The sequence below is a fragment of the Juglans microcarpa x Juglans regia genome, chromosome 1S (assembly GCF_004785595.1).
Source record: "Juglans microcarpa x Juglans regia isolate MS1-56 chromosome 1S, Jm3101_v1.0, whole genome shotgun sequence".
Classification (NCBI taxonomy): domain Eukaryota; kingdom Viridiplantae; phylum Streptophyta; class Magnoliopsida; order Fagales; family Juglandaceae; genus Juglans; species Juglans microcarpa x Juglans regia.
The window spans coordinates 15,325,362-15,381,534 of NC_054595.1; the positions used below are offsets into that span (position 1 = coordinate 15,325,362).

A 56,173-nucleotide genomic window follows, 5' to 3' on the forward strand; every position below is an offset into this window, starting at 1 on the left:
ATTTTTGAAAGGTTTTTGTGGAATTGTGACCTGATTTTGTTGAGGGGAACTGTAATATGGATAGCTACAGTTTAATATGAATTTTAGTTGATGTTTTTGTGGATTTTGTTGTGATTTTGTTGATCTGGACAGCTACTGTTTAATATGAATTTTAGTTTATGTTTTTGTAGATTTTGTTGAGAGGAACTGTAATCTGGATAGCTACAGTTTGATATGAATTTTAGTTGATGTTTTTGTGGATTTTGTTGTGATTTTGTTTATCTGGACAGCTACAGTTTGATATGAATTTTAGTTGATGTTTTTGTAGATTTTGTTGTATTTTGTTTATCTGGACAGCTACAGTTTGATATGAATTTTAGTTGATGTTTTTGTGAATTTTGTTGTGATTTTGTTGATTTGGATAGCTACTGTTTAATATGAATTTTAGTTTATATTTTTGTGGATTTTGTTGTGACTCTGTTGAGAGGAACTGTTGATGTTGAATAATCGCATGCATTAGAGAATGTGCATAGTCTTTTATATATTTTTTTAAAGCATGAATCTGAATTTGCATCGATAGGCAGAGTTTTGTTGGCATATTATATAAAGGTACTTGTGGTCTCTTGAGTAAATTTGCATATCCAATAAAAATAAAATAAAAAAACTCATTACGTGCATAGAGATGTTATCATTTAAGACATCTTGGCCTTTTACTTCCATCAATACTTCAGATGACATGCATATTCCAATAAAAAGCTTTAAAACAATATTCCAATAAAAAGTTTTAAAACAATAAACAATGACACATCCTAAATAAGAAACTTATTTAATAGTCATAAACAACAACAATGAACTCCATGCATATTCCACAAATGCTTGACAATAAACTTCATAACTCGTAAATTATGAGCGGCCATGCATATTCCATAAATGCTCGATAAGGTCAGCTTGGATTTGAGAATGAGTGCCTCTATCTCTAATTCGATGATGTTGCGCAATAAACTCCATAAATTCAGGTATATTATCGGGTGAAATTGACTCATGTGGAGTATCATCATTGGATTCGTAAATGAATTGGTCAGCCCCAAGATATTGATGACGCTCATCTTCAACGATCATATTGTGCAAAATAATACATGCGTACATAATGTCTTTTAGAACTTGGGGCTGAAAATACCTAGCAGGTCCACGCACAATTGCAAATCTAACTTGGAGTACTCCGAAGGCACGCTCTACATCTTTCCTTACAGACTCCTGACAAGTAGCAAAATGTTTTTTCTTTTTTCCATGTGGAGCAGGAATTGTTTTAACTAATGTTGCCCATGAACGATATATACCATCAGCAAGATAATATCCCATTGTGTATTCGTGACCATTGATTGTGTAGTTGCACGGAGGAGCATGACCTTCGGCCAACGCAGAAAAAACAGAAGATCGATCAAGTACGTTAATGTCGTTATGAGACCTAGGAAAACCAAAAAAAACATGCCATAGCTAAAGATCATAAGACGTAACAGCCTCCAAAATAATAGTTGGTTCATTTATGTGACCAGAGTACATACCTTTCCAAGCACTAGGACAGTTCTTCCATTTCTAGTGCATGCAATCAATGCTACCCAACATTCCTGGAAACCCACGCTTTTGTCCGACTTCTAGTAACCTCGCTAGATCACTGCTGGTTGGAGACCTCAAGTACTCACCCTCAAAAATTGACACGATCGCCTTTACAAATATCTTCATACTCAACCGTGCGGTGCTTTCTCCAATTCTTACATACTCGTCCATAAGATCTGCTGTAACCCCATATGCGAGCATCCTAATTGCTGCAGTTATCTTTTGAAGGGAAGACAATCCAAGTCTCCCACTGGCGTCTCTTTTTTGGACAAAATAATCATCGTGAGCTTCAATTGCAGAATGTATGCGTAAAAAAACATTACGATGCATTCGAAACCTTCTCCTAAAAACATTTGGTGGATATATTGACGGCTCGGCAAAGTAATAATTCCAAAGGCGTTCATGACCTTCCAATGGATTACGTCAGATGAACATGCGAGGTTGAGAATTACGACGACGTGAAGCAGATGCTCCCTCGGCTGCATGTTGTTGTCTATGTAGGGCCATTGCTTGTATCATATACTCCTCGTGATCAAAATAATCTTCATCTTCTATATGATCAATACTCTCACAGGGATCCATAGGGAATTGAGAGAACAAAATTTGATGGAATGGAAGAAGAAAGATTGGTTTTTGATGAGTGGGAAGTAATGAGAAGATGGATTTATAGGGCTTAATCCGAGACTATTAGCTATAACTAAAAATCTTGGCAAAAGAAGAATGGTTGGCTACATCTACTTGTTGGTTTCAAGAATTATAGATATGAATGTTTGATATTGTGCATGGTGGAATGAATGTGTTTGTTAGCTTTTAGAATTATAGATGTGAAACTTAGGTAAATAATAAGGGTTTGTGGAAGTGTTTGTTGGTTTCAAGAATTTTAGATATGAAAATTAGGTAGAAGAAATATTGGTAATATGTTTGTTGGATGAAAGAATTGTAAATGAGTTTGTTAGTTTCATAAATTCAATATATGATTGTTGGGTAGAAGAATAGTTGACAAATTGTGTTTGTTGGATAATTAGGTTGAGGAAAAAAATTAATTGAAAAATAATAATTTAAGTATCAAATTAAATTATTAATTAACATATGATTAGTGTAATTGTAAAATATGAAAAAAAATAAAAAATAATATTATTAAAAAAATAATATTATATTATTATTTTGATGAATCCAATGGCTAATTCAATGTGGAGTTATGGATAAGGAGGTTTTAAATATATGGAAAATATGTACTTTTCATCAAAATTTAAAGATAAATTTGATGAATCCAATACTAATGCTCTAATATCTCGTTTGTTTTGAAGGTCAGATATGATATTATGATTAATTGAGATAAAATTAAAAATTAAATAAAGTATTATTATAATAACCAAAGAAATAAAATGAAATGAAAAATTTTGTGAGAAGACGACGCCTAAACTAATTTTATGCTTTCGATCTCCTTCTAGGTTTAAAGCTACCCTCCGTGTAAAATTCTCCATCATCGAAAAAAATAAAATAAAAAGCTACTCTCTGTTTCTTTTTCTTGGTCAGATATTCTATCAATTATTATCTGTTCGTGATCTTTGAAAGAAATTAGAATAGAGTAGTGAGTTTCAGTACCATGAGGATCGTTCGCAAAGACCTTGTTCCCGACGGACCTGGTAGCGTAAAGGTGCCTTACTCCTACTTCTTCTTCTTTCTTCTTTCTTCTTCTTCTTCCTCTTCTTCTTCTTCTTCTCTGACTTGAATTTCTATTTTTTTTTTTAACTTACTATAATAAATAATTTTTATGCGGGAGGACTTTTGGGGGAGCTGTCTTACTTGGGCTAACGTATATTGGAATGAACTTTTGCGCAATTTTGAATTTAGATGGTACCGGTGGATTCCGATGATCTCTGGTTTGCTTATAATTTAATAGCCACTGGAGATTCTGTTATGGCTGTCACTGTGAGGTACTACTCTATTTTAAAATTCTCTCATGTTGAACTATATTACTGAATCGTTTTAATATATTTTTCTATAATTGCAAAACATCTACTTGTAGCATACAATTTTGGATTTGTTTGGTTCTTTTTAAATTACTTCCAATTTTTCCAGAACTTTGTATGGCTTGGAGAATATATATTTTCTGAATTTTTGAATTGAATTGAATTGAACTTGATTTATTTGACCTGTGGACTATATATATAAAAGGCAAAACGTGGGCACGCACACACACACACACGCACACACTTGCACACTCGTATATACATACATGGCGATTTCTGTGTGTCTTAGTGTATATGTTTTGTGTAAATGCAGCTTTGGTGAAAAACTTTCTACCAGAAAAAATTGAGTTCTTAGTCAAAATATGTAGCTTGGCGTTTTTTATTTTTTTTACCGCGGTTTGTTGGTTTGTCTTTGTTCTCCTTTCTAATCTTCAATTCGTTTGGAATGTGGCTTATGCCTTGTGCTCTGTTGCTCTTTCTTAAGGGTAAGTATAGAAGTCTGTTGCCTATAAAATGCAAAATTGAGTTCTAGGGTGTATACAGATGCAAGAAGTCATAAAAAGATGAAGAGAAAGTATAGAGACTGGGCACAACCTTCCATTTGGGAAGCGATTTAGAAAAATTAGTGGTTTGGATTCAGAGATGAGTTGAGATGGGTTGAGATGGTTTGTGAATAGTAGAATAAAAGTTAAATTATTTATTATATTTTATGTGGGAATTTGGGAAAGTTGTTTTGGAATTTGAAAAAGTTGAATTGTTTATTATATTTTGTGTAGTAATTTGGAAAAGTTGTAATGATGAGATGAGATGAGATGAGTTGAGGTAGGTTTTGAATGCAAACGAGGCCTAAGAGAATAGGAAGTGATTAAAGAGAATGAGTAATGGAATTGTTGATTGCTTGCTTGAATAGGGTTCATGCTTTGAGATGAAGGCATTGTTTGCAGGTTTATTTTACATGCTAATTAATTGCAGTTTGATTGATATGATGTGTTTTTTAATAGCATGTTTCATTCTGACGATGTGTGTTCTATGATAGGAAAGTTCTTAGACAAGCGGCTAGCGGTGGAAGAGATGCAGAACGCGTGAAGTTAAAGTTGGAAATAAAAGTTGAGGAGGTATAAAAAGTTTAAGATCATCAGGTTTTTTCCTACTAATAGTTTGTTACCATGTTAATTTGTGTGAAAGGAGTAAGTTACAAATGTTGGAGCAGCTTAAATGCTGTACTTGAGTACGATGAAAAAGGATAGCTTGAATTATACTTAAACCTTCATTGTTACTTGCTCACACTGCCCATACAACCCCACACCCCCCCCCCCCCCCCCCCCCAAAAAAAAAAAAAAAAAAAAAAAAAAAAGCTGCACTGCTGGACACGTAAGTCGAGAGAGAGGGGGCAGAGAGAGCACGAGAAGAGCGAGCTAGCATACTACAAAAGTGAAATCACATCTTTTAGTTATAAGTTTAAATTACAATAATCAAACTGATTATATTCAAATGATTGTAAATCGAGTTCTTAAAGTTTATGGAACTCGTGTTATCTGGTGGGTGCTTTGGAATGTAATAGACTAACATTCCTAACCTTATTGGGAAGTGGGTGTTACAGTCTTGGATGGATCAACATTATATGTATACTTAACGAGTATTGCTATCCTAAGGCCTTTACACCACACACTGCTTACGGGTATAATTTGATTTGAAAAATAAATTTTAAGGTTTGAATCTTACAAATCAAATCTTACCATTTAAGTGATGTGGATGGTGTGCTCTACACATCGGCTTGAGAATATAATAACTCATACTTAAATGATAGATTTATTCCCTTCTTTGCATGCTTAGTACTTTTATTTCAACATTGAGATTGGAATGTACAAAATATAGATTGTTTGTTGATCCTGCAAATTGTGTGATGATCTTTGTGGATCAAATGTTTGACTTTTCTTATATTTTTCAGGTTGCTGATTATGACACTTCAGGGTCTGTTTTGCGTATACGTGGAAAGAACATCCTAGAGAATGAGCACGTAAAGGTAATCACATCTTCGAGTTGACTGCTGTATTTGTTAATGTATAATTCTAACTCCCGTGTCATGCTTGTCATTATTTCACTGCAGATTGGGGCATTCCATACTTTAGAACTTGAGCTTCATCGACCTTTTGTGTTAAGAAAGGTGTGTTTTCTTTTTAGTTCTTTTTATGTTTGTAAAATGTTCACTTGCTCCATTTGCTGTTGAGATCATGCGTATATCGTATTTGTAGCATCTACCTTAATTTTCTCTTCGGTTTTGATTATTAGGACTTGCATGTTATTGCTACAGATGGTGCCCAACTTTTCAGTAGTTGCATGAAAGCGATATTGATTTTAGCATGAAAGTGATACTGATTTTAGCATCATTCATCTTACTATAACTTGGTTCTTATTGAAGGAATGATATGTAAGAGACACCGAAATTTAACATTATGTGATTGGTAGAATATTATGTGGATAAATATGAGTTGTAGAACATATGAATTTCTGACTTAGTTGTCTGTTTTCCCTTTATTGTTTAACTTATATGGTAGAGTACTATTGTATGATTGAAACAATGTTATGTTTATATATACAAGTTGTAGAACTTATGAAATTTGTAACTTAGTTATCTGTTTTCTGTTTATCGTTTAACTTATACAATATAGCATTGCCAGTTCTTGTAGATTTTTCCATATTTAAAGTGATTACCACAATTGGGACTATATGTATTGGCATTCAATAATTGGCTTAGATTAATATTTATATGAACTTGATTAATAAATGATTTGCACTCCCCAGGTCCAAAGGGACTTGAACCCATAGCCTCAACCAATACACAATCTATTATCGTAGGTGGAGGCTCCATTAAGGCCAATATACTAGTTGTGTCTTTTGGTTGGAGTTGGTGATAAGAAAATTATCCTTCTTGCTTGTATGGGACTTGCCATTTATGTCAGATTACTATTATTTTGGGAAAAGTTTTTTCCCTTATGATGAAGACTAAGTTACTTTCGACCACCTTATGTCATGAGATTCTATTAGGGGTGGGCGATGGGTCACCTGGACCCGCTCCACCTGCCCCATCCACTTGTCCCGCTATGGAATGTGTGGGCAACCTGCCTGTACCTGGGATGGGTGTGGGTGCGATTAATTTGTTTTTACTTGTATGCAGGTGGGGGCAAGTGGCATACCCATGGCAGCAGCCATGGGTCTGGATGTGAGGAGACCAAGGGCCCTGTTTCGTATTAAACTTTGGTTTTTTCACTCTGGTTTGGCATGAATTTTGGTCTAATTTTGTATGATATAGGATTATTTTTTATGATTTTGGATGGATTGGTCTAGACGAGCGGGAAAGTAGGCAGTGGCCTTGGGAATCCGCCCGCTTGCTTAGCCAGGATGGCTGGAGTGTGGGGAGGCAAGGTTAGGGTGGAGCCGAATTGAAATTCTGCCACCCTGGGGAGGCTAGCCACCCCACAGGGCAAGTAGCACCCTTTATTTTCTATGCCTTTTTGGTGAGCTTCATGGTGGCCAAAGATTAGTTTGTGCCATTCGATAGTGGTAGCCTATCAACCTCCATTGAGAAGATACTGGAGTGATTACCATGGTTGATGGACGGTAGCTACTTCCCCTTATATCATGCAATTTGGGAATAGGCATTCATGATATTATTCTTTCAAGATTTTTTCTATTGCTTTATAAAATAAGATTTGGATTCCCTAGAGTTCTTAACCACCTTGAGTAGGAGAGATATAGACACATGAAGTGGACCTCTCAGCATTTATAGCTGCCCAAATGAATTTCTCTAGCAGCATTAAATGCTCAATAAATGTTTGGGGTCCCCTTCATGTATCTATCTCTCTCCCACTCTAAGGCCTTAGAGTTCGGTCAAAAGTTCTAGGAGATCTGAATCCATAAAGTAAATTTTTTGCAGTTGCTATATTTATTTCATCACTTGTTATCAGCCCAACGATTATATATACTGCTCCGTTTTGAAAGTTGATGTATTTTGTGCGTTGTTCTCAACTTTCTGTTGGTTTTATAGTTTCCTTTTGAAACACATTACCTTTTATATAATCTTGCCAGTTGGAGCTTTTTTTTTTCCTTCCCCATATCTGCTTTTTGTTCCTATTTATTTCTTATAATTAATTTCTGGATACTTCTTATTCTTTCATGTTGTCTATCATGCACTTTAGGATGTTTGGGACTCAGTGGCGTTGGATGTACTTCAGCAGGCCTCTGGTATGTTATCTTAATCACTTAATTTTAAGATTGAAAATATTCTGTACTGAGGGCATACAATAATAATAATAACTTATAAAAAAAAAGTTATTATTTGCTCGTCAGAAGTTGATATCTCTTGTTAAGTTTTATTCTTTTTTTCTAGGATGTGGTATACGCACTGAAAACTGAAATTAGTCAAGTTTAATAGCTGTCCAAGATTGTAAATGGTATATAGACTTTCATCCTGAAACTCTTCAAGAAGTGACTCTGCTTTATTTTTTTAGTTAGTGGCCAAATGCAAAGATACTGAATGTTGGATAAGATTCCCCCCCCCCCCCCCCCCCCATCCTAAAACAGAATAGAGGCCTTGTTTTTTTAAAACATTTAGCAGTTTATACGATATTAGCATACATAGGTTGGCATAACAATATATAATTTTCTTTTTATTATTAAGAAATCCCAAAACTTTTAGGGTACGTTTGGATTATCAACCCATCTAAACTCATCTCAACTCATCATTACAACTTTTTCAAATTTCAACACAAAATATAATAAACAATTCAACTTTTTTAAATTCTAAAATAATAATAATATTAAAAAATAATATTTTAACAATATTTTATCATTTCAACTCAACTCAATTCAACATCTAAACGCAGCCTTAGATATATTCCTATCTAACTGAAAGCTATCCTTGGTTCTTGGTTTAAGGGAATGCATCTTATTTCTATCTTTCTTTTTTGGCTGCGGAGTAGATTTTTATTTTCAGAGTCTTGAGAAACGTGCTTGGATACCCAAATTGAGATAATCAGAATCTTGTATTGCTTAGAGCCTTAAAGCTTATTTCCTTGGCTGGAGTTACATTATTATGCAGCATGTTTAGCCTTTTTGTGACGAACTGATGATGAATAGTGTGGCTGAGTGATACAGGATAGACTAAAGGATCTAAGGCTGCCTGCTATTTGCTATATGGTGTGATGTGGTTTAGGAAAAGTCATGATTTAGATGTCTTAAATGTGGAAGAAATGGTTTGGAGTTTATTTATTTATTGATAAGTAATCGATAATATTATTAATAGAGATAGGCAAAGCCCAAGTATACAAGAGATAAGACCTATCTAGGTCGAAGTAATGGAAGCTAGAAAGTCATGAAAATTCAGGCCATTAAAATCTAAATCTATGGCCCATAGAAATAAAGTACGGAAAAATAAAGATCTAAGTTCCTTTGGTGACCGCTCCTTGTTTTCGAAAGGTTGATCGTTGCACTCTTGCCATATACACCACATAATGCAGATCGGGATCATCTTTCACACAGCCTTGATTTGTAGTCCCACTTGGAAGTGTCCAGCTAGCCAATAGATCAACCACAGTTGCAGGCATGACCAAGGATAATTCTACTCGGCTAAACACTTAAACTCACAAGGCTCTAGTTGTCTCGCAATGTAACAAATGTGTTCCATTGTCTCGCCAGATCTCTTGCACATGCAACACCAGTCTAGTATAACTATCCTGCACTTCCTCAGGTTGTCGGTAGTTAGGATCTTCCCCAAAGCTGCTGTCCATGTAAAGAAGACTGTTTTTGGAGGCGCCTTATTCCTCCAAATTCTTTTCCATGGGAACTGAGTATTTGAGGCTTGGGTAAGAGACTTATAGAAGGATCGAATTGAAAAAATGCCCTTACCTGCGGGAGTCCACCATAGCCTATCAACTTGCTATTTATTTGGCCTCATAGAATATAATAGGCTAAAAAAAGCCTCAAAGATGTCTACATCCCAATTTTGCGTCGCTCTACTAAACGGGACATTCCACTACACTTGGTCCCCTAATCGAAGCATGAGGTCCTCTACTGAAGCTTCTTGATTACGGGCCACTCGGAAAACAGCTGGAAAAGCATCCTTTAGGGCCTCATTCTCGCACCATATGTCCCTCCAAAACTTAATTCGGGACCCCCCAACAACAATTAGGAATGGCTATTAAAATCCCCCCACCCGCGCCTAATGTGTTTCCAAACCCTCACACCATTGGCCCCATTTACTTTTTTAGTGCACCAACCACCCCACAAGCTTCCATATTTGCAATTAACCATTAGTTTCCAAAGGGCTTCTGGTTCCATGTTATACCTCCATAACCACTTCCCAAGTAGAGCCCGATTGAATGTTCTTAAGTTTTTTATACCCAACCCACCTGGTGAGGCTGATCTACACACCTTATCCCAGCTAACCAGATGAAATTTGAATTCATCCGCTATACCACTCCATAAAAAGTCGCGATATAGATTATCAATCAGAGCCGTTACACGGGTAGGCAATTGAAACAAAGACAAGAAGTTGGTAGGTAAGTCAGAAAGGGTACTCTTAGACCCCGTTTGGATTGAAAAGTGATCTCAACTCATCTTATCTTATTATTACAATTTTTTCAAATTTCTACACAAAATATAATAAACAATTCAATTTTTTCAAATTTCAAAACAATAATAATATTAAAAAAATACTATTCTAACAATATTTTATTCAACTCATCTAAAACCATCTCATCTCTCAATCCAAACAAGACCTTAATGAGAGTCAAATGGCCACCTTTTGACAAATACAATCTCTTTCATACTGCTAATTTTCTTCCTATCTTCTCAATAATTGAATTCCAAATGGATGAGGCCCTTGCGGCAGCCCCCAAAGGCAATCCCAAATAGGTAATGGGAAGAGAAGCTACCTTACACCCAAGTATACTAGCTAGCTGCCGAGTATTACTGACATTCCCCACTAGTACTAACTCTGATTGGTTGAAATTCACCTTCAGGTCTGACGCTGCTTCAAAGCATACTAACAAAGCCTTCAATGCCCTCAACTGGTTTCGACCCTCCTCACAGAATAGGAGCGTGTCATATGCAAAAAGTAAATGAGACAAAGTAATATTGTCCCTATTGGGGTCACCAATCGGAAATCCAGCCACAAACCCATGCGTAACCACCGCCGATATCATCTTACTCAAGGCCTCCATAATGATAACAAAGAGAAGTGGGGACAAAGGATCTCTTTCTCTTAGACCCCGAGAGTTGCTGAAGAAGTTGGTAGGGCAACCATTAATCAAGACTGAGAATCTTGCCGTTGAGATACACCAACTAATCCAAGTATGCTATCTAACCCCAAAGCCACATCTCCCCAACAAATATAGGAGGAAGTCCCAGTTTACATGGTCGTATGCCTTCTCCATATCTAATTTGCAAATAATCACTATGGAGCCAGCCTTTAATCTGCTATCTAGGCCCTCATTCGCTATAAGGACTGAATCAAGAATTTGTCGCCCCTAATAAACGCATTTTATTGCTTCGAAATGATCTTGCTCAAAACCTCCCCTAATTTGTTGACAAGCACCTTGTAGATAATTTTATACACCCCATTCACAAGGCTAATGGGTCGAAAATCCTTAACCTCCGACGCTCCAATCTTTTTCGGGATCAGCGCAATAAAAGTAAAATTTAGGTTTTTCTCAAACTTTCTAGCTAAGGATACTTCCTGAAAACGTTCATAATGTCCTCTTTCACCACCTCCCAGCATGATTGGAAAAAGCCCATCGAGAAGCCATCTGGGCCTGAGACTTTATCTTTACCCATGCATCTCACTACATCATACACTTCCTCCTCTTCAAAAGGCCTCTCCAACCACGACGCTGCCTGAGGCTCAATAGTATCAAAACCAAGACCATCCAGTTTTGGTCTCCATCCCTCATGTTCTGTAAGCAGTTGTTCATAGAAATCCACCGCATGGTCCCAAATCAAAGAGGCCTCCTTGCACTCCATACCATTAATATTCAGTATTTCAATGATATTATTTCTTCTATGAGAGTTGGCAACTCTTTGGAACTTTGTACTCCGGTCCCCTTCTTTCAACTACAATGCTCTCGACTTTTGGCGTTAAGAAATCTTATCCAAAGATAATATTCTTTCCAAGTCTGAAACCAACTCTGCCTTCTGTAATAGCTCTTCTTGTGAAAAGACTAGCCTCAATTATCCTCTCAAACTGTTGCAACTCCTTTGCCATGAATTTCTTTCTCTCCCCTATATCTCCAAAGGACTGAGAATTCCAGAGATTAAGGTCATTTTTCAAGGCTTTTAATTTACTAGCTAGGATGTTTTCGAACTTGAAGTAACGGCGCCCACTTTGAATGCCATCACAATCCAACAAGATAGGGAAATGATCCGAGCAAAGACATAGCAGCCTCTTTTGGCACACCTCCGGATAGTGCACCTCCCACTCTGGTGAGATTAGAAATCTGTCCAGTCGGGACCACATCTGATTATTCGACCAAGTAAAAGATCCCCCCAAGAGAGGAATGTCCAACATGTTTAAGTCAAAAATACAATTTGAAAACTTTGTCATTGCTGGGTGCGTCCTACTGTCTCCAGATCGTTCACTAGGGAATCTGATGACATTGAAATCCCTTCCTATACACCAGGGAAGCTCCCACCAGTTATGTAACCCAGCAAGTTCCTCCCATAAGAATCTTCTATCGTCGTCTACATTTGGACCGTATAAACCTGCAAAGGCCCACACAAAATTATCTGCCACTCTTAAAAGAATATGCCATAGTATATTCCCTACAAACTCCCAATTTCTCCATGCCTCGTTTATCCCACATCACTATGATTCCACTTGAAGCCCCATTCGATGCAAGATAAGCCCAATCCGCATAAGTGCAACTTCAAACATTTTGAATTATCCTCCTAGAAACACATTTCAACTTGGTTTCTTGTAAACATACTATGTCCGCTCTCCATTCCCGCAACAAATTTTTTATACGAAGTCGCTTATTTACCTCGTTCAACTTGTGAACATTCCAAGACACATTTTTCGGCTTCAAAATGGAGAGGCAAGCCCCTTCCCCTTGGATCTTTCACGGCTTGAACTTCCTTCATAATTCATTGACCAAGTTAGGCGCTTGAGCTCCCGCTATTTTTTAGACCCTGATTTCTTTGCCTGTGAATGACCCGCTGCAATGGCAGTAAGTAAAGCCAAAAACTGCTCTTCAAAACACAATGTTGCATTTCCTTCACCTTTTGGAGCACCCAATCCGACACATTGGATTCATTTGGTAGCATACAATTCAACGGAATAGGCTCCTCCTCACTGGGAACCCACTGCATATTAGGCATCACCCCCTTCTCTTCCTCCCTGAATAAATTTCTTCCCTCCCATTTAACCACAGCATTACTAGTGGAAAACTAAGTCTCGGGGACCACCGTTTCCTCTCTGCCAAGCCTCTGAGAGAGCTCATCATCAACCACCTCTGCCCCAACCCCTCGAATGATCCCTTCACCAGTTTCTGAGCAATCCTTTCCGGTCGAGAAAGACTCGAGATGTTCCTCGAGTTGGATATGGCCCCCCGTGTGGGAAGGTGGTGCTTCCAAACAGGTCATTGACAGTTTTTGGCCAGACGGAGCTGAGGTAGCGGCACATGGTGGTGAGATCTCGTAGATTTGCTCATGTCGCGGCCCTACCTCTAGGTCTTCCTCCATCGCCAGCACCATTTGGACCTGCATTGGTGGACGCGCGACATATCGTGGTGCTGCCGAAGCTGTCGCTGGCATGTTGGTTGGGATGTCGTCAGTCGTGGGCCGTCGATCTCCATACCTATGAATCCTTCATACGGGATGGGGCCAGATGGGTTGAAATCCACCTCCAACCCCCAAACTTCCAGGGGGCTTGGGCCTATTGAGGGGCCCACTAGGCCTTGACGGGCCAGCAACCATAGCGTTACTAGGGCCATCCTTCCTTGGGGCTGGGGCTGGGCCTTCCTTCCTTCTAGCCTTTTTCTCCATCTCAATAAACTGCCTAGCCCTCTCCTCCATTCCCCTTTCCCCTTTAGGCTGGACACATTTCAAAAGCCACTCAACTTGGTTCTGCAGAGTGCACAACTGCACCTTCACGTCCAACAGAGCTCTGTGGACCTCCTCCTCTGCCACGACACCTGCAACTCTGCTCCCACCACTCTGCCTCTGTTCGTGCCGAAAGATTGTCATTGTCAGCACCATAGTTGTGATCTCCTCCCTGTAGTACCTTGTCACCAACTCTCTGCCATGACCACCTTGCTAGGGCTAACGAGGATGCTCCACCAGTAGCGCCTCCTTGTAGGAGAAAGGTGACGCCTTTATCACCGATGGTCTTGGAGCTCCCTCATTGACTGAGGTTTTCCTATCCTGGAGGAACTCCCATGACGCCTCTCCTAGCCTTTTCCACCCTCTGCCTTCCTTCTCTTTAGGTACAAAGATGAAGTTTCTTCTGCCCCCACCCCCATATTCCACCACCGCCATGTAACGTCCACGACCATTCGAGCAACGCTGAGCAATGAAGCTGCGACTACCCTCCCCAACAGTGGAGAAAAAATCATGTTTCGCCTCCATCAAACAATCTACCATAGCCTTTGCCAACCAGTTCACTATTGTAGGACCCAGTGACAGTATCGACTTCACCCTCCAGCTTCTCTCAGTGATGGCCAATAGACCCCCATCCTTAGAAAGTGAGAAAAACTTGGACTCTATCGCAATCTCCTTATAAAAATCCATCCACCCTCCTTCACAAACCACCCAATCTCAACGGAGAACTACGAAAACATCGGAATACAAATGTACGGATAGAGAATAGAAATTCGATAAATGTTTACTCGCAAAGGATATGGTTTGGAGTTTATAACTGGAGTTTGATTAAAAAGATTAAATTGATGGTTGCTATAATGCTGGGATTTGTGAATAATGTTTTAGGTTCTACGAAAAGCGACTAGTATTTTCAGCTTGGGTGTGAGTACTTAGGGCATGTTTGGGTAATAAAATGAGATGAAAATTTTGTGAATCGTAGTAAAATGGTTTGAGAATAGTAATGAAATGGTTTGAGTTAAGATGTTTTGTTGGGTTTTGGGAAAGGAGAGAAAGTTGAATAAAAATATTATAAAGTTAAAAAATTGTTTGAATATAATTTTTGTTTTGAAGTTTAGAAAAGTTGTATTGTTGTTTGTGTTTTGTTTAGAAGTTTGGAAAAGTTAAAATGATTAGGTAATGATTAGATGAAAAAGTTGAAAATTTGGAATTGGAAAGTGTTTTGTGTTTGAGTGATGTCTGGGAAGGAAATTATGAGAAGTTTTGAGATGAGATGAGATGTTCTCAACTCATCTCACTTCCCAAACATGGCCTTAGGCTTAATGGTAGGTAGATGGAGGATTGCCTCCTGGTTGTAGGGAGCCCGGTTTGTATTCGCAACCTATCTCAACTCATCTCACTACTATTCATTAACTTTAACTCACAAATCTCACTACTATTTACAACCCATCTCAACTCATCTTCGAATCCAAATGACACCTAAAATGCAGGTGAGTGTGATTACACTCTGCTAGAAATTGAGGAGAAAATTCAGTATTGCTTCTCAATTCTCTTGGCCATTTCAGAAAGCATAGTTACAGGTAGAAGTTCTTAAACTTTTCAGTGATAAACGTTATAGGATTATACAGCAGTGATTGTTTGCTAGGTACTCTTGATTCCAAGGGGATTGGATTCAATATAGAAACTAAAAAGTTTGGCAAGTTGCAATTGTGGAAGATGGTTCCTTTATGCCTCATGTGGTGTATTTGGTGGGAAAGGAACGAGCGATGCTTCAAAAGTAAGGAGCGCACCTTGGAGGAAATCTGGAAATTCTTTGTATTTACTTTATTACAATGGTTTTCTGCTATAGGTCTTGATGGAGCTTCTGCTCATGATTTTCTGTTTTATTTTTCTTCTGCTTTATAGAATGTAACTAGGTGTTTCTTTTGTATACTTCCCATGTACATGGGCTTCGCCTATTACATTCGTTCAATAAAATTTCATTTTACTTTTAAAAAAAAAACGTTCGAACTAAAACCAACATATAAGGGGAAAAAGATATCTAAAATATGACTGGTGTGCCACTATAATAGCCCATGTAATATGGACAATAAAAAAGTATCATTGGCTCAATACCAAAGTATCCATTGCTCTTGGGACTTTGAACAATAAACCAATCTGCGTACTAACTTAAGAAAACAAACAAAACTTTAAGTAAGACTTGATGGTTATAAGATTTGAGTGTGAAAGGTCCTAAGTGGCTGACATCAAAGTTGGATTGGAAATCTGGGTTTCTTTGGTCTCTAATTTAAATTAAAGTTAGATCAAAACTCTGGATTTCTTTGGTGAATGTTTTCTTCCTCTCTTGTTATGACTTGCATATTTCCCAGCATTGTATCTTTTATTTAGGCTCATATGTGCTAGTTAAGTTTTCTACAATTTCTTTTATAAAAAAAGGTTTTCTATAATTTCTCTATTATGTCAAGACTCAAAGCTAGGCATTGGCTGTAGGCTGCTCTCGAGTCATATTTCTTCGGTTCTTTGTTCAGCTGTGAAGTCTTCAGTTTATGTTTGATTTCTTTCTGGTTTGATATAAGAATCGTAGTCCTAGACCTACTAATTAATCTCAGAAGGTTAGATAAACATTTAAAATTGCAGGTCAGAGTTTCATATGCTGTTGATGATCGTTGACATTGGGTGATTGCTAGGGGAAACCGTAGGTGTGATTCCCTAGTTTATGTTCCTATTCTTTTCCTTTTCTTGTCTTATGCAGTTCATCATAATTTCTTTTCCAAAATTTCAGTCCTTTTCAAATCCTATGCCTCCATAGAGCTCCCTAGATCAATCCATACTCGAACATATCTTACCCCCTTATTGGAGGTTGAAATTTGATAATCCAAATTATCATGGACATGTCAAGTCCTTCATTGGGTGGGTGGATTATTTGAACTATTCAACATTGTACCTAGCAGCCATGGATAGAAAAAGTGCTATGTGAATGCTAGGTCCCACTTTGGATAATTACTAGGGGGAATTGAGGTTTACAAGCGATTTTAGGGAGCTTCAATTGTAACATTGACTAGTATTTTTGGAGTATTGCATATGTGGCTAGCGAATCTCTTTGTTGTAACAAATGGTGTAAGAGCCTAGTAATGTTGACTAGATTTATGCAATATGAGTTATGAGTTATGATGAGGATATCAGAGATTTGAACAAGGGAGATTGTGAATTATCATGGATTCTTAAGTCCCACATTGAGTAGGTGAATTTGCATGGGTGTTAAATGCCACGTTGGATATTCAATTGGTGGAATTGGGCCTTATAAGCAATTCCATGGAGCTCCAGTTGTCGCTTTGGATGGTCCTTTTGGACCATTGCATGGATGTGACTAGCGTATTTCTGGGTTTTTTAATACATAAAAGTATTATTTAGTATTAAAAGAAGAATAGGCATTGTCCAAGTACACATGATGCATACAAAAGAAAACACCTAACTGGGAGTTGTGAAAAATGTAGTTGGTAGATAAGATGGTGTATCCTGAGTTTTAAATCTTCATTTATTATATAGCTTCTTTTAATTGGGCTTCCTCATAAACACTTGATGTAAATACTATAACTGTTGCATAAGGGATTTAAAAAACTTTGTTTTATGTTATATAGTATAAACATCCATTTGCAATAGCAAACTAAAAGTGGTCTAACTGGGAAAGTTGGTGTTAACTGTTTAGGGTACTTACCTATCGCCCATGCAATGCTTTTCCTGCATTGGTGCTTTAGGGATGGACTATTTTCATTTTTCATTTATGTTGATTAATTTAAGCCTGCCGTTTTATTTATCAACAATTGAAACTGGGTGGAACTGTTTGCATGCAACTAGTCCTCGGTCCCCCTTAGATGGATACCATTGGATATAGAATCTTTATTGATATAATGGTTTTTCTCTATACTTTTCAGATCCTGCTGCAAGTGCTGATTTAGCTGTAGTTTTAATGCAAGAAGGATTAGCCCATGTCTTCCTTGTTGGTAAAAGGTATGCATGAATTCATTGTGGCATTTTTAATCCATTTTGTCCAGGAGGCACTTTTTGATTCTAGGTGTAATGCCCCAACGGAGGCCCAAGTCACATCTGGGCTTATGCTCTAAAAGGACTAGTTAATGATATAATTGGAATCTCATTGGAACCATTATAAAGTATAAGAATTTCTCATTCCCAAGCAATGTGAAATCACATACACCACCTACCTTTATTAGTTAGAATGAGGTATTACAATCTCCCCCGCTTAAATTTTTGACTTCCTCGTCGAGCTACTCCGTGGTAGGTGGCACCGCTCAGGCCTCACATTTTTTTTGGGATAAGCTTTGATACCATTTGTAACACCCTAAAGGAGGCCTAAGCTACATTTGAGCCTATACTTTAAAAAAGACTAGTTAATGATACAATTGGAGTTTCATCGGAACCATTATAAGAAGCAAGAACTTCTCATTCTGAAGCAATTTGGGATCCCATACACCACTTACCCTTATCAGTCAGAATGAGGTATCACACAAGGGGTTTGAACTCAATGGCTATTTGACATGGAGTTTACGGGCATCAAGAAGTGTGTTTGTGTTACTTACCAAAAAAAAAAAGGTGTTTGGGTTTGAATCTAGCACTAACCACTTTGGTCAATACCCGCAGGAATTTTTCTGGTAGTTTCATTTTGCATGTGGGGTGGGGTGGGGTACTTCCTAGGATTTTGCACTAGTAGTTGTTGGGTCTTTCGAAGCCCTTGACACCTTATGAGGAAATAAAAAATAAATGATAGGCATTTTTCTCATTCAATCATTTTGCATACTTAATGTGTGTATCTATTCACACCAGTTTTATTTGTAACTATACATCACCTAGTCTTTTATTTTAGAATATATCCTATATTTTTCTATTTTTATTAGATTGCATATCTTGGCCAATAATTATCAACATTTCAATAAAAAATTTCAGAACAATACAGTTAAATATTAAAATAGTCCATATGGTTTACTTAAGGTCTGATTTGGATAGTGAGATGAGATGAGATGAGATGATCTGTGAATAATAGTAAAATAGTTTGAGTTACTGTTTTATGGGGTTTTGGGAAAGAAGAGATAAAAAGTTGAAGAAAAATATTATAAAGTTAAAATATTATTAGAATATAATATTTTAATATAATTTTTGTTTTGAAATTTGAAAAAGTTGAATTGTTTTTGTATTTTGTTTGGGAGTTTAGGAAAGTTGTTATGATTAGGTAATAATTAGATGAGAAAGTTAAAAATTTGAAAATGAAAAGTGTTTATGTTTGTGGTGTTTGGATATTGAGATGAGATGAGATGAAATGAGATTTGATGACTTGGAAGGACTTTGCCATCCAAACCAGGCCTAAGAGTCAAATTGGGCTCTGTGGTTTTTAATTAACATTTTTCTCCGTGTAGTTTTTAGAATGATCAAATTAGTCTTTGCATCAGACTCCTGTTAGTCCCACTAATGGAAGTCCTGCCACCTTAACAACTATATACTTCCATCACGTCATATGGTCACATGGGTTGGCCACATGAGCACTACACATATATAAATGAAAAAAAAAACTTAAGATGCCATAAAAAGATAAAAAAAAGAATCATCAAGAAAGCTAGAAAAATGTTTTAGAAGGCAAAAATAGAGAAATTAAAATACATAAAAAGCATGAAAAAAAACTTAAAACAAGAAATAAACTTGGAAGCCAAAAAAAACTAATTTTTTTGTTAAAAGGTCAGGCCACCCTTTTTTCAGCTTAAAGAAATTATTATTGTTTTGACTCTATATATTAGAGAGAGAGAGAGAGTCAGTTATTTTTATTTTTGTCTTCAAACCAGGATTGTATTCTTTGTTGTGCAACAACTAGTATATCCCTAAACTAGCAGCAATGATTATGGTGAATGTACTTCTTTAACACACTCTTTGAATCTAGATTAATTTGAACTCAATTAACATGCTCAAGGACCTATCTTATTAATTTTCTTGAAAAGAATTACACAGAAGACACGAGAAACAAACAATCTCACCTCACACATTGGAAGGAGATATTTCCATTAATTTGTGGAAAAACTAATGGGCCAGAAAGACTATTTTTAGCCATATAATGAAATGAAATTTCTTAATATGTATAATCATTCTGTTTCAAACATTAGTGTCCTTTGGGTATTTATGGTCATTAGTAGTTAGTTCCAGCAGTAAGCCAATGGTGTCTATCTTGAGCAGTGCCTCCTGCCCCCATAAGAATGGAGCAGATATTGTGGTCATAGGTTTGAGACCTTGGGTACAAATAGCGCTTGGAATTTGTTTTCCCAAAACGAGTAGTAGTAAGTTTCAGATGTAGTTTTATGCTGGCAACAAGGATTCATCTAGAAGAAAGTTGTCTTTGATATATGCGGATAATAGTTCAAAATTTTTATTTCTCCTTTTCTTTATTTGTTTTTAAATCTTTTTATAATTTTTCTTTGGTGGGCAGGGTTCATAAATCTGTTCCCATTGCTGGTTATGAGTCAGTAGGTTTTTTTACTCTGATCATCATAAACCGAAAGTTCTTATATTTATTGCCAATGCGGTTAGGTATTCACCATCTTTAAATTGACCCAGTGAAAGACTGATCTTTGAACATTTAGGGGAGGTTTGGATAGTGAGTTGAGATGAGATGAAAGTTGAATAAAATATTGTTAGAATATTATTTTTTAATATTATTATTGTTTTGAGATTTAAAAAAAATGAATTGTTTATTGTATTTTGTGTGGGAATTTGAGAAAGTTGTAATGATTAGATGAGATAAGATGAGATGAAATGCTTTTTGTATCCAAACCTAGCCTTAACTTTCGGTCATTGGTTTAAATCTCTCTCTCTCTCTCTTTCTCTCTCTTCCTCTCTCTCTCTCTCAGGTGGTTATCATTGTTTCTCTTAAATCAGCATCTATTAGTTCCAAGTCTAGGTGGTCTATGGCCCTGAGGGACTGAAATTGACTGGTGGTTAACGGCGAAACCAAATAATCCTGTTAAACAATAGATTCAGCTACCTTGGGTTGATATAAAGCTGGATAAATAAATCTAGATTGTCATATATATTTGTGAATCATGTTTTTTATGCCTTTCTGTCAGTTAAATATTAAAATCTTACTTCTCAATGGTATCTTCGAGAGTATTACTAATTTATATTATGTGACTGATAAATAACAGTGTCACAGTTACTCGTTCACGGATAGAAACGTCGATTCCTCGGAAGCATGGACCTTCTATTGCTGGTTACGAATCGGTAGGTTCGTTTACTTTTTGGGAACATATCTTCTCTTCAAGGTCTTTGTTTTCAAATGACAAGGTAGTTCTGAGAACGTATGATTTCATGCTGGCTGAGAAAACTTCTATCTTTCGCAGGCTCTGAATAAGTTCTTTGAGAATGTATTACAGGTTAGTTCAATTTTTGAGCTGTGGCACCCTAGCTTTTAATACTACTTCAGAATATATTTTCTCATTTCAAATTTTAGGGGAGCTTTTCTTTTAAGAAGTTTTATGAGTAGGTGGGTGGGTGTTCCACCACTTCTAATGGGTTTTGTTAAACTATGTTTTAGGCTTTCTTGAAACATGTTGATTTCACTGTTGTCCGCTGTGCCGTGATTGCAAGTCCAGGCTTCACAAAGGTCTGGCATAAGTCTTATGCTTCTTCCATCTTTAGTTTTTAATTACTGTTATTGATATGTCTGGAGCCTTTGTTTTATCAAATCGGTAATTAGTACCCTTGTTATTGTAGTCCCCTCTTAATCCGCAACTAATGTAATATGTATTATGTTCCTTTATGCTTCAGGACCAGTTTCATCGTCACTTATTGTTGGAGGCAGAAAGAAGACAGCTCAGACCTATTATTGAGAACAAGTCACGGATAGTTCTTGTGCATACAACATCAGGATACAAGTAGGGTCATTATTTTCTTTGCTTCTGGTGCTCACAGTTCCTAGAGCAGTAATGAGATAGTCTGCCATCATAACTAGCAGAAGTAATGGGAATTTGAAAAATAGTAATCTGCAGGGGCATGTTAATGTAGCTGTGGATGGAAGTTCCATATTTATTTTGTGCCAATATGCATCGTTATGCAACTCGAATTTTGTTTTCACAGTTTATGGTAGTATAAGAAATGACCTGGTAGTCTGCAAGACATCTGGCCTTATCACATTGCAAAGTCGTCTTAACTGCACCCACACTATGGTCTAGAAGGGTACGTAGCATAGCATTCTCTAACACTCCCCTGGATCATATATGTCATAGTCTCGCTTGGAACATACAAACTCTAACTTACTTCTTCATAATGACTATGTAAAGATATCAGCTAGTTGGTCTTCATATTTCACAAATGGTGCAGTCATGTCTCCACTTAGTATCTTGTCTCACACACAGTTACAGTCTACTTTCACTAAACTAGCACGCTTAGACGTTGCTCTTGTATATGTTCCATATACTTGGGCTCTTGCCTATTCTTATGATCAATAAAATCTTGTTTACAGATAAAAAGAAGTTATAGTCTACTTGAATATACTTGGTACATCATAGTAGAATAGGAGAAGGTGCCAGGTAATCTAATTTGAATAGTGTGTTGTAACCTATTCAATTTGCTAGCTGTAGGACCATTGCTCATTACTCAACTTCTGCACTCAATTGGGCAAACACACTTTGCCCATTACTCTTCCATGATATCAAATTTCCTCCTCAAAAGGTACAATATCCTGTGGCGGATCTTCTATCTAATGGTGATCCTGCCCAATCTGCATCAGTGAAGCCTTCCACTCAGCCATTTTTCCTAAACATGGAGCTCTCTTCTGGTATCAAATGATATGATAGCAGCATCCCAATGTGAGAGTCCAGGGGCTTCCAAGAATTGACTCAGTACATTTACAGCATATGAGATTGAAATATCTAACCTTTTGATAGTGAGGGAATTAATTTTTCCCACCAATCAATCCTCTAGTTCATAACCCTAGCCCATTCCCATTTTGGGCGGAACAGATCTACTAATTCTTTGATTCCAGTTAGGTAAGAGGGATCTTGAACTAAGAAATAGATTCTAGAAGCTAAAAAAGGGTATCCTGAGCAATTTCAATAATCGGGTTCATTGATATTCCTGGTATAGTAGATGCTATCACACATACAATCATACTCAATCTGGTAATGCCTCTAGATTTCTTAGATTCTTGGCTACCATAGGGATCACCTCCCCTTGAATCATGTCCACTACGAGGTATATTGCCACCTTGATTACTACTCCCTCCTCATGTTCTGCCATCATCACAAGAGGCAATAAGAGCAGCGTGCTGACTCGGAATGGAGTTAATTTTCGGGAGAGTATAACACTGAAATCACAAATAAACCTCATGTAAAGAGGGAAGATTGAAGCTAGACGAGATCTATGCATGAACGGGCTAATAGTCAGATTTCATGCTTGTGAGAGAATGAACATCATCCAAATCATGGTGTTGCAACTCCATACAGGGAGGGGCTGATACATATTCCTCTCCTCTAAAACACCCATGACCCTGATAACAGGAACAGTGTTGTCCTAGTGTTGGGTTCTATACTGCTAGTCATGAGGGACATAATCAGATTATCCTCTTTATCCCATAAATTTGGTATAGTTGAAGTGGTGGAGGTGTTAGAGGTAGCCAAAGGAATCAGTGGTAGCCAAGATAGATTTCAGCTTGCCAAACAAGTGCCGATCAAATAATCGTTTCCTGCACAAGAAAATCTCTACTGACCATGCTCAACAAATATAATTTTTTCCATTAACTTAAAAGATGTCATTGAGAGTTAGGACTCGAGATGGTACTCATATTATCAAAAACAAAATAGAAAACTCAGAACACACAAGTGGAGAGAGGCAAGAAATGACCTCAAGATGCCTTTAAATGAGCTATAAAGCTGCTGACCTGCCCAAGGAGGAGGAAGCGGTTGAAATATGAAGAACCGACCAGCATACAAAATGCTGAAGTTGAACAACCCAAGGTCACAACAACCCAAAAGCATGATGAAGAAAATAGGGAGAAGAAGAAGGAAAAAAGGGGGGAATAAACGAAAGTAAAAACATTTTGAAGAATCAACCATAACCAAAGAAATATTCAAATCCCGTGCTCTGATACCATAGTAATTATAAAGGGAAATAGAAGTTTATAAGAGAAGGAGCTGATTTGACTGTACTGCCCTCATCAAGACTATCTTCTGGAAGTTACAATAATATCTTCTAGAAGTGTCTAATATATCATAGCATTCTCTAACACGAGGGAATGAAAGTTCTTGTGAAATTGGCTAAGGGGACCACTTAAAAAAAACAATAACACAAATTATGCAAATAATGCCTCTTTTCTGCATTGATTCTTCAATTTTTGACACCCCTTCTTGTTTCATTTTTTGTGCCATGCAACATTGTTACATAGCAAGTACTTCATATGGTTTGTCTTCTCTAGTAATCGGCATATGAAGCTCATTCAATGTTTTGCAAGCATTATGTTTATTATCACTAATGGCCGTCTTTTATTCTCAAGCATTATGTTTATTTTCACTTAATGGCTGTCTTTTATTCTAGTACTTGTATCACCTGACTTCAAATTTTTTTCATACAGACATAGTCTGAGAGAGGTTTTGGATGCTCCAAATGTCATGAGTATGATAAAAGATACTAAAGCAGCACAAGAGGTATGTAGACTCAGTGTAGTTGAAATTCTTTATTTGTCAGCTTTACTTTGGTTGGAAGTTGTAGTTTCTTTTCCTAACAATTGTTTTACCTCTAGTTTTGTGTTGGTTTCAACATACTTTGTGCAATCTTGGTTCTGTAACCTGGCAATAACAATTTTTATTCTCTGTTGTCTTCAGGTTCGAGTTCTCAAGGATTTCTTCAACATGCTTTCAAATGTCAGTTTTTTTATCTTCAGTAGTGATGTTTTTTTACATTTGATAGTGTATTTCATCTATGTCATAACTGAGATGCCTAGTCGCAAATTACAGACGATGGTTTTTTTTTATATGTAAACTAAGATTTTATTAAAACAAGTAACAAGGCATAGCCCCAAGTAGGTATGAAGTATACAACAGAGAATGCCACGTTACAACTTAAGAGCTAGAGATGAATGCAAGAAAATCATGAAAACTAGCCCCATTGAAAACAATAACAGAGGTCCAAAGAAATAAGGTGTGAAAAAAGAAACATCTAAGTTCTTACAAAGAGTGTTCCTGGTCTTCAAAACCTCGATCATTCCTTTCGAGCCAAATGCACCACCATGAGACTTAGAGGAATCATTTTCCACACGGCAACAATTTTGGGGTTGCCCTAAATGCCTCTCCAACCAGCAAGGCGATCCACCACCCTCCTAGGCATCACCCATGCAATTTCAATCCTATTAGAAAACTCATCGCATAAAACCCTTGCCACCTCACAATGAAGTAGTAAATGGTTCACAGATTCCCCACATATTTTGCACATATAGCACCAATCCATAACAATGAGCCAATTCAGTCAATTTTCCCATGGGAAGCCATCCAACCAAAGAAAGCAACTTTGGAAGGCACCTTCTCCAAATGCACTTTCGAGTGCAAATTGGTTGGAAAGACAGTTTGAAGAGAATGAGGTTCATCATGTGATAAGAAAGATGATTAAAGACAGCTCCTGACTGGATGGCTTCTCTATGACTTTCTTTCCGGCTTGTTGGGACTTTGTTAGAGAGGATGTCATGAAGGCTTTTCATTAACTTTATTCTTTCAAGAAGTTTGAGAAAAGCCTTAATGCAACCTTTATTGCTCTAATCCCAAAGAGGGTCGGGGCTTCAGATGTGAAGAATTATCACCCCATCAACCTAGTGAATGGGGTGTATAAGATCATATCCAAGGTTCTTGCCAATCGCATGAGCAAAATTATGGAGAAGATTATCTCAAAGCATTAAAACGCCTTACTGTTTTTTTTTTTTTTTTTTTTGTTTTTTTGTTTTTTGTAATCAAGTCATTTTCTTATGTGCAGGATCCTTCACGGGCATGCTATGGACCAAAGCATGTTGAGTTTGCCCATGAACGATTGGCTATTCAAACACTTCTCCTCACAGACGAGCTCTTCAGGTTAGAATTATGAGGGTGATTCCAACATTTTGGACTTCAGTGCTGGCTCATTCGAAATCCCTAGTATACTACTATTTGATTGATAAAAAACCCTTTTCACTTGGATGTTTTGCCCATGTTTGCTGAACTCAACCCAATTATAGTCCACTACGATTTGTATGGTACATTTGATGGTTTGAAAGTTTATATGCGTGTATTTTCATAAATAAAAGAGCACAGACCACTGTCTTTTTCCTTGCTGAAACGCACAGAAGCTATAAGACTTCCTTTCTTAGTGTAAGATGTCAAAAGTTGCTCTGTTGTTCATGGTCATCTAAAGTCCTGGATTTGGCGTTTTAGCTGATTGTTTAATCCTCTGATCAGTTATATCTGACCTTGTTTATGGAGTTTAGAAATTGATATTCTGATTAAATTTATCTTTAGGGAATGAAGATGTCTTCTAAAATTCAAAATTGGTGTTCATCATCCTGGTTTTGTCAACATCTTGCGTAACTGGCTGATATGGACCATGTGGTATATTTTAAATGGCAGTCCTGGTTTTGGTCTTTTAGCTGATTGTTTAATCCTCTGATCGGTTATAGCTGACCTCATTTATGGAGTTTAGAAGTTGATATTATGATTGAATTATTGTCATTAGGAAATGAAGATGTCTTCTAAAATTTAAAATTGGTGTTCATCATCCTGGTTTTGTCAACATCTTGTGTAACCGGCTGATGTGGACCATGTGGTATATTTTTTTTAAGTGGCTTTCCATTTAATTGGTTGACATAGGGAGTCGTTTAAAATAGGGCATCAGCCCCTTTGTGACTGAAGATGACAAATCTTAGGATCTAGAGTAGCATTGCTCAAAAAACAATTTCTATAACCTTTAATGCAACAAACCACGCGATTTTTTTTTTTTTTTTTTCTAAAGAATCAGCAGATTCTGAACTTTTTGAAGAGGGCTAGAGAGGATAAATAGGATGTTATTTCATTTTGCAAAATATATAAAGCATGGCAAGTTGCAGCTAGTGATTCTGTAATATAATCATGTGAAACTTGAGTTTTTACTCAGTAGACATGCCATGTTGCAGTTATGGCTTCTAGATTGATACAGAGTCCGGCCTCCCCCCTTCTCTTCTTAGTATGGTCAAGAGTTATTATTCTTCTTCACTGGCTACATAACTCCATCTTGCCATACTGTCGTCATTATTTTTTTGCCATGGACTCTGGAATGCCATATTATGCTATTAGAAAAGTTTACTACTCAGATAAGTACCAATAGTACATGGCCGAAAGAGACAACAACTTCAGTAACAAAGATCTGTGTGCAGGAATTCTAATACTGCAGCTAGGCGAAAGTATGTCAATCTCGTCAACTCAGTAAAGGATTCAGGGGGCACAGTTCATATATTTTCATCTTTGCATGTCTCGGGAGAACGTGAGTATTGTCTATGCTAGATGAGCTTGCAAAACATACATAATTGAAAAACTATGATAGACTAGAATGTTAAGAGAAAGATTTTGTCTAGGTTTCCGTCTCTCTTTTATTTATTTGTCTTTGTTGGGGGGTGGGGGTAGGGAGATTGTATTATAGGAGCTTCTTTTATTTGATAGTTTCCTTTGATTATCGTTCGTTACAGAACTGGCGAATATAACTGGCATTGCAGCAATCCTTCGCTTCCCACTGCCCGATCTTGAAGACCTTGAGATGTGATTGTGAAATGGAAAGTGATGGTGTATTCTCTTTTCAAATGGCACCAACGTATTATTAATTATGGGAAATACTCTAACTACAAAGGAATTATACAAAAGCAATCTCACAAATTGATGTGGCTTGATGTGGTTTGTCAGATTGTAAAGTTACTTTTATTGTAAAGTAGCTCCAATAGATTAGATGAAGCCACGTCAGTTTGTGAGATTATTTGTGTAATTCCTTTGTGGATGTAGCAGTACTCTTATTATTATTGTCAATTGTTGTTATTATTATTATTATGTAATAAAGGCTGCCACGGGTGGTTGGAGCTTCGAGGGTGGTTTGTGTGGGGTGGAAAGAACCCGAACGGATGGGTTCGTTACCAGAATAATATAGGGACTTGTATCATATATAACACAGGCAGTGCTCACTTGATTTTGCTTCTTACAACATTGAAGTTATTTATGGTGGCGCACACCCTTCTTTTGCACTCTCTTTGACCATTATCAGTCCATGGCCTCATTAAGTGTACCATATCCATTTTTGTCACCTGAGTAAAATTATCCATTAAAATTGTAATTGAACAAATGTGAGTTATCTTTGGTTGGGAGGCCAAGCTGTTGGGGTGGATTTAAACTGGTCATAATGGGAGAGGATATTATGAGCTTTGAGTGATAAACCATTGTACAAAAGCTGTCTTCGTTTAAGTGGCATCAAAACTCTACAATTCACGTGTATGTCTCACGCATCAATATAGAGTGTCTTATATAACCCTTAATTGTCGTCCAAGTCCAACTATCTTATTATCTCTCTGCTTTTCTTAAATGTGGATTCAAAGTAGTAGTGGACATGAATTTCTCATTTCAAAGTTTAAGGTCGATGTTTAACTCTAGTCTTTGGGTGCACTTTACTAGATGAAAGTAAATAATCTCTTCTGATTTTTTTCTTTTTGTTTTGGTCTTGAACTTGTCGCCTCCTCTTTGAATTACTCATTTTATCAGACGAAAAAGTTCTTTTTTAATAAAGAAAGGAGTTCCTACATTTCTAGACCAGTAACTAACCCCAAAACGTCAAAGTCTTGTTTCAATGCAAGTCTTTGGATTTAGGAAAATGATAGTTAGCAGGACAGCTTCAGCTTTTACAGCTTCTTTCTTCTTCTTCCTCCTTTATTTTTTTAATAATTAAGAACGGTATTTTTTTAACCATTAAGAATATTAAAAAAAATATTTTAAAAAAATAAAAAAAAAATCTAAATATAATAGAGGCACGCCCAGTACAAGCTGGCTACCGCCTAGCAGTGTCCTTGGATTTAGAACTTAGGACAACACAATCTGGTTGTATACCTCATGTCACTTTTTCAACTTTATAGTCAGCCCATTATGGACGTGCCGGCGGTAGGGGGGTGCATAAGATACAAATTTGAATATCCGAAATATCTGGATCGGTATTCGGATTTTTAAAATCGGGAGGATATCCATCCGGATAAAATCAGTTATAATCTAGGCATCCAATTTTTAACTCCATTTTTTTAAAACTCTAGTTTTTGTATATGCAAAATGACGTCGTTTTGTATGTATAAAAATAATGTCATTTTGAAACAAAATTTATGTTTAAAAAAAAAACATCCGGTTATGGATAACTGGTTAAATAACTGGATCTTGGTGGATAGAATAATATTCTACCCACTCGGGTCCAATCCGGTCAAATAATTATCTGGATTCACTCGAATTTCCAGGTTCTAGACCGGACCGGAAAAAATCCGGTCCAGATGCACACCCCTAGCTAGTGGAGTCGATACATGGGATTCTACTTGAGACTTCCGATATTTTCTTCTACATGGATAGCCTTCATGGAGTTTGGGATAGTTAAGGATTGTTTAGATAATGAGATGAGATGAGATCATCTCACTTTCGAAACATGCCTTAATCTGTGTTTACTTTTATACCACTATGGCTTATGGTTCAGGAGTTTTATTTGGCTTTTGTTTTTTTCAGGAATTTAAAGCTTTCGTTTGAGGTAAGGTTAAATTTGCTAAAAGCCATAATCTTTGTATTATATGTAGTTTGCCCACTTCCTCGTATGGTAATGAGAGGGCTTTTCCACATTGAAACGGAGGTTTTGGGAAAAAGAAAAAACTCAATTTGTAAAACTCTTTTGCTTACTTTATCTATATTGCAAGTATTTTATTTCGTTTTATTACTAAAATGTATCTTCTTGAGATAAATGTAGTTCAAGGTATGTTATTTCATTTTATTTCTTTGTCATTTAGTTGATGAGTTGAAATGTTCATATGATTTCTACTATTCCGTTTGATTTAGGACATGTTTGGCAATTAAAAAAAACCTCAATTTTTTGGCACTGTTGATTGCTTTCACGTCCCTAACAAGGAAGTGGGACAAAAGACCGAGTTCTAAACAAAAAGAAGGGGAAGAATCCAATTCATTTTGTTACAAGGGAGCATATTATATAAAGAAAGGAGTCTTGAATCTATAGCCACTCGGCATTCGAATCTAGTTCCAACAATGCTCTCTTTCGACCAAGAAAGTGGAACTGCCTAAAGTTGCATATTAGAACTTTTTAAACCTCGACTCGCATGATAAAAGAAATGAAAGAAGCTCCAAAAGAAAAATATTGTCCACATAGTTGTTAGTGTCGATGCCCAAAGCTACCAAGAAAGCCATTTTGGTGTTTCCATTTGAGTTCCGCACTATGCCCTCTGCTCCTTTTGATCCCAGATTCCCTCTAGAAGCCCCATCTGCATTCAATTTCATCTTTCCTACAACTAGACGATGCCATTGAACCAACTAAGGTAACCTCTGCTTCGGGACCTTCATAGGAACAATTCCTGTAAAATGGTTATATCCCGCACTGACTGCATCTTAGTTGACTTTGATTTTTCTCCAATCTTTGCAATCAAATGCTTCTCTTCTTAGTATGGTCAAGAGTTATGGCAAGATGGGTTTTTTTTTTTTTAAATTGTTTAAGGGTATAAAAAAAATGCATGAAAAGAAGGTCATTTGGCCTTGTCAATAGTATCTCTCGTGCTACACCTTAGGTGGGTGTAGCGAGATCCATTTACAAATTATTTAACTATTATTTACAGATATTCTGAAATATTCTTAATATGTGTTCACTTTTATACCATGATGGCTTATGGCTCTGGAGTTTTATTTGGCTTTTATTGTTTTTTGGTTTAATTACAGGTATGAAAATATATAAGGAATTTAAAGCTTTCATTTGAGCCATGGTTAAATTGGGTAAAATCCATAATCTTTGATATGTAGTTTGCCCAGTTGCTTGTATGATAATGAGAGGGATTTTTCACATCGAAATTGGAGGTTTTGAGAGGGGAAAAAAAAAAAACCCTCAATTGGTAAAGCTCTTTCCCTTCTTTATCTATATTGCAAGTATTTTATTTCATTTTTTCTTAAAATATCTACTTGAGATAAATGTAGTTGTAAGTGTGTTATTTCATTTTATTTCTGTCATTTACTTAGTTGAAATGTTAATACGATTTCTATTATTCCGTTTGCTTTGGGCTCTATAAACAAACACCTCAATTTTTTGGCACTGTTTATTGCCCTCATCTCCCTAATATGAAAATGGGGCAATATTCCGTGTAAACTTTTAAAAATCGTTTGGTTATACAAATGAAATGAGTTAAAGTAAAAATAATTTATGAATAGTTATCAGATAGTTTGTAGTCAAATAGTTTATAAATAATAATGAAATAGTTTAAATTAAGATATTTATGAAATTTTGAAAAATGAGAGGAAAAAAATTGATTGAAAAAATTATTAGAATATAATTTTTTAATATAACTTTTATTTTGAGATTTGAGATAGTTGAATTATTTGTTATGTTTTGTTGGAAAATTTAAAAAAATTATAACGATAAAACAATGAGTAGATAAAAAATAAAAGAGAAAAAATATTTATATTTATAATATTAAAATATTAAAATAAGATTAGATTAATGAGATATTTTAATATTTTACTATCAAAACGGGCCTTAATCTAGCATGCAGTGGAGAGTTAAATCATCAATCACGTATCGTACTCTTCTCCTATCATAGCCTAATGAATCCGAAATTTGAATCATTGCCAGAAATCTCTTTGCCAGCATTTTTATCACAAAAAAAAAAAAAAAAAAAAGGAAAACGCTACTCTGTCGGTTTCGCTTTACCGCTCCCGCTGACCGCCCGACGTGGCTGCTGAGGTGTAGGGTCTTATGTGGCAAAACGGAAATTGAAAACAGCAAAATAAAACAAAAATTGAAAATGAACGGGAAACAGAAACTGGGAAATAGAATCAGAAAACAAAAAAAACAAAAAATGAAAAATGAAAAACAAAAAACTGTCGCTAAATCTTCCTCCGAAAAACAAACGAAGAACGATGAACTCATCCTTCGAACCCTAGCCCCTCGCATCCACGACGCCAACCACCATTGTCGCTGAATCTCCGGCGAGTTTTTCTTTTTCAGTTACACAGAAAAAGAAGATTTTTTGTTCCAGGCCCTCCTCGAGAGAAGATTTTCATACTTCGACCCTTCCTTCCTCCGTTCAGATTCGCCCCCCGATTAGATTCCACGCCAGGCGCAGTTCATCCTTACCACCATTCGATGCCTCCACGAATCACTCCACACCGGGCTCTAAGGTAGAAATTATTGGTGTTTTTGGGGAAAAAAAAAAAAACGTTCTCTGCGCCAGTAGAGTAGTTCTTAGGGAATTGGTGTTGACCTTACCTTGTTATTGAATTAATTTTGAGCTTACCTAGACTCACCTCACAGACAAACAATTTGTTGCTTTTAGTGATTGATTTGGTCATAGAAGAGATGAAGACAAAATATTTTTGTGAGAATTTTGGGCTTAAGTTTGTAGTAATTTAATTTGTTATCCAATTGATTGAACTAAGTTGATGTGTATTGGGTGGATGATAGTTCTCAGTTGACCTCCAAATGAAAATACGATGATCTTGTGATTTTTCTAAATTTAAGTCTGAATTTAATAGATTTCCATTTATAGACTATGGGGATCTTCCTTATGCTCTGTTCGTGTACCTTTTTTATGTGATTTTGGGTGGATAGTGATTGGTGATGCATATCAACTCTGTTTTCTGGCATTTTGGGTGGATAATGTGTGATATCAATGAAGAAATAATGCTTAGGTCCCCCAATAATATTTTTTTTTTAAAATAAATGAGCCTTAGCTTCAACATTTTCGGTTCTTTCATACTTTTAAATGAATGAGCCTTAACTTGAATGATATGCTAATTCAATTGTCAGATACTAATTGTAGGTTCTCCAAGGTGAGTTGATATGGCGAACATTGTAGAGTTATCAGATAATGACTTTGATGAAGTAGTGGTTGATGATGGGTCTGATAATGATGATGGTCTCGAAGAAACCAAGGTTGATGATGGTCTCGAAGAACCTAAGGTTGGAATGACATTTTCTAGTGAGGAAGAAATCCGATCTTACTATATGAAGTATGCGAAGCATAACGGATTCGGGGTGCGTAGAAGGAATTCTAGACAAAGCGACGAGGGGAAAGTTAGATGGTTTACATTGGTATGTGTGCGGCAAGGCACAACAAAGAGTCAGGCTTCCAATAATGTACTCAAGCCAAGACAAACAGAGATGGTAGGGTGTAAAGCAAGAGTTAATGCGGTTTTAAATGAGGACGGCGGATACACCTTATCTAGTGTAATCTTGGATTACACACATTTATGTAGTCCGGGGAAAATAAGACACTTTAGATGTTTCAAGAAGGTAGATGCTCGTGTGGCCAAGAGGCTTGAAATAAATGATGAGGCCGGAATACGTACATCAAAGATTTTCAAGAGTATAGTTGTTGAAGCCGGGGGGGGGGGGGGGGGGGGGGGGGGGGGGGGGGGGGGGGGGGGGGGGGGGGGGGGAGTATGAGAATGTGTCATTTGGGGTGAAGGAATGTCAAAACTATATTGAGAAAGCACGACAACTTCGCCTCGGAGTTGGAGGTGTTGAAGCTTCAATGAACTACTTCCAAGATATGCAGAAAAAAAATTCAGACTTTTTCTATGCGATTGATGTTGGCCCTGACATGAGGTTAAAGAATGTGTTTTGGGCAGACGCCCGAAGTAGAGCTACATATCAATCATTTGGGGATGTCATCACATTTGATACAACATACCTAACCAATGCATATAAAATGCCTTTTGCACCGTTTGTGGGTGTGAACCATCATGATCAGTCAATTCTATTCGGGTGTGGATTGATATCCAATGAGGATGTGCATACTTTTGAGTGGTTATTCCAGTCATAGTTGAAGTGTATGCATGATCGACCACCAAATGCAATCATTACAGACTAAGATAAAGCAATGCAACTTGCAATTGCGAGGGTGTTTCCACCGTCTAGGCATCGCTTTTGCTTGTGACATATCATGAAGAAACTTCTTGAAAAGTTTGGGTCACATTCTCAATATGACGAGATCAAGAGTACTCTACACAAATGTGTGTATGAATCGTTAAGTGAGAATGAGTTTGAAGAACGATGGTGCGAATTGTTTGACACATATTATCTTCGTGATAATGCTTGGTTGGGATCTCTTTATGTTGATAGGCGGTTTTGGGTGCCGGCGTACGTTAAAAATATTTTTTGGGCTGGAATGTCAACCACACAACGTAGTGAAAGCATAAATACATTTTTTGATGACTACGTTCACTCTAGGACTAGATTGAAACAATTTGTTGAACAGTACGATTCAGCCCTTAGGAGGAAGGCAGAGAATGAAGCAATTGCTGATTTCAATTCATTTAACATTGAGATTCCTTGCATCTCCTGCTATCCTATTGAGAAGCAATTTCAAAAAGCATACACAATTGCCAAGTTTAAGGAAGTCCAAGAAGAATTTCGAGGGTTTTTATATTTGACTACCTCGTATTTAGGGGGCGATGGTGGAAAATATACGTACGTAGTCGCGGATGAGATTGAAGTGAGTGATGGATTCCTTAAACGTGTAAACTACATCGTGAGCTTTTTGTATGAAGAAGATCCCCTAAATATTACATGCAGTTGCAAGTTGTTTGAGTTTAGGGGGATATTATGTAGATATGCTCTTCGTATTCTAGCGCAATTAGGCAAGAGTGAAGTTCCACCAAAATACATTTTGGATCGGTGCAGGAAGGATATAAAAAGAAAATATATGCAAATAAAAAGTAGTTATGAGGCGACGAGCAACCCCGAGAGAGAAAGATATGATCCGATCCAAACTTGCTTCTATCAGCTGTGTTCAAATGCCGCAAAGACTGAGCAAAATTGTGTGAAATTGATTGGTCAGCTTGAAGCTAGAGTACCCGGATGACGATTCAAGAGGAGATACTTCCACAAGTGTGACACCTACTCCCATGGATGGCTCGAAGGGCAAAGTTCTTCGTCCATTGGTAGTTCGGAGTAAAGGGAGACCACCAAGTAAGAGAAGAACGCACCCCATTGAGAAGGCTCTTAAGAAGCCGAGTACGAGAAGGAGATTGCCCACAACTGAGATTGTATGTTTCATCATTTTTTTATTATTTTTATTTTTTTAAAAATTTAAAGTGATTTTTAAAAAATACAAATATTGTTTAGTGATCATGATAAACTTATTCAACCAATAATGCAAATATATATACACTTATATTTTTTATCGAGGGGGAGTTTTTGAGTGGTGGTGCATGTGGGGAGAGGCAAATGGTCTGGGGTAGAAGCATACACTTCTCCATATGTATATATATATATATATGTATATATATGCAGATCAAGCACCTGCTTTGGTTGATTTATTTTTGCACCTGCTTCATTTAATTTATTTTCCATATGTTAATGAAGTGTCTTAAGCTCCAGCTTGATTGCAAAATATCATCTTAGTTACATATTACGATATTTTCTTGATTTTTGTTGATATGCATAGAGGAGTAGTCACTTATCAAGAGAAGATACACCAAATTACAGTGTGAGCAACACACAACAAATGGCTCCACAAACCCAAGTACACTTAAAAAGTCAAGTAGTCACTTAGTTTATTCCTATTCTTTTCTTATGTTTATGTGAAGAACCCAAAAAATGATATTTGATCATTTTCCTAGGTATCGTGGCAACATGATCAAGAAAGCCCAGTTTGGACACATGTACCGGATTATTTTTGTACTCCCTCGACTGCTCCTCCACCTCCAGTACAAGTGCAACCTGTGCGATCGAATCTCTCGGATCAGGATGATCTATATCTGCCTAGATGGTGGCAGCCATGATGGTGTTTTTTTTTTTTTTTTTTTTTGTGTGTAGAAAAGCATATGTGCTTTTTATGTAGAAAGTATTTTGTAGAGATATTGTTGGGCTTTTGATGTAAAGGAAGAAGCTTTTTGTATTTATGATGGTGTTGTCCAGCAATGGTGATTTTTTTGCCATTAGTATCTTGAACACTTATTGTATAGGAAAATGTTGTAAATGAAGTGCATTTTGAGGAGGAGGTGCTGTTTTATCAAGCTGTATAGTAGAATGTATAGAACATTAAGTAGCAGAATTTATGCAGTTGTATAGCAGTGATTATATGCATAGTGTTGTTGCTGGAATGAACATTAATTGCTTGTGACTTATATCTCCAAGTATATAATATTAGATTGATGCTACTTGGGGTTTTTCATTTAGTTAATTAGGTCTTCATAACCTGTAAGCCATGTGTGAAGTTCTACAAAAATACATTCACTTTTTTCTCTTTTACTAAAAACAAACACATTAAATACAAGCTTTGTATTCAAAGTCTCAAAAAATACAAAGAGTTTCCACAAAATACAAAGAGCTACAAAGAGCTTCCACATACATACAAGCTTTCTATTACAACATTAACGTCTGCCTTTGAACCAACCATAATTGGATACAAGTAGCCCAAAAAACAAAAACCACGACAATGATATTGTTAGAACGTAGGTAGCCTTCTCCAGTTGCCTCTTGTGCCTCTCGGCCTCTATTTCCACACGATGATCCGCGGCTTGGATCCAGTGATGCTTGGATCTTTTCAACTTCAACTTTTAATTTATCAATTGAGTGTTGTAATTGTTTGATAGTCTTTTGGCAATATAATGACATTTCAGGGTCATACCAGGAGAAGTATCCACAAGATTTTTCAAACTGCAAAAATCAATTTTCACTTAAATTTTGGCAAACAAGACTATCAACAAGAATGAGATATGAGGGCAAGAATATGAAAATTTCACCATATAGTTTTGGCATCCAAAAAACCACTGCCCCTCATTTTCCTCCGTATACGCAGTTCTTTGACAAGCTTTAATTCCACAATAACAAATGGGGTACTCGTATATTGACTTTCCTGAGGTTGAGCTATTTCCACTATGTGACTCCGACATTGCTGTTCATATACAAAGATAACAATAAATGTAGTTGTCGGAAGAAAATGTCAAAAGACTATAGCAGAACAGTATAGCACAACAAATTTACATTCCCATGTTGGGCTTGAATGCTACATACTGTTATAGCCATAGGAAGGCAAAGAAAGATTCACATTCCCATTGTGAAATAGTTTGCTGCCTCATGATCATGGATCACAACATCTATACCATACATATAATGTGAAAAGTTCAAAATATTTAAATATTAGAGTTCCAAATAAACTCCACACATATTTAAATATTAGAGTTCCAAATAAACTAATCATGCTAAGCCGAAGAAGAAGTAAAAATGACATTTGAGTTATCCTTATAAACCTAAATTTCTGATCCTGTTTTCAGCAAGAACGTTTTTTGTAATGTCAAAAAAATACTTGTGATCATGTTCAAAAATCCAATAAGAATGGTTCTAATTAGTAGTAACCTTTCAAGTTTATATGCATGCACCTTGAGGAGGGTCCAAAGTGACATTGATAGCTATCCATCATTCAATTCATTCTTAAGGTTTCAGCTGAACTATCTGTTTTCAGCCCCTTGAGAAATAATGAGGAATCTCTCTCTCTCTCTCTCTCTCTCTCTCTCTCTCTCTCACACACACACACACACACAATCCATTCAAGATCATGCCATTCAATCAATCCAATCCAGCCGACCCTGCAGATTTAGATTTCAACCAAACTCATTCAAGATCATGTGCATACGTACCCATTGGCCAGTATTAATTTCTGTGTGGATTTGATTGAATCATGTATACTAGCCAATTGGTCAAAATGTAGCCATTAATATGGACAGCATTTGTAGAAGTAATATTTCATGAACCTACTTCCATTCCATGTCACATGCATGAGCATATTGTTAAAGTAGTTGAGCATATATATGCAAATATTTTTGCTTAGACATAAAATTGCTAGACTTTTCCTTGATGCAAATATAATACTGATCATTAAAGAGTAATATTTGCATGATCTGGCAGGCATACAGATAAGATTGAACTTTGAAGTGCATGTAGCTAGCTAGTCTTTTGTGCCTAAAATTTTCAAAAAGAAATTAGATGGTGGGATTAATGGATCGAAAGGATTTGAATATTCTTGATGTTGGTGCCTGATCATCAAAACTATGGTTTGGTTCATTTAATCTAAGACTAGAGAGTTTAGCTATGAACACCTCCAAACTTCCTTGCTCGATACCTGCACCCCCACCCCTGTTCACACAAAACCAGATTCACTCCATGAACATAACCCCAATCAGATTTACAATTATTCCATGCATCTATTAGTCGTACTTTGAAGAAATCATTGCTCAACAACTGTGCCCTAAATTGGAACTCTATTATCTAACTTTAAAATTCTGATATTGATCTCAGTATCAACATCAATGCAATTCAAGACCTGAAAATTACATAGAAATTAATCTCACACAAAATACTACAACTAACAGTCATTCAACCTAATTCTAGACTTTAAAAAAAGGAACAAACCGAACCCCCTAAGAAACAAGTCAAAAGCTTTGAAAAAAAAAATAACAAAAAACACATTCCATACACAAACCCTCACGTCTACCTCTAAATCGAAGCTTTTGGCTAGTGCAGGTTACCTGAAATAAACAAACAATCAAGAGGAAGCCGAGCCTTTGAGTGACGAAAGGCACTCGTGGAGGAGGGTAGAAGCTATGCGACGGAAGGCACTCGTGACGGTGTTTAGGGACGGGATGGCCACGGGGACGGCGAGAGAGGAGACGGCGATGGGAGGGGCAAAATGATTTTCATAAACAAGGGCGATATTTCAGCCCATTTTCATACCGTTACGGTTTTTTTTTATAATTAATTAATTATACATGTGACGTGGCATGCCACGTCAGTCGGTCAATTTGAGCAGTACTGTGCAAGCGGCACAGTAGTGCGACCCAAAAAAAAAACTCTTTGCCAGGTCAGCAATTACTTTTTCTACAATAAAATGAGATAAGATAAAATAAGATAATTTTATATGTATTAAATAAAATATTATTTTTTAATATAATTATGATTTTACAATTTGAAAATTTTGAATTGTTTATTAAATTTTAAATAGAAATTTAAAAACATTATAATGATATGATGAGATGAGATGATATGATATGATATGATTTCTATATCGAAATGAGCCCTTAGTTGAGTTAAAGAGGCTTACAACATTTAGGTCTTATTTGGAAATATAAGTATTATATTCTTTCATATATCACTTAACACAAAATAACTTTTAATTTAAAATGTTTAACTTTTTCATTTAATCATTATTTAATTATTAAAATTTTATTAAACTCTCAAACAAAATATAAAAAATAGGAAAATGCTATATGTCCCGATAAAGGGTCCTGATGATGAGTCCTGATACTTTTTTTAATTGACTTAGTGATTAAGTAAGTATTTTTTAATGATGTTTTATTTTTTTTTTCTAAAGGATATAAAAAATGTATGAAAAAAAAGCATTTGGCCTTCTTGGGAGAATTCTTCAAGCTATATCCTCGGTGGGTATAGCACGACTCTAAAAAATAATACAATTTTTTCAAATTTTAAAACAAAAATAATATTAAATAATTATATTCAAACATATTTTTAATTTTATAATATTTTTGTTCAAAATTTTTTATCTCATTTTTCAAAATCCAATAAAAATATCTTAATTCAAATAATTACACTATTATTCATAAATCATTTATTATTATTCACTGATATTCTGATATATCCAAACGAGCCCAAGATTTTTGGGATAATATAATCTAAGAATTACTTCTTTCGCTAATTTGGTTTATCATCTCATAAATGATTTATTCTTGTAACTTACAAGTTATAACTGATCAGATTAATAGAAATTGTATCTCTATATAACCATACATGAAGCTAGTTTTTAATCTTTTAACACTTGTAATCTTGGAAGGTTGTGTACATTGATATTCTATTTCAACTTACAAGAATGAAGTTTTAATGACTCAAATTTTGAGTGAATGCCAGGGATTAGGAGGGGGTGAAGAGGAAAGATTTGGAGGGAGAAGGAAGAGAAGGTGGCTTGGAAGGTAAAGATGAAACCCGATTTCCTGAAGACTAGAGGAAGAAGAGAGGGAGATAATGCTTGGAAATGGTTAAATCTGGGGAATAGATGAAGAGGAGAAGGATGGGTTTCAAGAACTCCTAGGCCTCAAGATGCAGGAGTTCTGGGTACAGGGCTGTAAAATTAACAGGCTACTCGACATGCAGCTTAAATTCAACTCGATTAAACTCGTATAAAGCTCGACCAACAAATTAATGTTCGTGAACAAACTCGTATATATTTATACATATATAATACAATATATATATATATATATATATATATAATATACATAAGTTATATATGTATTATCAATTATGTGTATAGACTTATAGTTCACTATGTATAGTACTACATATATAAATTTATAATATTATTATATCATATAGAACTAGAAGTTATGATGAATACATATATAATCATATTATGAATATTATTAACATATGATGAATACAATATTAGCTATAACTTATCTTATTCTTATCAAATATTCAAATGTCATATAAAAGTTTATGCTTACATGCTATAGACTAGTCATAACTTATAATTTATCACTTACGATTTTATCATTCTATGAAGTACTATTAAAGACTTTACGGTATTACTAGTTATTGATCTTGTTAATTTATATAAGATTAATCACTAGTAATACTGTATTCATAAAATTATATAAAGTACTATCCATATTTAGTGTTAATATCTATTATTAATAATTAATAAACTCATACTAGTAGACTACTAGACTAGTATCTACTGTGTAATGACTAGTAGTAGTAGTCTTCTAATATTAATTCTTACATATGCATTATAACTATAAGCATAAATAATAATATTATTTTATCCAAATATTAACACCGTAGAGTATCAATATTTAAGTATCAATGTACTAATTTTGTAGTTAATACAAGGTATTAGTATTTTCTTTTAATTTCAAAAAAATATACCGTATTAGTATAATAGTGTTATATTATATAATATAACTATAATATTATATTATGAGTAATAAATTAGAATGTTTGATAAAATATAATGTCAGACAATGTTATATATGTATACAATATAAATATATGGTTTTATAGTATATAACATGTATTATAGTATTTAATTTAGTAGGCTGATAAAAGTTACAAAGTATACTGAGTTTATCTCGTGTGTTACATGTGGAGTTATTGAGGCCCTTGGATCTTTAAAACCAATTTTGAGTCATTGATTCCATATTCTTAAGTTAGGGTTACACGAGGCTCATCTTATTTCTCCTCCAGTCGTTCACATTTCCTCACTTCTTCTCTTAGAGACTCAAGAAACCCTAGACTCCTGGGCTTACCTCTTATGCGATTTGCATGGAATCGAGACTTGAATCAAGGCTGATTCTTGAAGGCTTGCAACCGTCAAGATTCAAGAACCTGATAGTGATACTGGCTGCGATTGCAAGAAACCCTAGCAGATGTAGCCGGCGGCCGTATTTTTGAAAAGCTGTGACTGTAATCTCAGTCTCAGAGGTGACAGTCAGGCCTCGACAGATAGGTCATTAAATGCTAGCATTTATGACTTCCAACCAACTGAATCCTTGATTTTGCGGTTCGTGGTTCTCTGTTTGTCAAATCATCCATCTATTAATCGATTAGCCAGGTTCTTTTCCTGTTTCTAAGCATTTGGTTGGGAACTTGGGAGATTTGGAACTACTTATCTAGTTATATGAGTATTTTTGATGATTTTGGTTCTCTCCTAACTCTTTCTAAATTGTAGTATTGTAGATCTAAATCTAATCATCTAAGATCTTTTGCTCTGACGCTAAACTTTGAAGTGGTTAGTGGTATGACATTGTGCTACCATACATCAACAATCACGACATATATGCATGCTTATGTGATTGTCTATCACTTTGATTGATAAGTTTATGATTTTTTTTTTTTTTTTGGTAAAGGCAAAATATGGCCTTTTGAGTCTTTTCCTATAATAATCTTGGTATTGTTTGCAAATTGCACTATAGTATCTGTTTCGAGTTTTATACTATTCATGCTAAAAATTTTGTGCAAAAAACATTATGAATAAAGAACCTACAGATATGTGCTTGAAGCAAAATTTCTAGTCAACAGCGCCGTGAGTTTAACTTATTACTCCTCCTTGATTCTATGTTTAAATTTATTTACTATACATTTTAAACTTTTCATTTGCTTCTCTGAGCTCTCTCGGGTTGTTTGTGTATATTGTTGACTGGAGTCTGGATATTTGTAGTGGATTAATACAAACTATATGGTTCTGATTTTATGTTCTCGCTTGAAGTTTCTGGATGTGTTGTGTTGCCAGTGTTTGTTTATAATGTCTGCATATAGAGCCATAGAGGTGTTCTGTTTCTTGCTTCAATTATCGAATGATGCTTTGTTTAACATGTTTGAGTTGATTAATCTAATCATATCTCATTCTATGTTTATGTTATTGCTTCAAGTATTGAGTCAAAGCTTTCTTAACATGTTTTGGTTGATTAATCTGATCCTATCTGGTTCTATGTTTACGTTCTTGCTTTGAGTATGGAATGATGTTTTGTTTAACATGTTTGGGTTGATTAATCTGATCCTATCTGGTTCTATGTTTATGTTCTTGCTTCAAGTATGGAATGATGCTTTGTATAACATGCTTCGATTGATTAATATGGTCCTATCTGGTTATATGTTTATGTTATTGCTTCAAGTATGGAATGATGCTTTGTTTAACATGTTTTGGTTGATTAATCTAATCCTATATGGTTCTATGTTTATGTTCTTACTTCAAGTATGGAATGATGCTTTGTATAATATGTTTGGGTTGATTAATCTGATTATATCTAGTTCTAGGTTTATGTTCTTACTTCAAGTATGGAATGATACTTTTTTTAATATGTTTGGGTTGATTAATCTTCTTTGTTTATAAATTATAATCTTCTTTGTTTATAAATTATAATATTGGATTCTGGAGGTGCCGTGCTTTTGGAGGCACATAGAGCCATCAAAGAAGGCTATATGTTGAAACTGTTTGAGTCAAATCTGTTTGAATTTAACATATTTTACTTGATTAGTATCAACTGTATCAATCTCACTTCTAAAGACACATCGAGTCATCGAGGTAAGACTGACAAGTATTTGGTCAAATTTGTTTGACTTTAATTTGTAATTTATTTTATTAATATAATTTGTCTGGTTTTGTGTTTACAAATTATTTATTTTAGCAAATGGATAATCGTATGAACGAACCGGTGGAGGAATATGAAAATGAAAAATCCATTGGGATTAGCTTAGTAGAGCCCATCTCTGATGATGATTATGGAGATACTGCAAATACTGAGACCTTTAATAAAGTCATTAATGAGAGCCCAAATCAAATGCTATCTCTAATGGTTTATTTTATTTCGGGATTGTTATATTGTGTAAGTAGATATCACATATGCTATGATTCTATGAATGAACAATATGATAGGTTTGTTGATTGTTATTGCAATTACTGAAAAACAACATTATGAGATATTATATTTTGATGGAGCAAATTAAATTTTTTGCTTTTATCAACATTCCTTGACAGTATTACTTGAGTAATCTATGCAAGGGATTAAAAATTAACTTAATTTTTTTTAGTGTGTATCAGTATATGCAGGTTAGTGAGGCTGTTGTCGTGCTAATTTTGTTGAAGTTTGGTGTTTCCAAAATGTAACACCCCGTATTTTAGTGTATTTTTATTGAAGGATTATTTTAATAATTCAAAAATTTATTCTCTTGTTTTAAAATTATCGGATATTTTAAATGGTTTATTTTATGATCTTTAAATTGTGAAAATTAAATTGTTATGTTTTCTTAATATTTATTTATTGTTGTACATTTAAATTGTTCTTCTTTTTAAGTTAATTGATTGTGAGATTTAATTATTTTATTTTCATTGTATCATTACGTTTAATTTATTTTAATGGATTTGCTGTTTTAACATCAATTTCGTTGGATCATTTTCTGTGACCCAAGATGTGAGGATTGAACCTCATTTTTTTCCTTTCATTTTTCTTTTTCCTCTTTTCTTTTTCTTTCCTCTTTCTTTTTTCTTCTTTTTCTTTTTCCCTCAGCCTTCTCCCGCGCGCGACTAGCCTCCCTCTCTTCTCCGTCCGTTTCTCCTCTTCTCCCAGCCCACCGCCGCCGCGCCGCCGTGGCTCTCACCGCCCAGCCCATTCCCTCCCCCACCGGCCGGCGACCACCTCCCTCCAGTCTCAGCCCCTATCGCTCCGCCGTTAGCCTCCACGAGCCCCTCTAAGCCGCGGTGCATCTTGAGCTCCACCGCCGCCGTCGCACCACCATTGGCCACCATCTCTTCACCACTTTATCCTCGACCTCCTAGCAACCCAATGGACCCAACCCCAGCTCCGATCCGTCACCGGTGAAGCACATCCAACCCCATTTCCGATTTGGATATTTTTGGCCTAAAACCACCATTTGCGCCGCCACCCACGTCAAACCACCACCACCATTGGCTTCACCGACCTCTCTAGGCCCTACCCTATCAATTTCGGGTCTTAGTTTGTCCCCATTCAAAAGTGGGTATTTGAGACCCACGGCCACAATGTATTTTACACTGTTACGTTGCTGTGTCGCCACCTTTTGCAGCTCCATGATCCTTCGAAAATTATTATATAGCACTGTAAGTATTTTTCCAAATAACTATCGTCATTTAAATGTATTTTTGCACTAACCAACATTATTGTGATCTGGTTGGACATACCGGACTGAGTCCGAGGAGTTCGGCGGTCGGATTGATTGTGGATGGAGTTGTGTATTTGGTTGGTATTGTGAAATGTTGGTTGTTGGTATGGTGTTGTTCATGTACATGGCATATTGCACGCATGATCATGTTTGCAAAGAAAACTGGGTTTTCCTGTACATGCATTCATGTTCATGTATTTCATGAAAACTGGGTTTCATGTGTTAAAGGATTTTGGGTGCGTGTGTATCACGACCCCAAGTCGAGATGGGGTATTATCTCGGTGGTGCTCCTCTAGTCACTCGGGAGCGGAATATACTGAGTGACGTCCCCTGGGTTGTCGCCGGGCGACAAAAGGATCGGACGAGATGGTCTCGTGCCGACTCTGTGGCCCCTCTACTGGCAGGGGCTAGAGGATGCTTGGCCACTTACGCGCTGGGCGCGGAACTGGGCATCGCTCGTTGCGTAGTGGGTGCTTGGCCACGAACGCGCTGGGCGCGGAACTGAGCATCGCTACGAAGCCAGGACGTGCGGATGATCCCTAGGGGAGATCATGATGCATTGGTTAATGGAATAATGTGCTATTTTCTGGAAAAATAGCGTGTGTTGATTAAAAGGATTTTATGTGATTCATTTTCTGGAAAAATGAGGTTTTATTGATTTGGCTCATTTTCTGGGAAAATGACGGAGTATTCTTTTTGGGCCAAAATGAGATTTTGGCGTGTGTTGGAAAATATTTATTTTCAGGGAAAATAGTATTTTTGAGAATAATGCATATTTCATCATATGCATGCATGTTGGTCGCATTAATGTAATTTTTATCTCGTAATTGTTTGGTTTATACTTACCTGCGGTACCATTTTGTGGTAACGCAGATTTCGATGCAGATGAGGCTGAGGGTGAGCCTGAGGATTCGGCTCCGCCCGAGGAGTGATCCGGGATCACTCGTTTGGGTTTGAGATTTGTAAAATATTTATTTTGGATGTCTGTATAATTTTTAAACATTTTTACTGTTTAAATTGTATTAACAATTCTGGTACTTAGTTGTATTAATTATCCGTTGCGTTATTTTTGTACACTGTTGAATGTACATGCACTTGGCACTAACGTTGGGATGTGTGACCCTGTTGTCATCATCCCGGCGTCTCGATTCCCGTGTCTACTTACATGGGGGTCGTGGGCGCCACACAAAATGTATGCAAGTATAGATTATAGTGTAGATTTGGACTATATTGGTTATTTCCCTATTCAAACCACTAAAACATCTAGCCATGGTGGCCTCCCGATCTTCCTCCACATTAGCACGAATCATCGCCACCTCCATCTCCTTATGGTAATCCTCCACTCTCCTAGACTCATGTGTAAGATTTTGTAATTTCTGGTAAAGATCTCTATAGTAATGGCTAGGTACAAATCTCCACCTCATGAGAGCTTTAAACTTTCCCCATGTCTCTACAGGCCTCTCATAATTCCTCCTCCTATTAACCACTAATTTATCCCACCAAATAATAGCATAATCAGTGAACTCAATTACCTCCAACTTCACTTTCTTCTCCTCTGAATAATTATGACAATTAAAGATTAACTCTATATTTTTCTCCCACTCTAAATAAGCTTCAGGGTCAGTTCTACATAGGAAAGATGATTCCCCCTAAATCCTCTTTCACGCCTAACTCCGCTATGTCTGTCCATTCCACCTATCCCAACTTTAGATGCTACGTCTTCCTCATCATCATCATATTCTTGATTCTCATACCTATTTTCAACGCTAGACTCACGTCGTCTCATATCTCTCCTGCCATGTAGATTTCTAATTACCGTTTCTTGATGATCCATCATATCCCACACATCAACCAACACCAAGTTCAACCTCTAAAACTGTTGTTGCATGGCTTGCAACACAACTGATGAGTTATCTATAATCCCCTTTGGTGATAAGTCACTTTTGTGAGATATCGTCATACTCTGCACAAAAAGAATGTTAGTGGAAAACCTCGCATACTCACTTATGTGTTTTCACTCGAATAATGGCACTCCACTCGTGTTTCACCTTTAATTGATTTTTTTTTTCCCGATAATAGTCTCACACTCTCTTGCCTTTTACCTCAATAGTTTCCCTGCTCAAGTTCTTTAAGAACTAGAGATAATACAACCTTGTATTATTCTAACTAGTAATAGGTTCAAGAAACAAGAACAAGAAATAAAGAAAGAATAAAATGACATGAGACTTAAGAAATTTATACGAGGGAAAGGGTAATTATAAAACAAGATACCAACTAGAAAGATGTATTCAGCCCCTTTGATAATAAAGCTCGATCAATAAATGTCTTTCTTTCTCTTTGTTATAACTATGTAGCAACCTTTGAATATGCTACATTTTCTTTTCTTTTTTTTTTTCATATTTTCTTTTCTTTTCTTTGAATCAGATCTGATTGGAAACCTTGCTCTGATACCAAATGATATGAACCCGTGGGAATGGAATCCTTTAAACCTAGATTTAATTTGAAAACTCACCCAAGAAAGTCAAAATCAAGCCAATGGAAAATTTAGACCCGTTGAGGAACTCGTTTCAAGAACCTAGATCATATGAAAATCTAGACCCGTTGAAGAACCTGTCTCAAGAACCTAAACTATAAGAAAGAATGCCATAAAGGTTGTGATTTACCTTTGAAAAGTTTAAAAGTTCATTCAAGAATAAGAGGAGATAAACTCAACACATAATGAATAAATTCATCAAATTTCATAAAACTAATGAAATGAGGCCACAAAGAGTATTTAAACCAAAATCTAATTAAAATCCTAACTAAAATAAATCTCCATCTTCCAAAAATATCCTTGAGTGAATAGTGTCACGGCTACAGTACTTGACTACAGTAACTTACATATCTCAATCCTCCAAAAACCCTATGTTAACATAAAATCTTTTTCCAAAATACCCTTGGGCGAAATACAAAGCCTTCCCAAAAGAAACCCTAACTACAAATTAAAACAATCCCTAAACTACCCTTAAAAGCTTCTCTTGAACTCCTAGTTTATAAACATAAAACATATGTGGGCCAAATATCCTTATGCCTCATTATTTTAGACTAATTCCTATAACTAATAAAATAAGCCATTTTAATAAATTAAACAAGGTCCAAATAATAACTTTAGCTCATGTCTTTCATTGCTTGTATCTAGTGGATCAAAATTGGTTATTCTTCTTTAAAGCCCATCTTGTGTGTTGGGCTCCTGCTAGTTTCATTCCAAGTGGATTGCACCAATCCTTGCATTGTTTCTTTTATCTTCTTAGCTCTTGATCTTGTAATTGACCAATCTAGAACTTGCAAATGATCTTTAAGACTAGGTCCATGCTTGTGCCCATCATTCCCCCTCTTCTCAAAAGGATTTAACCTCGAATCTACACCTACATCAAAAGGAGAAAGGTTAGAAACATTGAAAATAGCAGACACATTGTACTCACTTGGAAGATCCACTTTATATGCATTGTCATTAATTTTCTCATTTTCTCAAGAATTTGGAATGGTCCATATCCTTGAGGATGCAATTTAGTTCATCTATGGGTAGAGAATCTTTCTTTGCGCATGTGAACTCAAACACAATCTCCTGGTTCAAAGATGACATGCATTCGCCCTTTATTGGCTAAGGAAGCAAACCTCTCATTCTTTTGGAAAATTTGAAGTTGTACCCTCTCATGAAGTAACTTTACTAACTCCATCTTCTTTTGTCCATCCAAGCTACTCATTCCATCAATAGGTAAAGGCATCAAATCTAAAAGAGTAAGTTGATTAAAACTATAAACAATTTCAAAAGGAGAATATGAAGTAGTTGTATACATAGTCCTATTATACGCAAACTCTATAAATGACAAACAATCCTCCCAAGCTTTTAAATTCTTATGAACAACAGTGCGTAAAAGTTGAGTTAAAGTTTTATTAACTACTACAGCCTGACCGTCAGTATGTGGATGACAAGTAGTGAAAAATAAGAGCTTAGTAACCAATTTCTCCTACAACACCTGCCAAAAGTAGCTAAGGAATTTAATATTCCTATCAGAAACAATACTCCTAGACACACCATGGAGTCGCACTATCTTCCTGAAAAACAAGTCAGCTATGTTTGTGGCATCATTTATTTTATGGCATTGAATGAAGTGTGTCATCTTACTAAATCTATCCACAACTACAAAAATAGAATCTCTACCCCTTTTTGTCCTAGGCAACCCTAAAACAATGTCCATAGATATGTCTACCCATGACTTACTAGGAACACGTAAGGGTATATACAACCCATGTGGCAAAACCTTAGATTTGGTCTTTCTACATGTAATGCATCTGCCACAAATGCGATTGACGTCTATCTTCATCTTAGGCCAAAAGAAATGTTCATGCAAAATGTCTAAAGTTTTCTTGACACCAAAGTGTCCCATTAATCCCTCACCATGTGCCTCACGCACCAATAACTCACACATAGAACAACTTGACACACAAAGTTTACTTTCTTTAAACAAATAACCATCATACTTGCAAAACTTACAAAATGTCGCCTTATCACATGTCATATATACATCAGAAAAGTTAGCGTTATCGGCATACATGTCTTTCACATATTCAAACCCAAGCATTTTGGCACTTAAAGAAGTATGGTCATACCTCCGGGATAATGCATCAGCAACAATGTTCGCCTTACCTTGCTTGTAACGGATGACATATGAAAATGTCTCAATGTATTCCATCCATCTAGCATGCATTTTATTCAACTTACCTTGACCCTTGAGATGCTTCAATGATTCATGATCGGTGTGGACCACAAATTCCCAAGGCCACAGGTTGTGTTGCCAAGTCTCTAAAGCACGAACAAGAGCATAAAACTCTTTGTCATAAGTAGGGTACTTCAGGGACGTCCCACTTAACTTCTTACTGAAGAATGCTGTAGGCCGCCTATCCTACTTCAAAACGGCTTCAATACCTATTTCTGAGGCATTACATTCAATCTCAAAAGTTCTGTTAAAATCAAGTAATGCTAACACAGATGTAGAACACAACCTTTCTTTGATAGTAGTAAAAGCATTTTCTTGATCAGCCATCCAATGAAACTCAATATTCTTTTTAATTATTTCAATGAGTGGTGCAGCGATGGTGTTAAAGTTTTTAACAAAACGTCGATAAAAACTATCTAAGCCATGAAAACTTCTTACCTCAGTGATGCTCTTAGGCGTTGACCATTCATTGATGGCCTTAACTTTCTCTTCGTCCACTTCAATACCTTTTGTACTAACAATATAACAAAAAAAAAAAAAAAACAATTTTTTCATGCAAAAGGTACATTTCTTAAAATTGGCATACAACTTTTTACATCTCAACACATCAAACACATATCTCAAATGCTCAATATATTCATTTAAGTCCTTGTTGTACACTAGGATATTATCAAAGTACACAACTACAAATTTGCCTATGAATGCACGTAGGACATGGTTCATTAATTTCAAGAAAGTACTAGGCGCATTCGTAAGTCCAAATGGCATAACCAACCATTCATTAAGCGCATACTTTGTCTTAAAAGCAGTTTTCCATTCATCTCCATCTTTCATTCTAATTTGATGGTACCCACTTTTAAGATCAATTTTACTAAAAATACATGAGTTATGTAATTCATCAAGTATATCATCTAATCTAGGAATGTGATGGTGATAATTTATCGTAATATTGTTGATCGCCCTGCAATCAACGTACATCCTCCACGTCCTATATTTCTTTGGCACTAGTAGCACTGGCACTGCACATGGGCTCATGTTCTCTCTCACATACCCCTTGCTCATCAAATCCTCAAATTGCCTTTGAAGCTCCTTTGTCTCCTCTGGATTACTCCTATAGGCTGGTCGGTTTGGAATATCAGCTTTGGGTACAAAAGTAATCTGATGCTCGATGCCTCTAATGGGTGGCAACTCATTTAGTATCTCATCTTGGAATACATCCTCAAACTCCTGTAACAATGAAACAGTCAAAGTAGGAAGAGACTGGTTAGTTTCATCAATATTAAGATAAGACTCTTTATAGACAAAAAAAATCATAGTGCGATCTGCTAAGAAATCCCTTTTAACCTCACTCTCTTTTGCATAGAAACTCACTTTTGTCTTTCATTTTCTCTCCGCAAGCTCTCTTTCTTTTTTCTCTTGTGGTTCCACTATTTGTTTTTACTCCCAGCCACCTCTCTATAAAATCATAGTGCGATCTGCTAAGAAATCTCTCTTAACCTCACTCTCTTTTGCATAAAAACTCATTTTTATCTTTCTTTTTCTCTCTGCAGGCTCTCTCTTTTTTCTCTCGTGGTTCCACTCTTTTTTATTTACTCTCAGCCACCTTTATATCTTCTCTTTCACTCTTTCTTTTTTACCCATTTTCACTCTCATTCTTTCTTTTTTGTGTATTTTCACTCTTACTCTTTCTTTTTTGCTCAATCTCTTTTTCACTCTTTCTTTTTTGATCACTCTCACTTCCATTCTTTCTTTTTTTTTTATCACTCTCACTTCCACTCTTTCTTTTTTTATCACTCTCATTTTCACTATTTCTTTTTTTAGCAACCTCACTTTTCAGTTTCAGTTGGTTCTCATGGACCTGTCTTGGAGTTAAAGGAACAAGTTTGATTATTTTGCCATCCTTTACAAAACTATACATGTTCATGAACCCATAATGGGTCACCCTCCTATCATACTGCCACAACCTTCCTAACAAAATATGGCCAGCATGCATAGACACAACATCACAAAGCACCTAATCCTGATACTTCCCAATTAAAAAAGTAACTAACACTTGCTTATCCATCTTAACCTTCCTGCAATTATTCAACCTCTGCAACTTGTATGTTCTAGAGTGTTTCAAGGTAGGTAAATTCAAACTCTCAACTAAAGTAGTACTAGCCACAGTAGTGCAACTCCCTCATCAATGATCATACTACATACTTTGTTGTTAGCGTGACATCTAGTATGGAAAATGTTCTCCCTCTATTGCTCTGCATCATCAATCTTAATGTGTGTATTAAGAGCACCCTGGCAACAAGAGACTCACCTGTCACGGTGTATTCCACTCTATCATCATCACTAGCATCAACCAACTCGAGCATCTCATCACTATCATCCTCACTCTCAGTCATCACCTCCCCATTGTCATGCATAATCATTACCTGCTTGTTTGGACATTGAGAAACGATATGTCCTAAACCCAAACACTTAAAACATTTAATATCTCTATTCCTTGAAGGTTGGATTTCTACCTTGGGTTTGTTTTTGCTAGTTCTCTCATCTTTTCCTTTAGGTGGTTCGGTCTTTCTCTTTGCTACAGCTTAATAATTCTTATCCCACTTTGGTTTCCAAGGAGTGTTAGAAATCGAAGTGTGCCTTGTTGTCCCTTTTTTTTTAACTGCCTCTCTACCTTTATAGCCATGTGCAACATGTCCTCTATCTCCACATAATGCTGCAATTCAACTACATTGGTTATTTCCTTATTCAAACCACCCAAAAATCTAGCTATGGTGGCCTCCCGGTCCTCCTCTACATTAGCCTGAATCATTGTCACATCTATCTCCTTATAGTAATCATCCACACTCCTAGACCCTTGTGTAAGATTTTATAATTTTTGGTAAAGGTCTTTATAGTAATGACTAGGTACAAATCTTCACCTCATGAGAGCTTTCAACTCTCCCCATGTCTCTACAGGCCTCTCATAATTCCTTCTCCTATTGGTTACTAATTGATCCTACCAAATAATAACATAATTAGTTAACTCAATTACCGCCAACTTCACTCTGTTCTCCTCTGAATAATTATGACAATCAAATACCAACTCTATTTTTTTCTCTCACTTTAAATAAGTTTCAAGGTCAGTTCTAACTTGGAAAGATGGCATTTTCATTTTGATGCTCCCAAGGTTCCTATCTACTCCATCCCGACCGGGTTCTCCCTAAGTCCTCTTTCACGCCTAACTCCTCTATGTCTGCCAATTCAACCCATCCCAACTTCCGATGTTACATCTTTCACATCATCACCATATTCTTCATTCTCATACCCATTTTCAACACTAGATTGACGTCGCCTCCTATCTCTCATTCCCTGTAAATTTCTAATTACTGTTTCTTGATAATCCATCATATCCCTCACTTCACCCAACACCAAGTTCAACCGCTCAAACTATTGTTGCATGGCTTGCAATACAAATGATGAATTATCTGCCATCCCCTTTGGGGATGAGTCACTCTTGTGAGACATCGTAATTCACTGCATAAAAAGAATGTTAGTGAAAAATCTCACACGCTCCCTTATGTGTTTATACTCGAATAATGGCACTCTACTCGTGTTTAATTATTAATTGATTTTTTTTCCCGATAATAGTCTCACACTCTCTTGCATTTTACCTCAATAGTTTTCTCGCTCAAGTTCTTTAAGAACTAGTTGAACTAAATCAAGACAATACAATAAGAACTAAATCAAGACAATACAATCTTATATTATTCCAACCAGCAATAGGTTCAAGAAAGAAGAACAAGAAATAAGGAAAGAATAAAATGACACGAGACTCAAGAAATTTATACGAGGGAAAGAATAATTATAAAACAAGATACCAACTAGAAAGATGTATTCAGTCCCTTTGATGATAAAGCTCAATCAACAAATGTCTTTCTTTCTCTTTACTGTAAGTATGTAGCAACCTTTGAATATACTACATTTTCTTTTCTTTTTCCATTTTTTTTTTTCAAATTTTTTTTTCTTTAAATCAGACCTAATTGGAAATCTTGCTCTGATACCAAATGATATGAATTTGTGGGAATGGAATCCCTTGAACCCATAATCAATTTGAAAACTCATTCAAGAAAGCCAAAATCAAGCTAATGAAAAATTTAGACCCGTTGAGGAACTCGTTTCAAGAACTTAGATTATATGAAAATCTAGACCCGTTGAAGAACATGTCTCAAGAACCTAAATTATAAAGAAGAACGCCACAAAAGTTGTGATTTGTCTTTGATTAGTTCAAAAGTTTATTAAAAAATAAGAGGAGATAAACTCAACTCACAATAAATAAAGTCATTAAATTTTATAAAACTAATGAAATGAGTTTACAAAGTGTATTTAAACCAAAATCTAATTAAAACCCTAGCAAAAATAAATCTCCATCTTCCAAAAATACCCCTGGGTGAATAGTGTCGCGGCTACAGTACTTAGCTACAGTAACTTACATATCTCAGTCCCCCAAAAATCCTAGGTTAACATAAAATCATTTCCCAAAATACCATTTGGCGAAATACAAGACCTTCCCAAAAGAAACCCTAGCTGTAAATTAAAACAATCTCTAAATTACCTTTAAAAACTTCTCTTGAAACCCTAGTTCATAAACATAAAACATATGTGGACCAAACATCCTCAAGTCCCATTATTCTAGACTAATTCTTATAAGTAACAAATTAAACATTTTTGATAAATTAAACAATGTCTAAACAATAACTCTAGCTCGTGTTTTATATAGCGTGTATCAAGTGGATTAAAACTGGTTCTTCTTCTTTAAAGCTCATCTTGTGTGTTGGGCTCTAGCTAGTTTCATCCCAAGTGGATTGTACCAATCTTTGCATTGTTTCCTTAATCTTCTTAACTCTTGATCTTATAATTAACCAATCTGAAACTTGCAAAAGATTTTTAAAACTAGGTCTATGTTGGTACCCATCAGTAGGCCTGTAGCCCATGGCTATAAATGTTGGAGGTCTGTTAACTTATATTGTTATATTGCTGCTTGCATTATTGCATAGACCACATTCTTCATATTTACTTACCAAAGATAAAGCATTTGTGGCCCAATTTGTTTTGGAACTAGGCTATCTCTGTCATCTGTGTTGTTGTGCAATCTGGAGTAAAAGAAATCTAATGCTATATTTGTGCTTAAAGAAAATGGAGGAAAGCTTCCAACTTAATTAGAAGATGTGATTCATGAAGACTGAAGACTTTAGAAAGCATTTTTGGTTTCAAACTTTTGATTTACCATAATTTATAAACATTGTTAATTTGTTATATGTTAATCTGTATTTAATTTGTTAATTTGTAATTTAATGTACCATAATGTATATGAGGGCTTGAGAGTTGAGGCTCCTGATGTAAGTCATGTAACTTTGTATTTTATTCTTTCATTGGTGATATTATAAAGTTTGTATTTATTTAAAATTTGTTATATTTTATGAAGAAATAAAAAAAGATTCACACATTTCGAGCAAAGCTTGACTCGGCTCAATATCATATCAAACTTTGAGTCGATCTCGAGCACAAATAATGGGTAAACAAGTCAAGCTCGAACAATTTTTGGGGCTCAACTTATAATCGGGCCGAGCCCGAGCCCGAGCCCATGAAGATTTTAAACGAGCTCGTGACACTATAAGCTCACTCGAGCTCGGCTAAGATATAGCCCTATCTGGGTATCAATATATTTCTTTGGGTAACTCAAGGAAGGGTTCTATAGTGGGATCATTCTTTATTAAAACGTCAAAGGTTTGAAGTTTAAGGGCTAGTTTGGGTAGTGTACTCTATTATTATTCATTATTTTATTATTACTTTTTATTTACTTTTTATTACTATTCAATATTCTATCGTTACTTTTTCATTAATTTTTCATTATTATTCACAAAATATCTAAGATTACCTCACTACCCAAACGTAATCTAAATTGTATTAAACATGATGTCAATATGCAACATGTGTTAGGTCCTAATAACCAACCAATAAAAGATGATGTAGGCCAGGTCAGTCGATGGTAGATGTTATTAATCCTATTATATTTGTTCCAGCTAAATATTTTATAAGAGACCCAAATCATTAAGGAGGTTTGGATAGTGAGTTGAGATGAAAATTGAATAAAATATTCTAAGAATATTATTTTTTAATATTATTATTGTTTTGAGATTTGAAAAGGTTAAATTTTTTTTATTATATTTTGTGTGAAAATTTAAGAAAGTTTTAATGAGTAGGTAAGATTTGATATGAGTTGGGAGACTTTTGTATCCAAAACGGGCTGGTTTAATATATTTGAGGTGTCTTAAGCAATGTTTTGAATACCGTACCGGATAGCGTACCGGTCAAGGCACTGGAACGAAATATTTCGGTACCGGTACCGTTTCGGGATAGCGTTTCGGGATAACATTTCGGGATAGTCGATCTATAAATAAATTATATATATAAAAATTATATTCTAAAATAATAGTCTATATATAAATAAATTATATACAAATACATATATATATAAATTATAAATAGTATAGTCTGAATTGAGGGTTAAAAAATAAGTTTGTAGTTTGAAAAAACGAAAAAACGAAAAAAAAAAAAAAAAAAAAACACACAGGCCGAAATATCGGCCGGTACCGGCCGAAATATAGGCCGGTACAGGCCGAAATTGAGGCCGGTATGACCGATACCGGCCGGTACGGCCGGTATTTTGGCCGGTACGGAACAGATATAGTACCTGTACCGGCCGGACGGCCGAAACGAAAAATTTCGGCCGTACCGGCCGGTACGGTACGAAATTTA

At 36.0% G+C, this 56,173-nt stretch overlaps 1 protein-coding gene across 1 annotated transcript; it reads left to right on the forward strand.

Annotated features, from left to right (window-relative positions):
* The first annotated feature begins 3,025 nt into the window (after window positions 1-3,025).
* LOC121246626 (protein PELOTA 1) lies at window positions 3,026-27,903 on the forward strand. The gene is made up of 16 exons (XM_041144831.1): window positions 3,026-3,250; window positions 3,448-3,530; window positions 4,603-4,681; window positions 5,515-5,589; window positions 5,674-5,730; window positions 7,763-7,808; window positions 17,588-17,663; window positions 20,852-20,927; window positions 21,047-21,079; window positions 21,241-21,309; window positions 21,474-21,580; window positions 24,274-24,346; window positions 24,524-24,562; window positions 25,662-25,756; window positions 27,070-27,176; window positions 27,379-27,903. Exons 1-16 carry the CDS (start codon window positions 3,200-3,202, stop codon window positions 27,450-27,452), a joined length of 1,140 nt encoding a protein of 379 aa, XP_041000765.1. The 5' UTR covers window positions 3,026-3,199; the 3' UTR covers window positions 27,453-27,903.
* Window positions 27,904-56,173: the final 28,270 nt, after the last annotated feature.

Excerpts from the sequence above, each read along its gene's own strand:
- LOC121246626 (XM_041144831.1), top strand. The coding sequence starts at position 3,200 with ATGAGGATCGTTCGCAAAGACCTTGTTCCCGACGGACCTGGTAGCGTA. Across the intron at positions 7,809-17,587 it reads TGTACTTCAGCAGGCCTCTG|ATCCTGCTGCAAGTGCTGAT; the intron begins GTATGTTATCTT and ends TATACTTTTCAG. Across the intron at positions 25,757-27,069 it reads CTCACAGACGAGCTCTTCAG|GAATTCTAATACTGCAGCTA; the intron begins GTTAGAATTATG and ends ATCTGTGTGCAG.